Source organism: Ostrinia nubilalis, chromosome 4 (assembly GCF_963855985.1).
Source record: "Ostrinia nubilalis chromosome 4, ilOstNubi1.1, whole genome shotgun sequence".
Taxonomy (NCBI): Eukaryota; Metazoa; Arthropoda; class Insecta; order Lepidoptera; family Crambidae; genus Ostrinia; species Ostrinia nubilalis.
This window is the reverse complement of record NC_087091.1, coordinates 11,344,201-11,416,289: the sequence shown is the minus strand read 5'-3', so window position 1 is coordinate 11,416,289 and position 72,089 is coordinate 11,344,201. Positions and strand designations below refer to the sequence as shown.

Here is a 72,089-nt window from a genome sequence, read left to right as displayed (position 1 = left end):
ACATATAACTCAATTTCCGGCTGCCCAATCGTTTTTCGTAGGTTAATTCACTTTTACCGAGTCCGCATGCCGCAGAACGTATTCTCGATAGAGGGTTAGCAATATTGAAATGTTTTTACGAATTGGAGTCACATTCTCGACGCTTTTACACCCTTGGTTTCGTTTTTTACAGAAAAGTTAAACGATTCATGAACTGATAAAGTTGTAATGTTGTAATGAATTTAGTTATAAACGTTAAGTGGTTCTAATACAAATAAATAACAATGTAACCCAAAGTTGTTTTGATGGTTTGTCATAAATTATCGTCTTTGACATCCCATAAAGTAGTTAAAACCAATGCGTTTACAATAGAATTTTAATCAATAAATTCATTGACGAGCAGTTAAACAGTTATGCAGTTATTAAAACATGCTTCCGACTCATCCATCGGTGACGTAGTATTTGCTCGCGGCCAGTCCGCAGGTATGTTTCAATTATGGCCCGGGCGGGCGGACGTCATTATTTCCTGGACGCGCCGCCCTCACGGCGTTCAAACTACATAGATACCACATGCCTATATTTTAAATTAAAATGTCATTTTATCAAAAAGGTTCATTGTTTCATAACATAACAGAAAAATTGCCGCGTTTCCTTTATCGTCATAGTGCTTTTATAGTAGGTACCAAACTCAGATGTACCCAATAATAGACCTGACTGCTGTAGGTAATATAGCTGTGTCTTATTAAAATTTCGATGACGTCAAACCAGATAAGCAAGTCAATATTGTGTCGTATTTAGGTAAGGTCTTGTACCTTAAACAGTCCAAAGCGCTGCTAGCTTGTCCGCTACGCTTCTGAACGACAAAGTTTACCAACTTTTTGAAATAACTTCATGTTGGATGTAGAACGGCGATTATTGGATGGCAATTTCTGGAAATGGATTTTGAACATTGGAATTTTTCAATTTGACAAAATTTTCTTTTTCTAACTTTCTCTTTCACTTTAGGGGCTAAATGAGCATCTATAAAATTCATTAAGTAAATTCGTGGAATCATTTCTAATTATTACGAGTAGAGAGAGATAATAAGTTAACTTTAATTAATTTTAGTTTATATATTCGAACTATTTTATTAATTTGCTATAACAGATTGTATTACACATGAGTTGCCTGAAAATAATGATGTTAAAATGTACCTAGCTATTGTGAAAATTACATAATAAACTCGGTATAATTAATAATCGGAAGGATCATGAAAATTTAATAGAGCATAAATTTTCTTAGAATCGAATTGATCCCTGTATAAAGGTCGATGTTTATCAAGAATTTACGTTTTAAGGTCTGAAGAATAGGTACAATATTTGATTTCAACCTGACGTTACGAGTCTCTGAAATTGCTTTCGAAACCGTTTTTACTGATTCTAATTTCGGGAACAGCTAATAAGAACTGACTATTTGGGTCAATTTGGCGAAACGTCTTGCGTCTAATGAATCTACGGAAGAGGGAATAAAAATAAAACAACTAATGGCTTTAAAGCGAAAACGCCAAAGTTAGTGGCTCGTCACTGGGCCGTGTGCACCGGCCTTTTCCAATTACAGAGCGGCAGTCATTATTTCCGCTGCCACGCGATGCCTCCTACCGGCACTCGGCGCTGCTTCGCTGACCTCCGAAATTCACCCACCTCACCTCCCAGCCTACCAAGACCTTCCACCCCGCCCCCGCTAAAACTAAACCTCACCAGCCAAGGGAACACTCCACCATCCTCAGGGCTCCAACAAAACTAGCCGCTTTATATCTTACTATTGAATTTTGTGAGTAATTCGTCGGATTCGTTGGAAAATAGCCTTTATCAATTTTAACGTCACTTCTGCACGGGAATTACATACCTACTCATCCACATGGCTGGGCTTCTGAAATTAGGCTTGTATTTTTCACAAATAGATGATTTGATTTCAAGTGATCAAAACTCCGGTAATGGTTTTTTCTGTTTCCTACCCTGTTTGTGTCGTGTACGAAAGTGTTTATAGAAAACTCAATGATAGAAAACTTTAAAAAGCATGACGTTAAATCAAAAAATCAAAATCAAAATCAAAAATATTTATTCAGTTTAGACCACAAGTGGCACTTATGAACGTCAATAGAAAATAATAAAAAAAGAAAAGGTAGCCCTTATGGGGCACTTTACATGTCTCCTTATCTGTTGGGCCCTACCAGCGCTTCGAGACAAACGTTAAAACTTGTTACTATAATAAGTTACTTACATTTTACTACTTTCTAAGCTATTTTAAAGTGGTATTTGACAAAGAAATCGCCTGGTTAGAGTATCTCAAAATGAAAACGATGAAATAAACGCACATGACGTCACGACTATTGCGTGTAAATATCTGAAATTTAACTGACGTTAAAGAGCAGTTGCTATATTTTAAATCAGCGATCCGGCTCGTTGAGCCCATTTTCGGGATGACTGGTAGGCGCTTACTGCTCTCATTAAAATTTATTAGCGACCGTGATATTGCGTCCATAACTCTATTTTGGATGTCATTAAGTTTGTGCACAATAGCTTGAATAAATTCACGTATGAATACTTCCGGCTTTTACTCATTAGACTGTTGCGGTGAAAAATGTATAATGATGGCCGCCATGAACAAAGAGCCACAATACGCGCCCACACATGCCATTGTTTCTCTTTTATTGAATTCGATCCTCATTAAAAGTTTATTTTTTTGTAAACCGTGAAACGATTTGACGCTTTTCGACTCCGTTTCAGAGAATACAGACGGAATCGCTGAGGATTGTGTGTTGAAATGTATTTTTTAGACGCTTTATTTATTTCAGTTTTTTTTATTTAACGTGGGAATATGTGTGACTGCCGAAAGTCAAACACTGAAATATAATTCAGGAAGCATTCGCTTCTTGCATAAAAGCAAAATATTATAATATCTCCAAAAAACATAAGAATTTGACGGTTATATTAATATAATAAAACACATACCTATGCCTACAGAAAAGAAAGTACTGTAACAACTTGCGCGATGTTTAGTGGAATACAAAATTTTCAAAATAATAAATTACAAGTAAAATAATTATTCATGTGGTAAGTGCCTATATTGCATGAGAAAGCTTTAGACTGATTAAAAACAAAAGGACTTCATAAGAGACTAAAGAAAGATCATGAATCAGTAATGAGATTAAGTTCATTTGAAATACTTAGAAATGTGATTAATATGCGTATTTATTAAATATGTAATTTGGACCAGTTTTTTTCAATCCCATTTTACACATAGTTTTCTTTTGTTTTTGCTAATGTTCATGGTATATAATTAAAGAGAAATTATTCAACTTACTATTTCATAGGTATTAATCAACACAATTGTTGTATATTTAGCACAAATCAACAAAATACGAGTTCAGAGCATCGGTCCAATTTAGCGAACCGGTTCGATAATTTGTACCACAGGGTTACTAAATTGGATTTCAATAAATTTCAAGCCTATAAAAAAACTATGGCAAAATATTATACGATACATTCTTAACAAATTAGGTAACTAAAAGGAACAGTAGTTAATAACATAGACAATCGATATTGTTTTACACGTTATCACGATTTTGAGTAAAAGTTTTGTAATTCCAATTATCGTAACGCATACTTGTACCTAATCTACTTTGCCAGTCTTTTGCTTTCATTTATTGTTAGTCAAACATAACTACGCTATTATAACTTCAAAATATGATTTACTAAAAAAAAAACAAAATCCTTTTGTAAAGTTCCATACAACTTGATGTGGTACAATTTAGCCGACTAGGTGATAGTGCTTTTAAAAAATCGGTAAAAAATATAGCTTATAAATACCGAAAAATGTTTCAAATAATTGTAATCCACACTAATTTACGCTTCTAAATAATATATTAGAAACACCCTGTGATTAAATTTAACAAAATTACAAACGAAACATGCATTGTCAAAAGTTACTTGAAAACAATGAAAAAATACTTTTCAAAATAAAACACACGTGTTCGTTGTCACGGCAAAAACCACATGGCCGATATTAATTGAATTTAGTTGTGTATCGCTGAGTGTTGCAATTACAGACATTCAATAAATACTTTACGAAATATGAGGGTGGTACAATTTACCCGGCGGTACAATATACCGAACTCTCCCCTAATTCACAAATTATTAATGTAGTTTATTCCATGCAAAATCATATTGCTGGATTTGTAAAGACTGGTAATTAAATTTAGTCCAATGATTAGTGAATTTATTGTATGTATTATTGTAATTTTATACGCAATAGGTAAGTATGTGTCATATAAGCGTTAGTCTAGTAGTAAATGATGATGGCAACCGATATAGAGTGATTAATTGTGATGGTATTCCCACCTCTTTAATTAAAGAGGCAAGGCATATACTCATCCCAGTTCTGTGTCACGTATTCAACCTTTGTTTTTCTACGGGTACTTTCCCGATGGTGTTTAAGAGAGCCTTGGTCCATCCCATTTATAAGAGTGGGGACAGGTACAGTGTCAACAATTATCGGCCAATATCTGTCTTACCTATTTTATCTAAAATTCTTGAAAAAATAATAAATAATAAATTAATTAATTACCTAAACTCAAAACAAATAATTGCTTCTAACCAATTTGGTTTTAGATCCGGAAAGAGTACGGAGGATGCCGTCTTAGATTTAACCAGTACCGTAATAAAAAATCTAAACCGTAAATTAAATTCACTGTGTATATTTCTAGATCTCTCAAAGGCATTTGACACTGTATCTGTCTCCATTCTGCTCTCTAAACTTCACCATATAGGTATTAGAGGTATTGTGCTAGATATGTTCATGAGCTACCTTTCTGACAGGGTGCAATACGTTACGATTGGCAATATCACGAGCCGAGCTGAGTCGATAGCGTATGGTGTTCCTCAGGGCAGCGTTCTCGGTCCGACTCTGTTCCTGATATATATAAATGATCTGTGTAAATTGAACTTACTGAATAGCAAAATTGTTACATATGCTGATGACACTGCAATCATTGTTCATGGACGGAGTTGGGACGAGACGCGCTCTTATGCTGAGTCCGCATTGTACTCGGTTATGATGTGGCTGTCTAGAAATCTGCTTACATTAAACTTGACTAAAACTAAATTTGTCACATTTGCTCCTACGGTCGCATCACAGCCTAACTCGTCATTTACCATATCTGCTCACCAATGTTGTATGAACTCAGTTGCTCCTTGTTCTTGTGTCCCAATATCACGCACGCACACTATTAAATACCTGGGTGTCATGGTCGATAGTGTCCTATCATGGAGTGAACACATCAAATGCATGACGTCACGCATTAGAAAACTAATATTTGTTTTCAGTAAACTCAGAATTGGCGCAGACTTAGCCACTTTAAGAACTGCATATTTTGCTCTTGCCCAGGCAATAATTACTTATTGCATTACAGTTTGGGGAGCCGCTGGTAAAACAAAGTTAATACAGCTTGAACGGGCTCAAAGGGCAGTTCTGAAAGTAATGGCATCGAAGCCAATCAGATATCCCACCATAGAAATTTTCTGCTTCTGGGAGGTTCTTTCTGTCCGAAAATTGTTTATCGTAAGTGTTGTTTTGCGTAAACATAAAGACCTTGTCTTTGATCCAAATATATCGCTGACTAAAAGAAGAAAAGACATAGTATGTGTTACAGTGGGGTGTAGGTTGGTATTGGTAAAGCATCATTATGATTATATAAGTCCCAAACTTTACAACAAGGTTAATAAAGTACTGAACATTTACCCTCTAACATCACATAAGTGTAAAGCCCTTCTGAGTAAATGGCTGCTTACCCTTGGTTATGATGAGGTGGAAGCCCTGGTTAAGTAATTTCACATACATAAACTCACACTCACATCACACACAACACATCACACATTCCACATCAAACACTACACGTCATACACTACACATCATACACTACACATTACTCACACACTGCTATTTTTGTTCTTAGTTAAATGTATACCAACTTAATGTTATTTGTTAATGTCTTTGTCTGAAACGCCCGTCTACATAGAGGTGGGCGCTAACATCTGCGACACAGTCTTAGACTACTGCAAATGTTAACGCTAAAATGATTGTGTAAAATTGTTTCTGGTTTCAAATAAAGATTTATTATTATTATTTGTTTGTATATTTTATCTCAGCTTTAGTGCTGGTAAGATTAAAACCAGATACGGGCCAAGCCAAGTATCTGGTCTATAAGTATTATTATTATTATTATTAATTACAATCACATTCACATATTCATAATACTCATAATAATGGGTGTTTAATTATGTGCAGGTTTATTAACTGAGATACTCGTGAATGTAAACGTATTACAGAGGGGTTAAGAGGAAGAGGAAGCAACCAATAGACAATATAACATACCTTGAAGTGAATTAGAGGACGCCTTTCATTTCATAGTTTATGAAATTGAGAAACAACGGTACTAAAATAGCAAGATGTAGAGAACATTTAAATTCAAATTCAAATATTTATTTGCACAATTTTGGGTAAACATAATGGTCTTAAAACTAGTATTAGAGCGCCTAGAAGTAGAGGACATGATCATTTGTTGTAATGAGACTCATAATGATATTGTGTAAGATGGATCTTTTACATGAGATAACTTCATCGATGACTGTAAACATTGAGTTCTAAATACCTACTACTATTAATTAAGCTCGGTTTGATTGTCAGACTTGAAAAGGGCCTCTTTGTAAATACTTTCAATAGTAGAATAGGTTGTAAAAAATTAGAGCATGCGTTAAAATTAATGAGTCGTTAGATGCAGGCCGTGGACCACCCACGCTGGGAATAAATGGTGAGGACCAGGTTTATCAGGAAGTCCAGTATATGCTGAGTTAGATAATAACCCTAGAGTCCTCGCTGAGGTGTTATCTGTGAAGTAATTATGTGGAGATATTGACTATAGGTATTCAATTAATTGAACATTTAGGCTTGCCTAGATAAGTAAGTTCTTGTAGTAAGTAAGGACTGAAAAAAACTGGTTTGGTTACTTAAAAAATTACTTGCGAACTGGATTATACTGCTAACTACTAACTTGGGTTATAATGAGGAATACAATTTTATTAAACAAACTATTTTGTAGTTAGCTAAACTTTGTTTTGTTTATAGGTTAATACTGAGTACGGAAGTTAATATTTTTGTATAAGCAGCAACCAAACACTTTTCTCTCGGGGAAATTTGTTCACATTAGTCATGGTGTTTAACTTCCCCTTATTGGATGACTTTTATCAATAAATAATTTATAGAACTGACTTTTTTGTTCCCGTTGTTTTCTTTCTTATCTTAGTGTAAGTAGAACTAATCTGGTTTCCACGCGATAACATTACACGTATAGTTGAGAACTTTCGAAGTTGCCTTTTTTGCCATGTGCAAGTACTACTTGCATAATTAGTACAGCTCTCACCGCTAGACGACTTGCTATCTCACGTCGAATACCTTGACGACATCACCTTGTAATTAGCGCCTTTTCTTCGCTGTGGTGTCTGAATGAGATGGCTCATTGCATGTGACCTTTTTAGAGCGAACACATGAGTGTGGCTGTCAAGATAGTTTTCTACATACTTAATTAGTAGATATAATTAGCGATTGCCATTTTAGTTCTATGGCACCTGAAGCAGATGTAGAGAAATAGCACTTTTAACTTAGCGGAAGTAAATGAATGAATGATTCAGTGCTAGGGTAAAGAAAGCCCTCATTTTGTATGAGTAATACTTTATTATACCCACACCGCTCAAACCTGGAAAGGAAAGAAATACACACTTATGAGACGGCACAATATAATGGGCGGCACACGTTGTGACAATTTTTATTTTATTTTCAGATAGTCGTGTAGTCTGACCTCTTAAATAAATAAGATATCTATATCTACAAGACATAAGTATTACGTATCATGTAACCGATTTAATCGCAAAAACATGTCCTGTGCCGCAACTTTCATGTTGTGCAACCCGCCTTAAGCACCCTTCCCATAATGACGACGGGGCTTAGAGAATGATTTGACTTCGCGATCTCTTTCCCGCAGCGAGGCCGGAGCAATCGCGTGTAAAACAAATAAATCCGTCGACTCATTACGCGAATGGCATCGCGACGTGTATGTAATTAGGACAGCACTTCTGACGTCACAATTTGTTACAAGAGCAACGCGACTTACAATGTAACATGTGTAACGGACTCTTTGCCAAACTGTGGGGTTGTATTACATGTTCTACTATTTTTAAATGCAATATTGTGGCGAACTTCTTTGACAGGCTGTTATAAGTAATTTTACTTAACGAGAGAAATGTTTTCATCAAGAAATATTTTCATTTTTCTGAGCAATGTATGGATACTAGGTATCTGCTTTTGCTGATAGTTAATTAAGAAATGAGTCCTTAAATATTCTGACAGAATGCTTAATACCCAATACGTAATCGTATTGGGTATTAAGCATTCTGTCAGAAATTATTAATTAATGCTTTCAAACGACATGCAATTTTGTTCTGGAAATTCCGACTGAAAAGGAATCATTTTTGCAATAAATGTAACGAAATATCCCTGGAATCTCTTTTTCTGACATGCTATGACAATTTTTCAATTTAAAAAGCAATGACAACTTATGTTTTGGACGCTAACAAAACTTTAATGTAATTTTCTTTTCTTTAATTTAAGATTCATTTGCTGTTGATCTTTTGAAACTAAATTGATCAAAGATACACTTTTAGATAAGATGTGCTTACTTATTTTAAAATTAGTTTTTATTCCTTTTAAGACATTGATAAGTAGTTATAGCGTGTATTGGTATAAAAAAATCCAATACAGATAATTCGGAATGAAGGTTTGGATCGCTATTATTCGGAGTTTCCAATCACGTTGTAATATTTGACTCGGAGACAAAGTTATAATGATGTTCGGAACGTCTGTTCGGGTTCTTGATAGAACACACTGTACTACGATTCCTTTTCTGTTTTCTTGGGTTGTTTGGCTTTATATTGGACAAGTAGGATAGTATTGTAGATTGGCAATATTGTATTGTTGGTAATATAATAACATATATCTTCACTGGCTCTCGTTACGTTCCAAACATAATTCACATTCATAATTCCATCAATAGTAGACTTGAAATTGCACGATAAGTAGTTACTAGATATACAGGGTGGAAACGATAAGTGTATAGTATTTAAGAATAATATTTAAATACTGTTCTAAAATCTTCGCACGATAGTCAATAGAGGGCTTTTTGATAGCGGTGGCAATTTTTGAAATGTTATTTAACACTACATTTATAATGTAATACTTGTAAAGAACTTGCATTAAAATATCCAGTCATATTCACGGTAACTTTCGTGGATTTCATTTTCGCCTCTAGTTCGCGGATATTTTGGACCACTGTACGGTTTACAGTCGTGTGTGTATTAGAAACTAAAAATATTAAACCCGGGTTCTCCCAGCGGTAATATTACTTTGTTTGTTTGTGAAATTTTACGGTGCCCTATTTTCTGCCCTGTGACATAAATTATTACGCAAATGGGAGAGTTTAAGCAACAACCTGACGTAGGTTGCATCTAATTATATTAACATAACTTACAAGGGTTAATTAACAATAATTATACAGGATTTTTATCTTTTAAAACAACATTAATTATATTTTCATTCAGTCTCCGATATGTAACTTTTAGTATTACAAAAACACTTTTCTTTAATTCAAGTGCTGATAAGATATTCGGAAAGTGGGTAGGATGTAGATTGTAGAGATATGAAAGACAGAAACTTTTATCTAAGTAAAGCTCGTGGAATAAGCGCGAATAGAATAAGTGGTTAAAACCGTGTTGAAACAATGGTTGAAACCTTCATTCCGTATTCAGTGGCTTTGCATTAGATAAAACTGTAATGCATATGATTGGACTGCATTAATGTAGATATCTCGGTAACCCGCGAAAGGGACTTTAAGAGTATCGCACCATTAGTGATTTCGAATGCGGTGTGAGTTTTTTTGAAAGAGACTTTTCAGTTTGCATACCGTGGTGAAGCGTGCGCTTTTTGATAAAGATGAAGAATGGGCGCGATTGTTTTTTGTAATGGGTCGATTCGGATCGTGATAGGCAACAAAACAGTTATCCTTTCATGGGTAGATTCATGGCAATATGATTCCCTTGGCCATTTGTACTACTCCAAGTCTACAGTGCAAAAAGCCTCCTCCAATAACAGCTCTTCAGCGACTCGCACCGCGGTCCAAGTCATAGTGGTGTGAAACGCCTAAAGATCCCGCGAAATGCAGTCTGCGGCCATTTTTATCGCAGTTCCACAGTTAACGAAGTCAGACACGCATAAAAGAGCGTTGAATTTAATGACGAGGCTTTTGGTAGACATGAGCTAAACACAAGGCTTTTGTTCTTTACGCTGCGCTCGTTAAATATTTTAGCGGGATCACAGTTCAGGGGAAACAGATGTCACTTGCACAATACCGAGTCAAAAACACGAATAAACCAGAGGAGATTTGTTGTGAAACAAATTAAAAAGTGAACATAACGTTGTTTGTCATCTACCTTCTATTTTAATACGGGGGTCAAAGCTACATCCTCCGATTGGGGCTTGTCAAAAGGTCTGAAAATTGTGATATTAGGTTTAGGATAAGTTGCATAAAGGGCGCAGGTTGCCTATTTACGTGAAATATTTTTGTTTGAATACGAATTTAGTGTGAATTTTGTAGAGCTTATTTCTATCTGGATGTTCCTTTAGATTAGACTGTGACTTTGTATTCGTGGGCATAAACAGGCTCTCTGGCTGCACTTAAGTATTCACCATGCAGTCTATGCTTAACATTATGAGATAAATAGGGGGAAAGTGGACAAAATATAACTTGAACTAAGATCAATTAAATTGACGTCTTTTATTGTAAACATTTAAACAACATTCCAGAAACCACATGATTATGAAACCGTAATTAAGCAGAAGATACTTACTCGTAATACTTTGTTCGTGCAGACAATTAACTAAGTTAAAGCTCCTACACACATTCGATGTTGGTTATAAAAGTAATGGGTGTTAGTAACCTTGACAATTTTTGGCGATTGTCGAAATACAACGGAAGCGACCTACTAGCATAAACGATGCCATTTGGAGCCGGGTTTGTAATAACCGTAAATGTTCTTCTGTAATCGTATAAATGAGCCTTTACCAGAAATATAGAATGGTACGAGTAGTTTACAAATAAAGGGGTTAGCGTAGTTCAGCATAGTTTAACAGCATATCAGAATTTGCTGGTACCTACTTATTACAATTTTATAAAATGGCACTTCAAATTGATTGATTCCACTTGATGTTCCGTCTTCTGTACTACGTAACGTAAACCATTTGAACGATTCGCTTGTTGTTTCGTTTTAATGAGCAAATCCTTAGAGCTGACGATGCATAATATCGGCGGAACGTTTTCTTACCTGCTCGAATGTTATCCAATTACGCGATATAAGAAATTGCTTGATCTTCCAAAGGCCCTCAAATTGAAGTAAATGAGAGCTGGCGGGCTCGAGCTCGTGTGATCGCGCCGCGCCCGCTCCACCCAGATTATCTTTTTCATCTTCGTGGCATTTCGTTACCCTTAATGAAATCCAGTCAAAGGAAAGAAAGAATTTAATTTAAGACGAATCAGAAAATATTCAGCTGCCGCTCGCTAGTTATAAATCATTTGAATGCTAATAAATTCGACTAGCCCCCAGGCCCCAGGTGGGTACAGAATTTCTTCCTGCTCCATCTTTGTTTTCAGGAAAAATTGAATAATATTCTGGTCTTTATTATTAAATTCTTTCATAAAGCCACTGACGGCTTTGGGGATTTTCTTTAATATCGTAATGGAATTTCATTTGTCTGGTGGTTCAGAGGCAGGGTTAAGTACAAAATATCCATTTTGCTTTTTAAGTTTATAACTTTTTAATTGTATTGGCTAGGCTTATTTGGAACGGACTGTTTGAGTAGTCTTGTACGAGTAAGATTAGTAATAAAGTAAATAGGATGAAAGTTACGTGTTTCTTAGGGGCACGTACCTAACGGTGATCTTTGCCAGTGTTAGCTTCTTTGTACGTGAGCCTAAATAGCTGCACGAACGACTACATAGGTATAACAAAAAATATAAGATATCCTTATTCTATTGAGTCAGAAATACACGTGTAAGTTCTTTTTGTGAAATAGATTATGTCAGTAAATAGATATAGTAATGAAATGTTTCCTTTTCATGTAATTTACTTTATAATTATGTAGTTACCTATTAGCCAACAAACAAATAAATATAGAAATACAACTAAATATGAAAGATAGATAACTAATAAAATACATACAAACGCACGTGACGTTGGACGCGAATGGCCTACATGTAATGCTTGGGAAAGCACAGACCTGATAAACCATCCGATATTTTATTTTTATGGCCCCAATAAAATGTTTTTGCTTGTTGTTTGCACTGCTATGCTATGACCATTTTATCCGTCATTACTATTGAGCACGTATCTATACAATATTTCGAGTAATAAGTAAGTATAACTACAGATATTATGTAAAGGGATACCTACGATTTTTATACTATTGATAGTGAAATCCTATCAATAGGGTAAAAGTACCGGTTTTTGCCATCTTTGCATCGTTTTTGGCCACTCTAACATGTTACAGTATATAAAATCAAAATAATATTTTTATAGGTTATCCATCTTTCATATCATTTATATTAATTTTCAGTCTTCCTCTTCAATCTATTTTTTATGACTAAGTATGTTTTTTTATATTAGAGTATTTTTGATACTCATTTCACTCTAAGTGACCAAAACGGTACAGTTGCCACATACAGAATACTACTCTACCCTATTATAAGTTAAATTAAGTTTTGCAACTTCGTAGATTGTTGCATTCGATTTTTAAAAGGGTTGAAAAAGTTATAGTGAAGTTACGATATCCTGTGTGCTTACCATGAGTTTACGTTAGGTGCGCTCGCTAGCGAGTACGTCAAAAAAATCTATGAAGATTTTATTTCTTGAAAGTAGCCGCTAGGGGCGCTGCACAATATGTCATACATTTTAATGTCATTTTTTTACGCAGTCGGTAGCGAGCACACCTAACGTAAACTCATGGTAGGCACACTGATTTAGTTCTGACATTTCTTCTAATACCCGGCCCCGATTCTGTGACCGGTCGAGCTCTTAACGACTCTACACTAAGCCCGAAGTGAGCCATTGACTGATTAAGGCACAATTTAAATTCTGTAAATCCAATTCGAAATGCATAAGCAATTAAGGTCGTGACTGTAAAGAATCGGGAAGGATAACTGGGTGAAGCCCAGGGCTAGCAGGTCGTAAGACTATATAAATAGTTTTTCTTGAAATAGGTATATTACCTATTAATGAAAAATGATTTTCTTGAAATTCGTATGTTACACTTGTACGTTAGGTAGATACTGTAAATTCGATCAAATGCAATATAAAGGCACTGAGATTCGGGGTCTTATTACAATTACATTAATAAGTAGATATTTAATATGAAAATTATATTCAAAATATTTTGTGAAATTAGATAAGAGGCTGAGGTTGCCCTTCTTTCAGCAGTGACCTTTAAGTAGCGCGTAAATAGAGCAGTGTCTCTCGCTGCGATCTCTAAACGCAGTACCTAGGCATATCCTGATTTTTTCTCAAATCAGATAATTAAAATCCGCTTCCACCCGGATAAATCCGGTTACTCGCAGCCCTGCCCCGGATGCATCCCGTCGGCCGGTGCAGCCTGCCGCCAGTCGGCCCCGGCAGCCCCTACGAGGCGGACGCGACGCGTGAGCGCGGCGCTAGTGTGTGCGAACACGTGATAAGTGCACTGTTGTCTGTGGGATGTTTTGTTTGATTGCGCTGTGAATCTCGAACTTTGCGGTAAGTTTCGAATTTTAAATAAGTTTAAAAAAAGAACTTTTTAAAACAAAAAAAAAAGATAACAATAAAGGTTATACTATTATTGCATGGAGTGAAATGTTTTCAGGGGCTGAATTAAATAAAAAACACCGCTGTAATCTGATAAAATAGGCATCATAATAAATATCTACAGACTGTACCTAAGTTAGAAATACGCGGAATGTTATCATCCAACTATTAAAGGCCGTAAGCTTCTTGAAGAGCTCTTCCCGCTATTGCGTAATTGCCTAGTTTGATTATTAAATTAATATTATCACAAGCAGTAGCTAGGGATTCGTGTTTAAGCGAAACTGGAGTAATTGTTTTAGGTAATTTCGCGGTTGAAATTCCATTAATGATTTTTGAGCCACGTAGTTTCATTTCTAATAGTTTAAATAAGTTAAGTGTTGTTAAGATTGTCATACTACAAGAAAGTTAGAAAAATGACGAATTTTCCGTCATTTACTCGTAGTTAGAGCTTGAGTTTATGTCCATAACTAAGTAATTTAATTAGTTATTAAGTTTACCTTTTTTACATCGGTAAATGGTATCATATAAAACCATAATTAAAATAACAAAGGTTGTCTTGTCTATCCGTTTGTGAATTGTCCTGCCACTAATTTTGCTACCTCCTGAAGAAACTTAAGTGCAATGCGCACAACCTTAAATAATAATTAATTACTTACACATTATTTTTTCTAAGATGTAAGAAAGGTGGTGATGAGATTAGTGCAATAATTTAACGGAAAATATCTGAAAATACGCAATAATGGTAACACACTGAAAACGAAGTCATAACGGATAAATAATCAAATACTTTTATAACAATATTGATTGTATAGACTACATAAGTTATTTATAAACATAATGATCTCTAAGGTATTGCTTGCTATCAGTAGCCTACATGCTCAATTGTTATTCCCTCTTCTATAAAAAGGGTGTAATATTAATATTCATTATTCAGTAATGTCAGATGGTGGTGGGAAGGAGGATGATTTTCGGCAAATTTGGAGATTTCCTACCTTTGAGGGGAATTCTCGTTGGTCAAATCCATTGGGAGATTTTCGCGAAAAAATTTCGAGAATTTTGTACAGCCTTGGGAAGGGAGTGAGTGATCATCAGATTTTAAATTGTAATAAAAATTTATAAAGATTTTTGTTCAGTTGGTTGTTTATTCAATTCCTAAGGCTGAGTTGCACCACCTAACTTTGACGATACCTAACCGGTGTTTTTTGTATGGAGTTTCATAGATTTTTGCCGGTTGTCAAAGTTAAAGTAAGATGGTGCAACCCAGCCTTAGTATTTTCATGAAACTACTGAACACATACACCTGTATAAATAAAAGATATGGGGGAAGTAGAGTCATCGGCGACACTATCATAGATTTCTTATTTGGAACAATTTAGGATTAATGCCGCAATTGAATATGATAATTGCATGTCAAAAAGTGTTTCTTATCTAGGATTACGATAATGCAGTTAGTATATTGTGACAGTTTATTTTTGTAATTTAGACAGATTCTTAGTTAAATCTATTTTTTGTAACTTTGCGACTTAATAGGACAATAAATCGCACGCGGTTTCATCCGTGAAAATTTATATTAGATGTCTTTTTCCTTTGGCAAAAAAGTTATCCCTTTTTACCTAGCATTAACAGAACGGTACTGGTTTTCTATTTCGAGAATAAAAGACACTGACCTACCAAAATTAGATATCATATTCAATGTCAAAGTTCAGAAAGGTGTTTCATATAAAAGCCAAATTATTTTCATCACCCTCTCATATTTCAGAACGAAGTCATGTTACCGTAGAAAATATTTTTAAAAGTATGTTTTGTTTATTAACTTGACAGATTTGTACGTAGGTAGTAATTTTTCCTGTAGAGTTCATATTCTAAGCATAAGATATTCTTGTGTGCCACCCACCTACTTTACTTTCTTTTTAATCTTGAAATAATAAGCTACAATTTACTGTATAACACATATATGGTGGCTATGCCAAATATTCACACTAAGGTAGAAGAAATGGAAATTTTTGGTCAAGTTCTCTTTAAGTATACCGTGCAAATGAGATTGTTATCAACTCTCTTTCTGTTGACGGTCCCTCATGTAGCCAATTTCGGAGTTAATGGCATCTAGAGCGGGTGATCCGACTTCACCGTTTTTTATACATCCGCATGCGTGTAAACCCTACTCTTGACAGGTCATTTAAAAAAAAAATTCTCTTCCTTCATGTCTGAGGGTCGTGGTCAGTAGTTATACTCATATTTAGAGCGGATGATCTGTCTCTACCAGTCTCTATCCATCTGTATCCGTAAACTCTAGGATACTGTTCACAGATTAATTAAAAATATCCTTAAAATTATTACGCAGCGTTTTTTTTGTTACTAATTAATAAAATCTAACCCAAAAAGCGACATCTTGTTTTTCCCTGAACTCAAATAGGCATTATGGAGGATAATTATTATCAACGATTGGAATTAGTGGCTTTACTTGTGTACTGTAATATCAGTATATTTGCTTTGTTTAATCCCACAATTAGCAAATGTTCGTGTAATGAATATTATTATGTGAATTTAGTATTCTGTGCTGGAGTCACGGATCTTTGCTGCTTGCTTGGTGTATTTAAGTTTACTTAGGTATGTCAGTTGATGGTTGAGTATAGTGTATTTAAATAGGATACGTAGAATTTGTAAACAAACAATAACTCTTCTTACGCAATCAGTAAGGAAATGAATCCTGTTTATCAGGATATTGTACAAGATTCTTGTAGGATAAATTACCTACGGGTATAACCAAAACTAAACAGAGCTAATTGACCAAATAAATCTATGAGTATGTATTGACATACGTATCTACTCATATTACTTACAATAGAAGCTATCATACCAACATTTGCCTTTTACAGGATTCGAACAGGAGACCACTGACTCAATGGACTCAGTACTAACTACTAAGCCAGCGGATCCCCGGAAATGCTATGAATTGATTTATTTGTAAAAAAAATCCCTGTATCTGTCATTATTTTTTCCGAGTCCGTGGGTACATTTCAATTATGTAGTAAAAGTTTCTTTAACATTAAAAAATTATATATCTATCAAATATCTTCAAAGCAACCTATGTAGAGCTCTACTATCATGACCATAAAAATAAAGAAATGCAACTGAACTCTAAGCCAAATGATCTTCAGCAAGAACAATGCGTCGTGCATCTAACGTCTCAAATCCCGGTCGACGACAGTGCCCCACTATACATGCCACTTAAGCTAAGTCACTTGAAACCGTGTAATTCAAATAAGCTTCTATTTACTAAATGTTCTAGTTTCTGCAGTCTCGCTTTTGGTCAAGTTAGAATTATTAAGTCTACCCGCAGACCACAGACTTTTTGTCGGCCGTATGGACATGTAAGAAGGTACGCACATTACACCGATTAGATATCGGCCGATTCTTCATACAAATTAGAATCGGGTCCAACTATCGGCCAACTAAAAGTCGGTAGCCTGCGCCTAGGCTTGAGTTGCACCACCTAACTTTAATGATAACTAACCTAACGATGAACTGACGTATCTGACGGCCGATGGGGCAGCAAGGTTCTGGAATGGAGGCCGCGTACCGGAAAACGCAGCGTGGGACGTCCACCTACAAGGTGGACCGACGACATCGTAAAGGTAGCAGGGAAGCGCTGGACGCAGGCCGCTACCAATCGATCAACGTGGAAAGCATTAGGGGAGGCCTATGTTCAACAGTGGACGTCCTATGGCTGAAATGATGATGATGATGAACCTAACGATAACTAACCTAATGATAACCGGTGCTTTTTGTATAGGTTTGACATATTTTTGACGTTTGTTAAAGTAAGATAGTGCAACCCAGCCTTAGAAATTAGCAAACAAACTCGTTAGTCTGCCCATGGGAGCCAAGTCCATCGTTACATTATCACCTGTCGCCTCTATCACGCACGAGAAGTCAATCTTAGAACTTTTCCTATTTACCTACTTCTGATTAATTTCGTTCCGGGTCGGAAGATAGTTTAACTTTATCCCAAGTAAAGTCTACTCTATCAATTTTTTTATAATTATTAAAAGGTTATTGGAAATTGGTACATTTTAGATAGATACTTATGTAGTCCATTAAGACCGGAATTATGAACATATTTTCAGTAGCTAGCTGTTTGGACAGCGATTTGGGACATATTTTTTATTTGTAAATATTTAGTCTAGGTAGGTAGGGTGATTGCTATAGTAATTAGCCTATACATAGTTATTGGCATATTGGATTGTTAATAAGTAAGAGACAAAAATATTTACTACATTGGTCTCTTTTCCTCTCTTAATAACTTCCATTAGGCTTGTTTCTTTTCATTTTAGGCAAGTTGGCCAATAACTATGTATTGGCTAATTACTATAGCAATCACCCTAGTTCATTTGTATTATGTACCTAACTACATAATATGTTATTTTCATGTCAAATAAAAACTAACTTTTTCAGTACCTGGCATATCACGATTTCGTGGAATATAATGTTTAGGAAAGCTCTGATATTCCTATGTATTTATAATATTATTGTTATAATATTTGTTTTCAACAAGGCATTATAGGCAGTTTCCGTTTACTGGCACCCCATTTGCGATAAAACAAAACGTATTGCCAAAAGTGCTTATCATTAGTTGGCAATATTTGTCGGGCGAAAAAATAGAAAATATTTTTATGACTATCGCGAAAACCAGTCATAAGCGGGAAAATTGAAGTAAAGCTCAGTGGAGTGTGAGATGGAGCCGCTCGATCGCAGTGTCAATTCAATACATTAATTCAAGAGCTCTTCTGGGTCCATTGGGCCAAGAATTAAAATATTGCTCGAAAGATTTTTAAACGTGCTCTCCTTTTAGAAGCTATTTACAAAATCGTGTTCTTTCGAATTCAATGACATATTTTTATGTGACAAATGAAAGTAATAAGATTTTTGTTTACTCGTAAAGGCTTGTATTTTTTATGTTATGTTTTTGATGGAATAGCATTGTCAGTACAAAAAATATGAAATAATTAGGTAGGTTCTCTTTATTTTCCGAGTAGATTGGATATGTTGTATATTTTTTATTCTATGCCTACGATACATTTTCTTAAGTTGATTAGATTAAAAAAATTGGTTTAAATAGTTCGGGTTCCTATTCATCACTAAACATTTTAACCTCTTAAATAGGTCGATTAATGTTTAGTTAAGTTATCTAATGAACACCAAAAATAAAAACCAATGAAATTCTTTCTATGAATATACATGAATCTCGACTGAACGAATCCTTTGCCTTTTAATTATTTTTATGGTTGACGAGTTAAAATGAAATTCGTATTTATTTGAGTTGGAATGTAATTAGAAAAGTAATTGTATTTCGGAGCGGGCGTAAAGTATGTACTTATTAAATTATATCCGCTTAACGATGTAAAATAAACGGTTTTCATCTATTGAAAATACATATTGTAAATGCGAATCTCAGTTTGGTTGTTGTTCCGTAGTAGTACTTAAATAATTCAATCAATTTTGATAAATATTAATTATTAGTATCTTTTTATACCTATAAATTTTATAAACTAAAGTTAAGGATGAAATATCATGAAAACGTTTGTATTTCATTGTATCATTCATGTCATTAGGTGTCTACCTAAGCTAGTGTACTGGACAAAGGTACTCTGTTGCTTGCAAGATTGCGTATATTGGTACTTAGTTATATCTTGCTGCTCAGTTTGGGCCTAATTTTGATTCAAGAACATCACCCGAATGGTTGTGACGTAAAATATGCTAAGTTAGGCCTCCCGAATTCGTCTAGCCTGGTAAAGTAAATGGTAATTATTTATAATTTTCAAATTAGCCTGGTAAATCCTTTATTTGCCTGCGGAAAATTGGAGAGAGACCGTGTTCCTTCTGTGGAGACTAAATAACCTTATGATGACAATGATGACTCGAAAGGTTCAAAAGTTGTGAGAACGTTACACAAAGTATACCTACCCAATCTTGTGTTTCTTTGTAACAAAGTAAACAAGAAAATAAACGAAAGATAAGAATTCTCTCATTTTCTATTTGTTGTTTAAAATCCAACAATGTTCATCTCGTGGCGTGTGCTAGTCCATCTAAGTAAGCGGTAGATCATTAATCTTTTTTCTAATTTACTTGTATTCTTTTTGTTGAAATGGTTTCACGTGAAAGCTCATTAGATTTTGATTGATTATTGAGTTCAGTGAATCGTTATAATGTAGAGTTCAATACTCGCGAAATACTGAAACAATGGCCAAATCAGTTATGATGCAATGCATATTAAACAATATTAGTAACTAATGAAGCTACCTGATATTATGACCAATGTTTAGCGTTCTGAAATCCATCATGTAAAGGATATTTAACTGAAATTGCGTGATTTTGTCCAAATAAGCTTTCAGTACTACAGGCTTTATAGACTTGAATCGAAGCTACGCCTCACGCCGTTAAATTCTGTTGATCGATTTTTTCCGCTTTCACAAAGCGGTAAGTTAGGTAGCGGGTTTGCACGCGCGGCTAAACATTTCGTTTGTTGACAAGAATGTCGAATTCAGCCCCACAAACATGTCTAACATGCCCGAAGTTGGCAGTCGACGTGTCAGGAACTTGTAATAAAATAAAGTTCTGCCCACGTCGGCCGCGGTGTTGGATGAACTTGATACTACATAATAATATAGTTTATAATACTTAATAGGAAACTACGAAAGTAGATACACGCTCGCCCGTAACTTGGTGTTATAAACAGAGTAATAAATTACTTATAGTGGAGATTGAGGCAGAAACAAACACGTATTCTTTCAAGAATTCAAGTGCGCATTAAGTTGAAAGTAGCGTTTTAAGGTTTATTATATTCTCACAGCTTTTCCCTCGTGAAAATAATAAAAATACCTTCTAAGGTAACTTCTAAGTTACGATGCTAAACACACGCCCACAAAGTGCAAATTACTAATATTCGAAATAGATCACGTTTAAGTATTTGCCTATTCTCTCCAGTTGAAATTTCCAAAATTACATTCTTAGCAAATCGCACTTACCTTCTATGTAAAATAAACCAATATTCCCAGCTTTCTAGACTTAGTACATAGTGCTGTGTAGTGAAGTAATTCAGGACAAGCGATGTTATTTATAGACACTACAGGGTGTGAGGCGTTTTATACTTGAACTTATAAAAGTGAACGTGAACAATACTTAGGTACCTTTGATCGCTGAGCCTTGAGCTCTAAAATAGGTATTTGAACTTATCAACATCAAAAAAGGTATAGACCTAATTTATTATGTTTTAGATATAACCATAAACTGTTTAAAAAGTGTTTCCTTTGTGAAAATTAAGCTCTTCGTAGCTTACTCAATAGCTATCTATTAAAGTACTTAGGATATTACTGAAAACTTTTGTTTTTCCGTAGCCTTCTTAATTTTTGGGTTATATTTCCTCATCGTTTTACGCACTACGTTGTTTAATAAAAAAATACAGAGATTAGCGAAGTATATACCCCAAAAAACGGCACATAGCATCTTCACATAACACTAAAAGACTTAACTGATTGTGGACATAATTTTATTCCGCTATTATTCGTAATTCCTGCCACGGTTATTGTTTCTGTTTGGCGTGGCAAACGATGTGCGTCATTTCGCAAATGTTTATTGTATTTTGTTGGAGTCGACAATAAAACTGTAATTAAAACGTTCAACTGGAACCGGTGACCGTATGAGATACCGAATCGGTGGTTGGGCACGATATGCACATAATAAATTGTCACGCGAATCAAAACTCATTATTAACCTTTCAGTTGTTCGAGCTTTTAAACAGCTATTTCGTTGTTTTTATAGCTGCTCAGTAAATAAATAGCAGCAATATTTATTTTAAGTGGTTACTTATAAGTGTCATCGTATTAATTTCACAAGTATAGGCATCTTTTTCTGTGCAATCGCGACTTCAGTAAGACGCTAAAATTGGTCCTTTTGTATAAAAAGCAAGTGAAAGGTCATTCAAATATCCAACACCTACGAGGTAGTAGGGAAATTTGAACATTCCTATACTTAGCGCAGGTATTCTTTATTCAATTTGTTCATATCAAACCGCTATGGGTACCAATTTTTCAACGTAGGCGCTCGCAAAATTCCTTCTTTGTTAGCGATCCTATACGTATCCAATTTCGTTAAGTTCGTGGAAAGGAGGAAAGTATGTAAAGCACACTATTATATCAATTTAAGGTTCAAACAACATTTGATACAGGAAGTGAGGAAAAACTTAGTAATGTTAACCACTAACCAGTGGAATTTGTCCCGAGAAAACTCAACATTTACCGACATGCTAAGTATACATATGTATAAGTAAACATTTCTTCTTAGCATTTATTATGTATGTCAAACAAATACTATGGAAACAATGATATCGTAAATGGATACGAAATTTCACAAAAAGTCGTTCCAAAACAAACATACCTACATGTGCCAAATTATTAAGACATAAGTACTAGCTGAGACTGTGCTAAACGAAACGTTTTATTCATAGATTACATTATAAAAGTCTGGAAAGTACCCAATATTACGTAAGATTCTAACGCTGTTTAGACGTGCGTTTACCTAAAAGCTTTTAACTGCCTATTAAACGAGAAAATTGAATGAATATTGATGAAATTATCCTGCTGTAATGTCTGTTTTTCATCTCGCTTGCGACGCGGTCGGTCGACTAATCGAGACTTTTATAGACGTCCATAAGTGCTAAATTATGGCCTAAAATGAAATAATAATTTTCTCATTTCGATTATGAATAATTTATTTTGTCCTTTCATAACAGCTCTACAGCGTTTCATATTAATCTATTCTAATATTATTAAGTGTATGTAAGTTTCTGAGTCATGTTTGTAGAAGATTTCTGGAACTACAGAATCGATTTTGAAAATTCTTTCACCAATAGAAAGCTACCTACATTGTTTTAGACTGACGTAAGCTTTATAAGAAATAAAGTTTTTTACGTGGTTGAAGCTGCGAGCAAGAGTTCTGTGTTGAAGGCAAAATAATAGCAATTATATTAAGTTATGAAATACAACTGCAACAGTGTTTATATTAAAAGTTGTACATTTTATTTTTGGCGTTTCACAGAGCAGTTGTGAACAAGCCTGAATATGAAAATTCTTTAAGAATTTATAATGAGAATGTTTTATAGTGAGTAAAGCTCGCACCTCCAAGCTTCGTCGCCGTTCCGAGGTAAACGTCATTTTGTTGTGGAATTAGAACAACACGATATTTCGGCGAGAAATGAGAATATGACTCAGTAAATAGCTAAGATATTACATTGTTACACGTCGTAATTAGGGAGTATGTCGTACAAGACCGTCATTTCCATCAAGAAGACTACGGAAAACTTAAGTTATGTTCATAGCAGATTTGAGTAATGAACATTGAGGTAGTAATAATTAAATACCTGAGCAACTCAAGTCATTACATATACGAGTATTTCAGATTATGACAGAATCCTTTGACTTCGTCCATAATGAGTAAGTAGAGAGATGTAATAACTCTGAGGAATATTGAAGTAATGTCGTGGAAACCCCAAACTAGTACTTACCTAATTTATTGGGTAATATTACCTCCATTACGATGATAAGGTTAACGTCAAATAGGTGACTTTTTACCGGTTACCTAACTTATCGTTATCGATTTTACCGGTAATTGTATCGTATTAGCTTTTAAATATAGAAGCACTTACCGAAGCTTAGTGTGTTGGCACGTGGCGGTGCAAAATGTCGAGGGAATTTAAAAAATACGAGAATATTAAACAAAGACTACTATTGCAGTAAAATAAAAAACTGTGAATATCGGATAATTGAAATTTAAAAGAATCAAGTATCCACAATACCCGAGTGTTAAAATGCATTCGTTTTAAATCCCAAGAGACAAAGTGCGATGCCACGCAATGTTTGTTCATTAAGTATTTCCTTTCGCTCGTGTGTTTTGAAATTAAAAATCTATAAGGTATTTTTCCTCTGGAAATATTTCAGTGGCAATACATTTTTTTAAGCAGGTACACGCCAGTGTTTTTGCAATTATAAAAAAAAATATGAGCGTACCTAGTACAAATTGCGTCGCATTTGAGTCTGTTATAAAAGTGTCGACATGTGTTTCTTACAAAAAAGGCTCTTAGGATTTGATTTGATCATAAGCTACACTGTCTTATCCAGACATCCTAAAATTTCGTTCCTTATCTTGATGCCTCGCATAATTAAGGTACATTTGCGTAATATATTGGATACCTTTGAGGTTTGCTCGAAAATCGACGGATTCTGTCTAAATTTTCTTTAAAAACAGTGAACATTTCGTAGATTATTTTAGTTGTTTAATTAATATTTACTTTTAATTATTACTGAAGGATATGGGGCATTTAAACTGAAATAACTCAATTATATAAATAGCTCTACCTATAATAAGAAATTTCATTTATGTAGACCAGATTCAGTACTGTAACCTGCGAAGCTGGTTGAAAAATAAGGATTTTGGGCCTTAATGAAGGTTTTAGATACATAATACAAAGTAATCTAGGACGCGTTAAGGTTTAAGTACTTCATGGTAATTTTTATTCACAGGCATATCTATAAATACGGATCAAAACGACTGAAATACATACCCAATTTAATTTTGCATTATTTCTCTGATAAATTCAAACGGTACGATTGAGCTAATTGGACAATAGCGAAATATCAAATATTACAGCAGATGCCCATCAAAAACAGATATGCAATGAAACCGCGACCACAGAGCGCCAATATAATGCTGGACGTACCTAATTATGTGTTAATGAGGTTTGCTGCCTACGAATGATTAATGAGAGCATTTTCCTTATCGGGACACAACTCGATAAGTAACAAGTAATTACCTAAGTACCTATACGACGCGAATGGCGTACCTACTTACTTGAGAATTATTAATTTGGTACTGGAAAGTTACGTGCATTAGTAAATTTAATCAAAGGAATTGCTTCATGTGCTCATTGTGATTCTGTTTTATGTCAAATATTCAAGGTGATTAATTTTAGATGAGATTACAAATACTCGTACCTACGATTGTAAGTTAACTGAAGTAAATTTACTTGTACTGAGTGTGTCTCAATAAGTATTTTTCCCCGTGGACCAATAGTCAATGATTATTATGCAATGTGCGGTCAGGTACTCTTTCCGCATATCCTTTTTCAGTATTTTTTTACAGGTGGCGATAAAATAGTGTATCCAACGTAGATGTTATAAGCTGGTTCCGTCTATAAGGTGAAGAATCAAAGTCACTCCGTGGACTCTGGATCCCACATTTCCAGATTTGAATGATCTTTTCTGTATGATTAATCTGCTAATGTATTTATATTCTGATTTATACATAAACTTAACTGTGTGATAAGTATCTTAATGTACATTTAATTTAACTTTTCTACATCAGTTACAAGGCGAGTAATTAAATTATGCGTGAGTATGAACACTCACGGGTATCTTAGTGAGAGGCGCGTCGGAGGATAGGAGGATCAAATTAAACATATTATTGTGACAACATGCCCGAGCGTACACTCAGCAAATAGTTCATGACACCCAAAGTGACTAAAAGTTATTAACACAACCTTATTCCGATTGTAATAATGACATGCTGCGAAATTATTGGCTATTTTGGATGTCACGAATTATTTGACGCTGACTATACACACTCAGTTTTGTGCTGTTCGCTCGCACCGGCTCATAGGCACTGGTTTCGAGACACAAATTTTTTAGTAAAAAATTGCGCTATCGATTGCTAAGATGTCTGTCAAAGTTGGATTTCTTATGTTTATCGCCAGTAATCATTCTAGCGTAAAGCTTGACGTGTAAGTACTTCAAAGGTCATGTCACTCTACATACCCAAACAAAAAAGTGCTAATCTGCTTTTACCTCCACACGTTAAACACACTTTTGCCACTAAGTAATACGTATGAAAAAAAGTTTTAAAACCCCGTGACCTAAGCAATGCATGCTCACGTCGAATATTTGAAATGCAGCAATCAATACTTCTACGTGCCGTAACTTTTGTTGTGACGAGTTAGGTGGAACTCATACCCATTTTTTAAAGTTTGAAACCCTGCGAAGTTCACTGCAGACGGTAAGCGGCAATAAAACAAAGTATCCAGCGGGAAGTGTCACAGCAGAGTCGAGCGCAGTCGGCGGTGAAGTATCCATGTAGCGCGTGGATATCGATGCGTGCTTGTTTTTTTAAGTGAAAGAGACGAGCTTTGTCGATTTGCCGTAAGTTAGTCGCAATTAACTTACCTATTAGTAAACCTAATAGTAACTACATCGTCATGACTCATGTCTATGATGAATTTTGACACACATTGAAAGTCTCTTTTCACCTCACGTTGCATAAGTATCTAGCGGGAACTGTCACAGTAGGGAGAGTGGGTAACAGCGGATCACGGGTCACAGCGGATTATTCGCTATAATTCTTACGTCTGATGCTTTACGCACACAAGCAAACGCGTGGCTACTGCTCGTCGATACCCCCCTCTCAGGTGCCAATCGCCGCCGCGCTCGCCGAGCGGAATCACGTGCTGTCACACACAGACCAGTAGGTAAGTACGAAAGTATTTTTTTACGTAATTTAGAAATTTGTCGTATTCCCAATCCTTTAATAAATATAAATGATAGTCGTATGTTTTGAACTTGTTATTTGATAAATCCGTTGTGGGTAATGTAATTTTGGCTTGGGTATAAGTAGTTATTTTTTGAATTTTTTTTTTGTGTCGTACCGGCCTATGGGTCACAGTGAATAATTTTCATTTGGGTCACAGCGGACTGTGAAAATATTGGTTTTTATAGTTTATTTTTTGTTAACGATTACTGAAAAAGTAATAATTTTTATTTTTAATAGTTGATATATCAACAATGTTCCAATTAAAGTTTATACATATTAATGATTACTCGAGGATGGAAAGACAGATGCTTGGCGTTTCCCTACAAGATCACAAAAGGAACGAGTGGATCAGAGAAAAGACGGGGGTTAGCGACGTGGTAGAAGTGATTGAGAGCCGTAAATGGAGATGGGCAGGGCACATTGCACGGATGAACCAGGATCGCTGGGCCAGAAAGACCCTGGAGTGGAGACCCCGCAACAACACCCGCGGCAGGGGAAGACCACCTAAGCGGTGGACAGATGATATCCGGCAACAGGCTGGAGTAAACTGGATGCGTGTGGCCAGGGACAGAAGTCGGTGGAGGCCTATGTTCAAAGGCGAACCCAAAGGCTGCTATAGATAGATAGATTGACTCGAGGAGTAAATATATTTATGTTTAATAGTTGAGTTAGCATTTAACAAAATTCTTATTAAAATGTTTGTTAATGATTACTGAAGAAGTAATATGTTTATTTGAATAGAGAAGAGAACTTTGTGGAAATGAAAGGAGAAGAACTGTTGTTTATTTAAACAAAATTTTGATTAGTTTAGGTCTCTTTATACCAGCATAATTTGAAAGACTTGTTAATTTTTGATAAGACTGTGATAGAAGGCTGTCTTAGAATATAAATAAATAAATAATTATGAAGAAAATTGGTATTTTATTGAACTTTTTTTAAAAGATCCAGTGTACCCCAAGCGATTCCCTGTCACCCATGAAAAGATCCAAAGTGACCCATCCACGGGTCACAGTGGTTAATTTCCCATTTTTTAAAAAACTTGTTATAACTTGTAAATTTATGCCGTTTTTACCAATAATTGCACCTGGTTTTGTAGATTAGAGACATATCTTGTGGTTAATTATCATAGATTAATTATTTACGCATAAACTTGGGATTTGTGGAGCTTGAAAAAAAAAGTGATCCATTGTTACCCACTCTCCCCTACTCACAGTAGAGCCGGACGGTGAGGTTTCGATAGGTTTAAGCGCATAATACGTAGTTGTTTTTTGAAGTGTTCATCATAGCCATGAATCGTGACGATTTAGGTAAGTATTACTAGTAAGTTAGTCAAGACACGAGTACTTAAATTGTGGCAATAAAACAAATTATCCATTGGGAAGTGTCACAACAGAGCCGGGCGCAGTCGGCGTTGAAGTATCGTTGTAGCGCGTGATGCCTGTTAGTAGGTAGTTGTTTTTCGAAGTGAGAAGATACTTTCAATGTGTGGATCTGAAGTGTGTCGATGTTCATCATAGCCATGAATCATGACATTAGGTCTTACTAGTGAGGCATGACTTATGAAGTAACTTAATATTGTGTCAATAAAACAAAGTATCCAACGCGAAGTGTCACAGCCTCAGTCACAGCAGAGCCCGGCGTAGTCGGCGGTGAAGTATCTTTGTAGCGCGTGATACGTAGTTGTTTTTCGAAATGAAAAGAGACTTTCAATGTGTGGATAAAAAGTGTGTTGAAGTTCATTATTTTCGTAGTTATGAGTCATGATTAAAGTATCTTTATGATTTCTTTATTAATCTTTGCTATAGAATTACTGTTGCTACGATGCTCGTAGAATGCTGTAAAGGGAAATGATACTCGTATACTTATCTAAGATATAAGATCTAAGAATATGTGTAAAGAGTGTCTGAATAAGATAATACATTTAATTACTACACGTTCTTGGCAATTATAATGGTTATCTATCTTTGTTTGTGTTATCAACATTATATTAACAGTTGGTTCGCTAGTGCTATTACTTTAAGCTGATCCAATTACTAACAAACTTCCTAAACAAACTGAGCGGTATTCGAGACAAACAGCCGATACAATATCGGATCTAGGTTCTCACTAAAACGTTTTACATGTAACGGCATAGGCTTTAGATATCTATCTCTCTTGCTCCATCAGCACTTAGATTGAGTGACAGAGACGGAATCAGAATTTATCGAAGTCATTCCGCGTCACTGCGCATCAGTGTAGAAAACTTTAAAAAACAAGTGGAATCGGCTCCGATCTCGTTGACACGTCGTTGTCGTTCATCGGGTTACAGCGACGGCTATTTTTCACGGAGTGACAACCCTAACGTATGTACATGTTTTTCTCACACGTACAGCGACGATCCCGCACGTTTACAGGTATAAGCTATTTTTAACCTTACTACATTGTTCCTAAAGCTCTTTCCGGCAGCATTGTTTAACTCCAAAAACTGCATCGGTGATTCCGCAAATTAACTCTTCAGTTTCGTGATATAAAACTCATTATTCCGCTAAATCAGAACTCTTTGGAGCATTCCTATGCAATTTAGAACCTTTATGAGTTCCTACAAAAGATAGGATAAGTTCTCTAGCACTTTTTTCGCGCGATAAATAAAACTATTTGCACAAACTCCATTTTCAAGTTTTAAATGTTTAAAACGTGGTTCCCATAAAGAGCGGGGGAGTGCTGGTAAAGTAGCAATTAGTTAGATAGCTTGCCAAACAAGACTCCTTGGATGTTTGCCTGCTCTCCTGCCGCACTCGCAACCTATGAATCTAGGTGGCTTAAATACTCGTTTATATAACTTTACCTCGATGGGAGAGTATCTTGCTCCTTTATACTACATACTCGTACATACAAACTTATACGGAAGTATTGTTATTTTAATCGAATTATGTGAATTGGAAAACACTTTTCTCAGGAATCATAATCTGCTGCTGAACCTATTAGGCCTCCCCAATGATTTCCAGAATGAATAATAATAATTAAAACTGGTAGGTACCTTAATTAATGTTCTATGATAGGATAATAATTAAGATATCAAGTTCTTATGTCTAATTGGTAGCTTCTACAACATACTTAGAAGTTCCTTGACACGAGTAGGCAGACAAAATAAGTCCCGAATTATCTCTAGATCTAGCATCCAGTTCCCGGTAAATAGGAGGTGTATAGTCGAGAGCACATCAAACTACATTTTTGATGCAAAATAGCATCTATTACAACGCCATAAGATGCCACGTTTCGCTTGATATGCAGTCGTCTTTACCTAGGTTTGGTTCGATTCTGGAGATTTCAGATATTGTGTAAGCCCCATGAGGGTTGTTCTCTATCGAAATCGCTGTAAATCCGTTTTCCACCTAAACTGCATTCGGCGATTGCATCTTCAACTCAGCACTGGCTTGGAAACGGAATCCTTTTAAATGAACTTATTCCACTAGAACTTACGTGTAAGTAGTTATCGTCCTTTTTTGTAATCAACAACGAGGAAGCTCTTGGGCTGCATAATTTCACCTGATAGGAAGTGATGATCAATCTGAAGATGGATGCGAACTTAACTATACAAATAAAATGAGCAAATCATCTGCTCTAATGCAATCCCAATCATTATTTTACAGGCTAATATGTACATGTTAGCCTCACCTCATAACACATTATAAACTGTATGCTATATGTTTATGGTTTTTATGATTTGATGGTTGATTTTGTTCACCTAGAAAAAGGAAGGCTGGTTGCGAAGACTAGTTGCCATAGCGGTCGAAAGGGTTGTTATATTGGACTAGGTACTTATGCAATTTCGTTTAAACACTTTCTCCATATACACACCATGTAAAGCAATTGCATCTTTGTATATTTACATGAAAACGAAGTTTTATGATACTTTGCGCTATTTATCTTGCAGCATTAGCTACAAATATGCACCGAGTCTACGCTTGGAGCGGCTTGTAGCTATTGTATACTCGTAGTTCCACTGCTAAAGACGGACTTGGCGGTTCTTTGTGTGGCCCTAATACGCCGAAGTAACTTCCTTTTTGACCTCGTACTATAAGTAGTACAAAAAGTGTACATTAAGTAGTACATTTTTTATTTTCACCTCAGCTCTAAATTAAAAGGCTTTTGTAATTTCAAAAGAAGAAACTTTGCACTGAAAGAAAAAATTAATTTAACTCTTTTTGTTTTTTTTTTACACACAAGTACATAATACTTTATTTAAATAGAAAAACTATTGGTATTGAGTTTAACTCAACCTCTGTTATTGGTTTTGTTAATGTTTAACTTGAAGTTACTGTTTGAACAAAAAAAAATACGTTTTATTTGTACCATTTTTGTTTGTAACCAACATTTGTTTTAAGATTGTTTGTTTAAAGGACAATGTTCGTTCTCCATACATTGTTCGCCGTTAGATCAACAGTGCCGAAAAAATACTTTCTAGGTTCTAAATGACACAAATCTTTATGTAAGAACAATTATTCCTGGCGGACCAATTCTATAAACTTATTGATAGCAATATTGTTATCATAACCTCTTACTTACTAGTATTGTATTATATTATTTTATGCACTTCGATTTGGGAGATGTTCTGTATTGTAGTTGTCGCAGCCAAATTGTATTATAATATTAGACGGGTTTTGGAAATAGCTCGGCGTTCCACTTTTATGATTTACTTACTTACATTTTGCACGTAAATAAATAACATTAATCCTATGTTTACTTTCCACTCTTGACATTTAACACGTGACTTACCAAACTAACTATCTCCATGGTTACCGTCTTAGTCTATGCATGACTAGGGATTGAACAACTTTTAATTGAATATTATTAACAATTCTCGATTATTATTATCGATTGAAAAATATTCGGTATTTGAATCGAAAGATATATTCAATTTTATCAATATCAAAATATTCAATTTTAATAATAAAATAAATATTATTTACTACCACCTATGAAATGTTCTGAAAATTGCCTGGAGCGCTCCCCCAATCCTGGGTTTCCCTTTCCAAGCTGAGAGGACATCATGTTGGTTCTATCGATACATTATAAAGGTACTTAATATTTGAAATGTATTACCAATTATTGTTATAAGCATTTTGAGCGAATAAAACTTTCAATTCTATTAGAACTTTAGACGTTTCTCTCACTTTAAGCGGCATTGGATTTTTCATCGGATTTTGAAACTGTTACAGATATATTAAAGATGATCCCATATTGTTGTCATTGTCTATATCAGTGTTATGATCACAATTCTTTTTATTTTATTCATGACCTTCGACCAGTTGGACACATTAGATAGCTTCTTGTAGTATCGTGCAATATATTTTTAACTTTTAATTAAAATCTAGTCATACTGTAGCAATTTGGACGATTTAATTTATTTACAAGATCGGTATCTTATTGTCTATGATGACCGCAGTCAACATCACTATTACATGGATTCCTAACAATGAAGTACGGCATTGCCTTGTGCCGATTTTACATAGATTTTATCGACACAAATTATGGAACTTCATAGGATATGGAGCAGGCCACGCCCTAAAATGTCCGGATGTCGTCATAGTATTATGGAATACATATAAAAGACTTTTATTATTTCATTTTCTAATCCTCAAGTGTCCGTTACAATCTAATTAATATTTAAGTATTCAAAAAGTAAGAGATTAATTTTGATACTTTACTGATGTGCCCAGGAATCTAAGGCGGTTTCTGACAATGTCCTTTATGCACAGTGATTGACCACTGCTATTATTAGTAAACTAGTTTCTTCATCTGTGAAAACATAATTGGCAACTATATTTAGTGCCTCCCATAACTAAATTAACATCCATTAACAATGAAAAAAAAATTATGCTACGCTCATTTTATTATGAAATACCAAATAGGTAGTTATCAACATATTTCAATTGTCGAATCGACTGGCCAATTTTCCATTTTCTATCGTTTCTACACTCGCAAACGTAAAACAGATACGATACGATATCGTCCGATGCCGTTTGGATGTGTGCCGACACCACAATCTATAAATCTAACCGGCTTAAATACTTTAACCCGGTTTAAGAGGTAACTCGGAGTTTGTATACGAAACTGTGTGTACACCTTACGCTAAACTTCTGGTTAAGTTTCAAATTCAATGTTGAAAACTTTTGTCCTTTAAATGTTGAAAAACATACAAGCAGTAATATTGACAGATATTAAATATTTACTGTCAAATTTCATGCTACTCGATGAATTTCAAAAAGAGATCGGTGGTTGAGTAAATAATAAAGCATTTATAATAAAGTAAGTGGAGTTAAAAATAGACTCAAAAAAGATGCGGATGAATTTAAAAAACTGAACAGTTGCGTTTGCAATTCCAAAAACCTGTTTTAATAACCAAATATTACAGTTCTATTCATTTATGCATCTACTAGGGGATATTTTTTGTTGTTAAATTGAGATAGGTAGAATTATATATTCAAAAATGAATGAGACTTTAATATTTATTTCCATAGCGACATTTTTATAACATACCTACCTAGCAAAATTCATCCGATTTACGAGGCATTTCAATCGAAGTGCTACCGTCGCAGCGAACTTTAGATTGGTTTACGCGTGCAGCTTGGTTTTTACGATTTAATTTCACAGCCGGTAAATTCTGGCGAAGCATTCCGGAGCGTGTAAATTAGCCACATTCGGATTCGTCGACGGGCGACGCAGTCGGGCGACCATTTATTGAAAGTCGGAGGGCAGCGCGTGAGGCCATTAGTCCTCCCCCGCCTGAAAAAGTGTCGCTTTCGCTGAAACATTGCGCCGGGGCGCGCTATTCAATTGCTGAATGTATTTTATTTGGTCCCAATCGATCTCCAGACAACAAAACGCACCCTGTGAATGGAGTGTCTCGCGAGGCGATAAATCACCGACGTCTCCGATACGTTTAATGAAAGCTCCTTTCTCTCCACATCTGTTTATAATACCCACTGTGTGCGCGCGCCCTAATCTATGACTTAGCGTCGTTGCCACCTAATAGGTATTCCGTGTCCGAATCGCGCCGCTGTAGAAGTTCCCTGGTCCGCTCTGCTCAGTTTGTAGTTTCGTACAGTTGGTAACTTCTAATCAAAATAAACGATCTGTATACTCAATGAATGAAAATTGGCAAAGTTGCGATCGTCTAATTTTGCTAAATAAAGGTATCGTTGTTTCAGATTGGTTCCATGGTCACTTGAGCGCGATGGTGAGGTTCGGGCTGCACGAATCGCGGCCGTAGTTTAAATTGGTTGTGACGGGGAAGAGTGTAATGTTTGGATTGTGGGTTTAAAAATGTGGGAGGATGTAAGGAAAGCGCGCGAGAGGCAGGAGGCGGTGGTGACATGACGGGCGGGCTCGGTCCGCGCGCGGCCATGGCGCCGCAGCTGGCAGCCATTATCCTGTGGCTCGGTGGCAGTAAGTATCACACATACTACTATTAAAGTACCAACCTCTCTTTTCGAGATCCATGTACATTGTACATTACTTATTGTGTACATACTAAAATACCGACCTCTCTACCTTTGTTTGTAGATCCTGCTACTTTCTTCTGTTTTATTTTGTTGCGCATGCTTTTCTCTAAGACTGGCTTTTTATAATTTTCTAAATTAAGTTTTATTGGCGATCAATTTGATTTTGGCCATACTTTAGTTTGACATGGGAGGTGGTACTTTTCCCCTATAATTAAAGAAACAACATACAGTCTGTAACAATTTTCAATTCGTCAGAGAAATTTTCTGCAAAAATTTCGTCTTTTTTCATTTTAAAGTCAATATGAGATTAGGTATTATCATATTTTTTCATCTCTCGACAAGATCAGAGATTTACGAATATTGGATACAAAGACAGCAATCACAAGGAGGCAAATACGTTCGTATTAAAGCATAATGAAACCCATCAAATATTCTTTGAAGCACGTTTTTATTATATTGATCAGTTAGTACGTTTCTCAATCAGGTCCTTCATCTTGTGAGACGGAGTATCCGTACAGAAGTGATGAATTATTAAAATCACTCCGGATACAATTGAGTTTTCGAATCCAATCCCTTAAGTAAAGCTGATTATTGGAATTCCCTGAAGACCGCGCTGCTCTCGAAAAATTCTGTAAAGTGCCAATCTCTCTCCGCACGGCCATCGCTGAAATTATTGGTTCGGAACACGCAGGACCATTCATTTATTATACATGGGTCTAGGGCGGAGAAGCCGCCCAGCGCTGGGCCGCAGCGCTCGCGCCTCCGTCAGAACGAACGACTCAGAAGAAACAATCGGGATCTTGATCAGCCAACATTGCGGCTGCTAAGAATGGAGAAAAAGTTATACTTACTTAGTATTAGGTATATTTCGTTGAATTAGATGCAATTGAGTGCGTCGATTCGTTCAGAGAGACGCTGTAAAAGGTTCCGATAGCTTCGACTCCGCTCGCTCGGCGCCCAACTGCACTGGCAATCCAAGTCATTCATTCCAACTTCTGAAGTTTTACTGGATTATTACCTTCTTGACATTTATGGCGGGCTCAGAGAAATCTATTTGGAAATTAAGTAACCAGGCTACGACAGCGGTTTTGTTGATGAGACGGGAATTCCGGGCCATAAACCTATTTTTTGGAATAAATTTATTGCGGAAAAGGGTTGGAATAAAGAATGAATTGAATGACAAAGTTTGGAAGTCCATTCCTTGGTTACTAAGCCGGAGGTTTTTAATGCCCGTAATAAAAAGGGACGAGTAATCAAGTAGCTTTGTTAGTAAGATTAAGTAAGATTACATACTACTTTTGTCGGCCGTTTGGTGTAGTGGTTCAGAACGGACTACTATGCCGAGAGGTCCCGGGTTCGATTCCCGGCCGGGCAGAAATTGAAATGATGAATTTTAATTTCTGTGACGGGTCTGGGTGTGACTATGTATAATATTTATGTATTTAAAAAAAAAAAGTATATAAGTAGTATATCCGTTAAGCTAGCACCCATAACACAAGCATTAAGTTGCTTACTTTGGGGCTAGCTGGCGCTGTGTGAAATTGTCCAAAGATTTATTTATTTATTTATTATTTATTTATACTAATGTTTTTACCAAATAAGTACTAGGTATAGTAAAACTGGATGGATCACAAAAGCTTTGTAAAAGTACGAATGAAGTAACGTCATTTAGCGATCGGCAACATTTTGATTCATTGCCCTTTCATAAAGAAAAATAATTTCCACATAGTTTATTGGTAAAAGCTAAATATTTTTTCCGTTAATTTTTTTTCTATTAGACGTAATATGCTTCGTAGCCGAATAGCAAAAAAATTCTTGAAATACATTGAGTTATAATGTTAGTAATATTACTTCAATGTTGAAATATGGCTCTATATTCTGTACACTGTTAGCACTGTTGCACTAATGGCTAACGAATTTATTGAGACTCCGAGTAATATGCCTTAGCCAAATTGTTACAAACTGACACGAGCCGATCTAATCAATAATTATAATGAAATCAATGGACTAAATAGGCAAAAAATAACTGACCCAGTTTCGATAAAGTTGTAGACGTATTCAGATATTTAACAAAGTAATATGCCAAACAAAAACACTATTGGGTTTTTACTACTTAGTCTAAAAGTGATAAATGTGCGGAAAATTAAAATGTTCCCTCTATTAATTAACTACACGATGTAAGTAGGAGTTTAATAAAGAAAACATGCATTTAATCAACGACTGTTCGTTAAAGCCAAATTTCCACGTATCATGTATACGAAATAAACACATATTATTCTTATTTAAACAGAGGGCACCGGCGAAACGAATTCCGCATCATACATTAAGCCGGGCAGATGAAATATTATGATGTGGCTGGAACCGTAAATTGAATTTGGTTATATTGTAATGAGTTCATGTCGGCGGGAATTGTGTATTGGGTTGATCTTGAATTCGATCACGTACCATTCACTTGATTTATGTATTCCGACCACCTTTAGTGTAGCTGAAGGCCAAGATTTGATTACTTACGTCGGTCGGTCTGGAATTTTGCTCAGCGGACCGCTTCGATTCGACCGCAAACTTACCTGCACGAGAAAAAAGTACAAGAATAAAGCTTCTCAGGGATGGTTGGTACGTTCTTACAAATAAATGTTTTCTTTTTATTTGTCTAAGTACGCTTCGTAATGTGGTTTGTTCGAACGAGCAGACGGGAGGCGAGGCCAATCGATGACTCTGCCCTTGTTGGATGACTTTTTAATTAATTGTGGATCTGAAATTAGCCGCTTTAAAGTTTGTGGACTTTGTATAAGATAAACTTTTTCCTGTTTTAAAGATTTTCCGTTGACTTCGAATTCATTAATACTTTCCGCATGGATTTGCAGACGTACAACTTCGAGTTGGGATCTATGAAACAAGTATTTCCTTACTCATTTCCATTTCAACTCTGGGTTACCATACTTATTCGTGGAAAGAAAATTATTTATATTTTCATAATATTTACGTTTCATGATTTATTTCGGGCCCTTGCAAACGAGTGTGTGGATTTTTTTGTATATCTCAAAAAACCTTTTTGTGTTCTGTACTTAGATAACTACATACCCAGTTAATTATATTGTAATCTGTTTTCTATTAAAATGATCACCATTAAAATGTGTGACGTGGAATATCCTCAAATTACGCTGTGGTTTTTGAGTGCAGATTCATCATTTAGTGTCGTTTCATAATCTGTCAAGCGACGAGCCGAATCAGATAATGGGCAAAATACACCATAATTATTCTGCTTCTTTAGACGAGATGAAAACGCTTCCTCGCTGTTATCTTTATAGGTGACCTTTTATATTCGGGCGGCGACCTTTGTTATTTACGAGTGTATTACGTCACTTTTCCTTATCTTAAATCATAATTTTCCTAATTACAATTATAACTGTGTTTTTTTTTTTGTTTAAAAGCATTGAATAAATTCAATATTTAACAAAGAAAATTCGATGGGAAGTTTCAGAGATCCTAAAAACAAACTTGTTCATTTTGTGTTTTGTCTTAAACCATTCGGAATTTCGGATTTTAACAATATACAGTTGTAGGTAGGTATAGGTACTCTTTATTACTAAACGACGTCACTTTCTGTGACGTCTTGTGCCTATATTCTTATTATTCCATTACACATAGTTTTATAAATAATAAGTAAGTCTGCTGTTTATTACTTTGACACAATAGAAATGCCACAAAATAATATTTACAAAGTTATAAATTATTTGTTATTGTTGTTGTTTAAACACATTTACTACAAGTAGAGGTCTTCACGTACATCACCTGGATGTATGCACAAGTATATAAAAGCTAAAGATTCGCCCTGGGAAAACTTGAAACGTTACAAAGCTCACAATACATTTTCCACGGGATCAGTAGAAACTAAATAATACTACGTAGACGGAACAAAATATCCCACATCCTTAGGGAAAGCTCTGGGAGTGTAATGCAATAATATTTACCAATTTGTTATTATTTTTAGAGTGCACATAGAATATTCAATGTATTTCCGTCCTCGGAACAGTACCCACGAAAAGACAAAATGTAATTTCTTTTGTTAGTCGAAGGAAAGATTTAGGCAGATTTTCGCGAGAGGGATTACGAAACTACGATTGCGATCCCGATCCTCGCTTACAATGAAAGCTTTAAGCCCAAAGTCTAGTGATTTATAGATAGCCTCGGCGGTTCCAATGACATTATGAACTTTTCTATAGAATGGCCATCTAGTTTCACAATTTAAGACCTGCAGGCTTATTTCGAGTTCACAATACCTATCTATTGTAGTCTGGCTAGATTTAAACTTTCGAGGAGCAACAAGCCTTTCAGTAATGATTTGTAATTGATACCAAAATTAAAAACAAATAATTAAACAGAATCAGGCTGAATCGGTCATTTAATCATTATTTATCATTAAGATCGCCACTACAAGAACACGATTACCTTATGATTACGTCGGTACCAAATTATACCTTTTCATCTGAATATTAAAAGCTATTTTCCTTAACAGGTGTGCTTGGCCTCCGGGACATCCAGCTAAGCGTGCCAGACGCGGTTGGGATCGGCGCGAGCGCCACTCTCGGCTGCCGCTGGTCGCTGGACACGGGCGAGGCGCTGTACACCGTCAAGTGGTACCACGGCGCGCAGGAGTTCTTCAGATTCGTGCCAAAAGAGCTGCCCAACACTAGGGTCTTCTCGCAGACTGGAATTAGCGTGGACGTAAGTTTTTGGAACCAAATACGTGATTTTTGCCAAGTCTGAAAGGGCGCTTAAATTGGCCATTGGCCACAAGGATCTGCTCATAAACTGGGACCAGTGTGGAGTTATGTAAGGTTTTTTTAAAACTACGCGATTTTTAGGGCTTTTACGAGTTACTATTGTCATTATCACACATTTCATGGTCTAAAGCCCAAAATTATTACGGATTAGAACAAGGTTTGGTTTTGTTCAAAGGATCATAGCAAATGTTGTGATAGGGATAAAGACATGCGATTTTTGGTTTTACAAAAGTAATACGATAGAGAATAATAAAAAGTAATAAAAACCACCTGTTATAGGGGCATTTTTTTGAGAAATTTATCAAATAATCAAAAAAATACGAATTTTTAAGCAGATTTTTTCCAAAAAGTATAATTTTTTATTATTTGTTGGCATTTTCTGGGTATTTCATGTATTTTTTAGTATCGCCTGTTATTTAGCATTATTACTGTTTTTATTTTATCAGGATATAACTCTTAGTTTAAAAGTTATTACGTTTTCTTTACAATAAGTAATTGAAAGAAAAAAAAAATCTATAAAAAATTAAAAAAAAATCTCAAAAAAATTTTGACCTCTTTTTTGTCGATAAATAAAATAGGTCTAGTTTTATCTTAATTCATATGTACACTTTAACGTGACTCACACTGTATTTGCTAAATTCAGTTCTGTTATTGGTTACGACTGTGAATGTCACTGGGATATCAGAGATATTAATAAAATGATTTGGGTTATTCAAAGATTATTGATAACTTTAAGTAAAAAAACTTCCCTTGAAAAATTTTAAGGTAAATCAAAAGTCAATATTCGTGATAACAATCTTAAATGAATTACTGTAAGATAATGCTATTAAATTCAGGTTGTTATTTTCTTCAGATTCGATATCCTTTTGATGATAAAATGAGAATAGAGCGCTAGTCACGGTAGTTAACTGCAATGGCGCACATTTTTTGTTAGAGAATCAGCTTTAAAAATTGATTAGCTATTTATATCCAGTAGGTATACCTCAAGACATTCACAAATATTACTATGAGGTCTCACAATGCGCGTGGACACACGAACCAATCACAGAGCTCTATTCAACGCTGTGCGTTCGATTTGATGCATCACTTAATCAAGCATCGTTTGTGAATACGGGTGTTATTCACAAAGGTCCACAGCTCTATTGTTTTAAAAAAATGTAAGTTTGAACTTTGATTCCCAACGGAGAGTTCCACGAAATCTATATCTTATTATATAAAAGAAAGTCGTGTTAGTTACTCCACTTATAACTCAAGAACGGCTGAACTGATTTAGCTGAAAATTGTCAGGGAGGTAGTTTAGAGCCAGGAGAAGGACATAGGATACTTTTTATCCCGTTATTTATTGCCATTAAGGCGGAACAAAGTTCGCCGGGTCAGCTAGTTAGAAATAAAAAAGCATTTTCTTAGTTTATTTTTAAAATTTCATGGACCCGGTGGGAATAATTTTATTTGATAATGGATAAAACTAATCTATTCCTAAACAATGTGTTACATAAAACACACAACAATTGTTATTGGAAGAGGGAATGTTTACCTAATAACACTGAACTAATAACTCCATAATGTGCTACTCCCCTGGGATTCCATCAGATTTCACAGCAAAACCGAAAATGTTGTCTGTATGCTAATGTAACTATCAAAATTGGGTAAGCAATAACAATGTGATGACAAACAAATGATTAAACAAATATTCAAATGGAATTTATCGGTAATTCTTGTTGTTATCACACATAACATTGTGAATGTGCGAATTGCATTGTAAACTCTTCAACAAAAGTTGTACCTACGATATTAAGTACGCAACATTCATTCAAATTAAATATTTCACAATCAGGTTGATTTCTTTAGGTACTTTAATATGTCAAGCGTAAAAACGAAATGTAATTTGATGTAAATCCAAAATGCTACCGTAATTGCTAATTAATTTCATTAGCACTCGCAATATCATTTGTCTGCTACAGACAACTCGTAAACGAGGCTGGATAACTTCGCAAAATGGCTTTCATGTTTGTGCAGGCTGTATTTTAGGTAACAAAAACGTTAGCAATCAAAATCTAGGCATGAAAAGACTGATAAAACCTTTAAGATGCAATCAATCAATAACACATTATTTTATTTACGTATAGTAGTGTAGATGTACTTATACATGTATTTGACTCCATTAAATCGGTAAAGTTAGTCTATTCAAAATCAGGTAAATGAAATCAGACGAAATCTGAAACTTACCTCATCGATTATATCGAAAGGATTTATTATTAAAGTACTTTGGAGTAATTTCCATCGATTTGAAAGATCGCGAATAATCTTAAGTGTTCTACGACCGAGAGTTGGTGATTAACGACAGGCTTGCCACTCGATAAGAGTAATGACTGCTGAATGATAAATAGTTCAATGATAGATCACCTTCCCAGGCTCACAATTTTAATAGAGCAATCCATCAATACTACAAATATTCCTGTACTGTTTTCATATCTCGAAACACCTGCTTTGAAATTACTTTCAGCGCTTTAATGTTTCCTTTTGTCCTCGTCCAACAACTTTGAGAATTTAAAAGACAGATTGGTATCGCCTTTATTACAGCTAAAAGGGAAACTAAATTACAAAGTACGAATTAACTTAGCTTATCTGCAAAGTAATTTCGTTTTCAACAACGAGAGTGGCCATTGAAAGTATGCAAGTAAACTCTCACCTCCGTCATTAACTTAGACGTAAACGCTGGAGTGGAAAGAAACAATATTTCTCACGCAAATGGCCCGCTTAAGCGCGACCATAAACAACATCATAACTGTGATTATATATGGGTCAATGGCTCTGCGACATCTTGCTAGTTCGTTAAACTGCCTTCGTGGAGAGCGCAGCAAAAAATCACTTAAGAACCTCGTCGGGCGGGCACGTTAAACCTTTAGCTGCTGGCACGTCGCCACCGCGGAGCTATAACATTGTGCCAAAATAATACATTAAAAACCCTTTCAGAGAATAACGAACACTCAAACTTTACATCGGGATAAGTCAAACCACCCTCGGATCCGTTCGCAGCGAGTCCTTGAAAATCGGGTCAGGCGTCTTGAAACGGGCGCCATGATTTAGTTCGGAGGTTTCTCAAAGTGGACCGACTTTCCGTAAGATGGATCGAAGCTTTTAGCTCAATTTGAGTCGCTAGCAGCTGCGTACGGTAAAGTGCACACGTCTCCTTGTAATGGGATTACGCGGCTTACGTATAAATTACGCATGAGCAGCGACTGCCACCTGTAATCAATGATAAATTGGCTTGGAGAAAATATTTGCGAGTGTTTTAAGCCGCTCCGGCACCGATATGGTACCGTAACGACCTAAACCGTAAACTCGGTAATAAATAATAATAAGTATTTTATCCAGCATCGCACCCAATTTACTGCAGATTGTAGATGTTGAATAAACAAACATCCTTAAATATTACACAAACTCTACGACAAACTCAAAACTCTGGGTATAAATACTCGTGGTCATACACTAATTTGTTCGCTGACGAGTTTCAAACCCGTAACCGCAACTAACGTCATAACCGGATAAGCTTTCCACTAGGCCAGGTGGTCATCTATAGCATTGAATTTCACCAAAATAAAATTGGAAAGATAAGAACAGGAAAGGACGAACGAACAAAGGCTTTACCGAACATAAAAAAGATTTTCCTAATATCTGGTTGCAGAGTAGTGACTTTCAAAAATGGCTTGGTCAATAATATAATAGAGAACGAATTCCAATGGCTCTTACATATTAAAATTTAGTTCCCTAAATTTACCAAGGTATTTTTCGTTGTGTATAGCAAGTTTAAAACTATGGAAACTTATTGTAGTTGGATTAAGTGCGCCTTTATAATAAATACTTAATATGTTCAAACAATCTATCTGCGTTTACTATACTGGCGTTAAATGCGGTTTCTTATGCGTTAACTTCGATACTGATATACAATACTTTATTATAAAATTGCAATAATAAATAATGTGTATTCTTCGCAGGTATCGCGTTCGGGCGCGCAGCAGGTAGTGCTACGAGGCGCCACGAGGGGGCTCAGCGGCCGCTACCGCTGCGAAGTCTCCGCCGACGCGCCGTTCTTCCACACGGTGTACAAGAGCGCTTACATGCGAGTTGTTGGTAAGTGTAATGCTTATGCTATATAAATTCTTCCAGACAGATTTAAAAAAAATCTCACCACGCTTGATATTGCTAGCTTAACTACTAGATGACTGTTTTACCATAGAGGCGGTTAAATGTTTGGTAGGTACATTTGTAATGAAATAAGGGGAAGATGAGTAAAATTATGTCAGACGATAACAATCAGACTACTCGTACTCACTTTTGTTCCTTTGCTCCTATTACAACTGTATAAGACCCAAAAGTGTTTAGTGTCGTGTGTTCATATTATTATACGGTTATATTAATTAAGCACGACTTAAGCAATGCTAAACTTTTTTTGCTAACACGTCTTTAACGTTATTATGGTACTGGTTTTAGTCCGGTTTTATCATCACTGAAAGACGCAGGATGAATTTTCATTGCATAAGATAAGTAGTGCTACGGTGCTACGATGCTACGAATTTCGTAGCTTGGATTTAGTTACAACAATTTAGGGCTGATTTTCCAATCGTCGAATAACTTTTAACTGAAGAATAAGTTTGGCACATTGACAGTTTCAGTATGACAAATATATCAAAATGACAAGTTTATTCTTCAGTTAAAAGCTATCTGAAACCCCGATTGAGGGTAAATCGGCCCTTAATCTACCATTGTTGATATTAAATCTACTCTCCTTATCGGATCGGATCAGTGACACTGACTGAGCGTATTGCGCAAAACAATAGGTAAAATTTAATTGGCTGGTTTTACAAGCCGGACATTTAGTGGTCACTACGTTACCTGACAGGACATCAAGTATCGACGCGAGGTTTTGGTTAATATATCAGAGGATTTCCCTTAGTGCGGTTAAAAAAACATAGCCAGTGGATTGTAGTTCCTAGAAGTCCAATTACAGCTCTAATATGGACTCTCTACTCTCTATAAAAACATTTACGCCCGTTTTCACAAACATTACTATGAGGTCTCAAAGTCCGCGTGGACGCACAGGATGACACACAAACACTCACAGAGCTCTATTCAACGCTGTGCGTTCGATTTGCTGCTTCACATAAGCAAGCATCGTTTGTGAATACGGGCGTTACCCCACGTTTATGTGGAAAAAAAGCAATATCTCTCGTCTCACACTGTCCATCGTCCATTTTCCGTCCAGAAGAACATTAATATAGCGCACCTGTTGTCAATATTACCAGAGGCGTTCTCGCAATAAACAAAGCATTACGTGATAGCACCAAACCTTTCATAAGTACTTTAAGGCTGAGTTGCACCATCTAACTATAATGGTAACTATGACGGTATACCGGTGTTTTTTGTATGGAGTTTGACAGATTTTTGATGTTTTTCAATGTTAAAGTAAGATGGTGCATTCAGCCTAAGGGTTGCCAAGGTGGTTCACTAATTATGAAAGTAAGTAGATCAACACACTCAATTCTGACGCAATAAATAAGAGCGGATTACGATGGATTTTATTTTCCTTTTTCCTATATAAACAATAATGTACATACTTGTAGGTGTGGGATTGTTTAATATTAGGTTTTCTGTCGGTAATTTATAAGAACCAAACCCTTTATTATGATAAGGTAACCTTTTATAAATTTTATAGTTTCTGTATAATGTTTGTTTGCTGCTGAAACATGGCTTAAAGTTGTGTAAACTGTACACAATATAATTAGTTGTCTTAACATTGCAACGGGGCGTCTTAGCTAGCTCAGTCTGACACCCCGCTGTTTAGTACTAAGTCCCAGTTCGCCTTCTGCGATGAGGGATGTGTACCTATCCAGGATGCCTACAGGGATATTTGACCAAGGAAACGCACAATCAATAACACAATGGCACTTTATAATCTAGGTTCCACAATGGTTTACTTATTCTAGTTTCACTGACTCTAAATCGCTATCGTTTAATAATGAGCAAGTTTACAAGTACTTTACAAGTTATATCACAATTTACTAATTACAACAAGAGGAATAACGACGCGCCCGGTTCGCGTCCCGTTAACTAGCTTTCGTATCCGCGAGAGGGGCGGCGCCCTGTGCGAGGTTTATCGAGTGTTAGTCTGGATACTTATAACTAGGGGGGTAGGATGTGGTCCGATTAGCTCGAGCCAGAGACCGAAGCCTCAATAGTGAGCGCGACCACTGGGGAAAGGCGTTGGACCTACGGGGCGAGGGGGTGTGAAGTTCAGGAAGGGTGGCAGCAGGATTGCTACCGCAGGTTCGGGATGAGTATCTCATGCACTACTCGGTACGGACGAGAACCGGTTGGCTATCAACGATAGAACGTCTCGACACGACGCTTTATGGCAAGCCGCGGATTAATGACGAGGTATCGGATCAAGCCAAAGTCGAACAGTTAGTGTTAGTAGGGAACAATGTGGATAGCTATTCGCTAGGGACTCTTTGCAATGCAGCCGAGGGAATGATAGACGCGCGCGCGAACGTCTGGCTGTTACAATGGCTCCCGAGCGAATGCTAGGCGCCCGCGGTCGCCGCCGTCTCTTATATTAGCTCGGTCCGTGCGGCGTGCGGCCGCGCAGCCGTAGGGTTGTCAAAATCTCTGTGCTGGGTGCTAGGGCTGTCGATGCGTCGCGGGGCGCGTCACATCCTCCCTTGTTTTGGAGATTTTTACCTGGAAAAATCACAAGTCTGGTACATAAAGGTTCTACATGAACAACTATAATTCATGTTAATAATAAGTTATTTTTGGGTAACTTCATAACGAGTAAAAATTAAAATATAAAACATGACTGAACTTGTACTTTATCATTAGCCCAATAATAACTCCTTATTTAAAACATGACAGTGCATTTATTTACTTATAATAATATTAGCTAACTTGGTCTTGAAACAATGTTATTGAGATACCTTTAATTTTTTTTGCTTACAATGAACTAATTTAACGCTAATTTTAGCTAACTTAGTTTTGAAACAATGTTATTAAAATACCTTTAATTTTTTTTGCTTACAATGAACTAATTAAACGCTAATTTTAGCTAACTTAGTTTTGAAACAATGTTATTAAGATACCTTTAATTTTTTGTTTACAATTAACCAATGAACTAATTAAACGAGTTGTTTACTTTGTTGTTACGAGTATTCAATTTAAAATATTTCTTTGATACAATAATAGTATGCATGGCACTTGTTGTTAATATTTCTAGTTTACTAGTTTAATTATTTAAATTACTATACTCAGAATAGGCATCTGATTAATGTTAATAATTTCTATAATTATTAAAAGTTATACAAGACAATGGCAGTTAAAGGGTTAAGTTTTAGTTACAATAAACAATATTTCCTAATGTAAATGGAATGCAGCTTGGCGCGGCGCGCGAACATTAGGCAGGTAAAATCTAGTTATGAATCATCTAGCGAGCGAGTGCCGGCCGTGGCGAATAGAAAAAAATACGTATCACTGATAATATGCAAATGAGCTCGCTCGGTGAATCGTTCTTACAATGTTTGTTTACTACGAGTATTTAAAAGTTATCGAGAAACTGGTAGTACTATTGACGCGTAGCAAACCGGTTTGTTATTTATGTGAGTTTAGGTTGCGAGTTACGAGTAGGTAAATAACAATGCGATTTGCGTCAATAGTTATTTAACGAGATTAAATAGAACACTTTAACTATTTAAATTATACAGGGTTATTATCTAATGATAATTAATACTTATAGGCTATTGGTATGTGATATTTAGCGAGATTAAATTCAAGAACTGAATGATTTAGATCATACAGGGTTACTATGTAATGTTAATTAATACTTATATATTATTGACTTGTTTTTAAATACTGAGAAAGTTACTTTAACGAGAACTGACTAGACAATTACTAAGTACCTACTTTGTATCTATCTATTAGAAACCTAACTTAGGTATAAAGTTAAGCTACGAGTAAATGTTACTGGCCTTGTTTAGCTGGTTCTGGATTTGGCCGCGCCTCTTCTTTCTCCCCGGCCGCCTCCTGGTCTGGTCCTCGGCTCGGGTCGGCTCCTCTCCAGGGCCGGACTCGCGCCAGTCCAGGTCTTGTGGGTGGTCGACGGTGTCGACATCGAGGATTTCGGTCCAGTCTGTGGACCGGTTTGATGATTTGGGTAGTGGTCTACTCGGGTCTGTAGACACTGCGCTCCAGGGTTTGCGTGCGTTGTTAACTTGGCAGGTTTTGCAGTTCTTGACGTACGTTGACACATCTCTGTACATACCGGGCCAATAATATCTCTGTGATATTTTGTTCAGTGTTTTCGCTGTTCCTAGATGGCCTGCGGTTGGTGTATCGTGGTTTTCTTTCAGGATCTGGTTTTTTTCATTGTTGTTTATGCATAATTTCCAGTTTGATGATGTTTCTGTTCTCGGTCCGTATGCGTGATTTATTATTTTCTTGTATAATTTGCTGTTTGACATTTTATAGTCCTTATTTCCGGTTTTTTGTATTTCTTGAATTTTCTTTTGGATCCAGTCTTCTTTTGTTTCTTGTTTTAAGCGTGATACGTGTTTATTTATTACTTCTTGACTTTTAGGGTTCCGTGAATAGTCTTTTTTCTTGATTGGTTTTTCGTGTGCTGGTTTGATCTTGTGTTTTTTCTTACTTGTCGGTATTTCGGCCATTTCGTATGTGGGTACGATGTTGGTTTCTGTACTTTTTCTTGTTGTTGTTCCCACTTGTTCCCCTTGCTTGATATTATCTTTGGGCCATTCTATTTTGGCTCCTATTCTATTTAATATGTCCATGCCGATCAGTATAGTCGTGATTTGTGGATGATATAACACTTGGTGGTTAATTGTTTTTCCTTTTATTTTTATTTCCAAGTCTAGTGCTTCTTTAATTCGAGTTGTGTGCCCATCTGTCATGCTAGCTGTTATGCTTACTGTTTTCGGTTTCAGGTTTCTTTTTAAGAATTTCTTGTACACTTGGTCGTTGATGTATGATCTTGTGGCGCCGGTGTCTACGAGTGCTTGATATTTTTCGCCTAGTATCGATACATCTACGAAGGGACGGTTATCTTTAATTTGCGGACTTGTGTTCATTGTCATGGCCTGTGTGTACTCACTTGTTTTCTTACAACACTGTTTACTCATTTTGCCGATCTTGCCACAACCGTTACAAAATAGTATTTTCTTATTTCTGCAATCTTTCATCGAGTGTCCTTGTTTTCCACAGCTCCAGCAGCAAGTATTTGTGTTGTAATTGTGTATGTATGATGCCGTCTCCTTGTGTCCTTGATTTGTGCTTGTTTCGTGGTGATCATTTCGTGGTTCTCGTTCTGTGAAGCTAGTTTGACGTTCTGCTGTGACATTTTCATAGTCGTTTGCCAGTTGAATTAATTTGCTTATCGAGTCGACTTCTGATTTCTTGATATAAAACTTGTATTTTGTGTTCATGTTTTCGTAGATTCTATTTAGTTCTTCTTCTTTTGACATTATTGCGTATCTGCGCATGAGTGTTTGAATTTCAATCAGGTAGTCTGTGAATTTTTGGCGGTAATGTTGCCTATAGTTCACTATTTTAGCTAACAGGTCACTGTCACGGCTCACAAATGTCAACTTGAAGAGTTCTATGAATTCGTTCCATGTAGTGAACGAGTTTTTGTTATTTCTATACCACAGTACGGCCTTTCCTTTCAGGAATCTGGGGAGCACTTTGAGCACTTTATCTGGCTTGACCTCGCCCGATGACATGAGTTCGTCCAGTTGCTCTAGGAACTCCACCGGGTCGTTGTATGTATCGAAGCTTAGGTTCCATCTGGATGTTATGTTTTCGGTCTGATCCATGGTGTACGACATGTTTGGTTCTTGGTGCATCTCTGTGTCTTCAAAATCGGTTTCTGACTCACTGTTTTCGGCGGATTTACTGGCGGACTGGATTGGTTGACGGGATTGCTTGGTTCTGAGTACTTCTGTGAGGTTCTGTCTCAGTTCTTGTACGGTTCTGTTCTCCGTTTTTATGTTTCTTCTTTTGCACTCGTTCTCAAGTTCTGTCTTCTTGAGTTTGTATATCCAAGATGTCGGTTCTGACATGTGTGATTATCAATTTGGTGCGAGGTTTTGCTTTCCTTTTTGGTCTTTCGCTTCTCTAGCGATCTGGTGGTCCCTGTAGGTTCCGTGGGTTATTTAGTTGGGCGCCATTGCAACGGGGCGTCTTAGCTAGCTCAGTCTGACACCCCGCTGTTTAGTACTAAGTCCCAGTTCGCCTTCTGCGATGAGGGATGTGTACCTATCCAGGATGCCTACAGGGATATTTGACCAAGGAAACGCACAATCAATAACACAATGGCACTTTATAATCTAGGTTCCACAATGGTTTACTTATTCTAGTTTCACTGACTCTAAATCGCTATCGTTTAATAATGAGCAAGTTTACAAGTACTTTACAAGTTATATCACAATTTACTAATTACAACAAGAGGAATAACGACGCGCCCGGTTCGCGTCCCGTTAACTAGCTTTCGTATCCGCGAGAGGGGCGGCGCCCTGTGCGAGGTTTATCGAGTGTTAGTCTGGATACTTATAACTAGGGGGGTAGGATGTGGTCCGATTAGCTCGAGCCAGAGACCGAAGCCTCAATAGTGAGCGCGACCACTGGGGAAAGGCGTTGGACCTACGGGGCGAGGGGGTGTGAAGTTCAGGAAGGGTGGCAGCAGGATTGCTACCGCAGGTTCGGGATGAGTATCTCATGCACTACTCGGTACGGACGAGAACCGGTTGGCTATCAACGATAGAACGTCTCGACACGACGCTTTATGGCAAGCCGCGGATTAATGACGAGGTATCGGATCAAGCCAAAGTCGAACAGTTAGTGTTAGTAGGGAACAATGTGGATAGCTATTCGCTAGGGACTCTTTGCAATGCAGCCGAGGGAATGATAGACGCGCGCGCGAACGTCTGGCTGTTACAATGGCTCCCGAGCGAATGCTAGGCGCCCGCGGTCGCCGCCGTCTCTTATATTAGCTCGGTCCGTGCGGCGTGCGGCCGCGCAGCCGTAGGGTTGTCAAAATCTCTGTGCTGGGTGCTAGGGCTGTCGATGCGTCGCGGGGCGCGTCACAACATTATCCACCTATCTAGATAGTTTATAACTTTTAGTGTCAAAGCTAGACATGTAACAGTTTTGGTTTTCATAATCAAAATACCTAGTAAAATATTGCATTTTAATGTAAAAACGTGTACTTATAATTATCTACTTTAAAATTAAAACTATGGATAACCCATATTATAGAGGTACGAAAACGGCCCAATGGTGCATGTTCTCTTGCGATGCCTATAAAAAAGGTGTAAATTAAACAAATGACATAAAAATCTGAGACCTAAATAGTTCTGGACATATGGGATAAGCAAGAAGAGCTAAAAAACTTTGTAAATGTTGCCTGTGTCAACTGTGATACAAGTACGAGTACCTACATTATACAAAACATTTATTAATAATGACTTTTAATTGTAGTCTATAATAAATAAATAAAAAACAGGCAAACTCATCGATAAAGCTCCATTAAGGCGTAATAGCCGGGGCCTCTTGTCGCACTTGCTCGAGATTTTTCTGTGCCTTTATTGGGAACAAGTGCCTTTTAATAGGCGAGCCAGTCGCTCATAATTCTGTTTTTAATATTTTATTCTTTACAGGACCCGGAAAAAGAATAAAAAGTAAAACATCGAACGTAAATTTATTTACAAAGTCAATGCGAAATATTGAGTCAAAAGAATATTTTCATTTTTATATTCAAGCTTTTATTTAATTTGCAATGTTTCTACCTATTAAGTTTGATTCAGATCTTTTAAACTGGATTAAACCCACTTCCTGACAACTGAAAAAAAATCATCATAGCAAAGTTTTTCTTTTACATTAAAGTAACTTGCATTAAATTCACCGACGTCTTTTGTTTTTCAGATACCTAACAGTTTATTAGTCAATGATACGGAAATCAGGGACAGTGAAAGAGTTGAAAATATCGATAAATCCGTTAGTAGAGCTGTAGTAAGAAGTGAGTTCGTAAGTTCGTGACAGATCACTTGACGAAAACAAAGTTATTATGTAGCCATGCATATAAATAGGTTATTCCGCGCTGTCCTCGCATTCGTTTCTCCGCGAACATCCGTAAATTTGCGTCATTCTGACTAAAGAATTGGAATTCCTTTGTTTATTATTTAGTGTTCAAGTTGGGATGCAACTGCCTATACATATACATGCGATACCTAGTTAATATACACATTTGAAAGACACTGGAGGATAACTATAGCTAATTCCGGATTTCATATTTCATACAGAGCTAGAATTCAAAATTTTCACATTGCCCTAATTCGTCTACTTAACAATATGCACACAAAGCAAAACTTCATCCTGTCATTTTATTGGGTAGTTAATCCACACTGTTCAAAATGAAATAACAATACAATGCGCTAACACACTGCAAAGTTTTAAATGGAGTGCGTTTACTCATTGGACATGATCTAATCTATAGACAGAATAGATTAAATGAGCATTGTATGGTAAATTCAGGACGGTGGTTTGTGGTTGCACAATGTACCAACTAATGCTATTATTGACGCACCTTCAATAGGAATCGTACAATACGCGTCATTAGAGTCCGATAAGACAATGTAGATTTATTACAGTAGGCCTTTAGTGACGATGTTTACATCTAGAGGTTCTATTCCCATCTCTCGTTTCCACCGCTGCAACTCCAGCCAAGATCTACAGCTTGTCCGACAATAAAATTAAAAACCCAACCAGTGAAAGTCAAGTTTGTCCCGGGGGAAAGTTAAACTGTCACTGAATCAGCAACGATATTAATCAGAAAAACATAGGAGTTCGAAGTAAAGGTTCGACTTCCCTTTGCAAAGCGGATCACAACAGGTAACAAACAAAGTATAGTAACCTTTGAGAAAAGATATACACCACGGACAGTAAACATCAATTATATCCACAGGTCATTTAAATGAGATTATTGCAATCTCTAGCACTAAAAAGTTTTTCACTCTTTACCTGCTTCCTTAGATAATTTAAATTTTCAGATTCCGATCTGGCGAACTATATTCCATGAATTTCGTATTATTTAACATGAACGTGTATAAATGCATAATGAAGTTGTTTACAAAAGCAGTATTAATTCACATTTTAGTCAATGACACCGCACCGGTCTAAAATTGACTCCTATTGTTTCTTGTTTACTGGGACTTGATGGGTTAAAGCGAGTTTATAAAACACCTACATTTATTTCTGTCACGTGTGTTATTTGCCACAAGAGAGCCTTCTGCATCTTTTTGCCACATTCACCATTCACCGAGGAAAGTATCGAGGCGAAATTGAATTTGCATTATAATCGATAAGATGCCGGAGCCGATGAATCTGTGCAGCTGGATGTTCAATATTTAATCGGAGGAAAGTGTCGTGGGTAAATCGAGTTTGCATCTCGTTGCAGCAATGATAGTTTGTGTTATCGATTAGATGCTACTTAGAGCTGGCTTAGAGGAGTTAGCTGCCGCAGTGAACCTCAAGCTGTGGCTTGCGGCTGGTTAAACTATCGCAAACCTAATTAACTATGCGAAGTAAAAATCTTTGCATATTTGTGCCATTGTCTGAATCTTTTCCTAAGATGTTTGTGACTTTACTCATCTCATCATCATAATTTAAGCCTATGGTGTATTATATGTAGGTCTGATATTTAAATAAAATGCTGCTTTTATTATTAACACTTGGGGTTTTATTCTTCGTAAGATATCACAACTTGTACAACCAACAATGTCTGCCTTTCGCTTCTTCTCAGTTAAGATTAAATATGGCCGCCGCAGTGTTGCCAACCATTACATCATATCCCTTTTCAAAAAAAAAATTACAAAAAAAAAGATAATTACATATTATGCAACTACAAACTTAAACATTTATATACTTTAACATATATCAGACTTATATTATGTAACATTGTTTATGTTTTACAAACAAACTAAGACTTAAGTTTACTTACTTATATTGTCACTATGTACTTATACTTCTATAAACATAAAAGTTACTATCATTGTAGTAACTGAATAATTTCTGTAACTGCACACTCATAGATAAAACAGTACCATCAGATTATTGAGAGCGAATATGATATGAGGTTCTAGTATAAATACATCCATTACAATCCTTGACTACATAAGATCTATAATTATTGTTACATATCACTATACCTTGTAACCATTGGTCACTTTTTGGATCTTTCTTAAACCATATCTTTTGGTTTAACTTAAAGCTAGGTTTTTCCTTTACATTTCTATTATAGTTTCTTATATTTCTATTGTTAGTCTTAGCCATCTCAGTCTCTACATTATCATTCAACTTTGGTATTAAGTACTTATAAGTGGATGGTAACTTTGTTCTTAAATTCCTGTTCATCATCAACTGTGAAGGTGTGAAGTGCGTGCCTGATACTGGTGATGATCTATATTGTAATAAGGAAATCCTAAAATCTGTTTTATCTTCATTACACTTTTTTAACATTTTTTTAGCTATCTGTACTCCACGCTCAGCCATACCATTTGATTGAGGATATCTTGGGCTAGAGTATGTAAATTTAAAACCCCATTCACTAGCAAACTGTTTACACTGTAAGGAATCAAATGGAATGTGATCTGCTACAATTTCAGATGGTATGCCAAAGCAAGCAAATATATCTATCAATACATTAATTATAGTGTTTGCAGATTTATTATTAATTAATTTTATATCTAGCCATTTTGTAGTGTAGTCATAGATTATCAAATAACTCTTCCTTTTAAAGTCCATAATGTCAATGCCTATCTTTGAGAATGGTAATTTAGGTACATCATGTGATAGTAAAGGTTCTTTAGTGTTGTTATTCTGGTAAGTTTGACAGATAATACATTTCCTAACCAGTGCTTCTATGTGTGAATCAATATTGGGCCAATAATATAAAGTTCTAGCCAGTTGTTTCATTTTTGTCATTCCTAGGTGACCTTCATGCATTTTATGTAGGAGTTTTAATCTAAGAGAAGTTGGAACTAATAATCTATCATTCATGAACAAGAGTTGTTGATCAATTGTTATAATGTCTCTGAATTTATAGTAATGTTTTAAGTTATCTGGTATGTTTTTATCTGGCCAGCCATTCTGGGTGAATTCTAATAATTTTGACAATTCTACGTCTTTAAATGTTTCTATCAACAATTCTTGTTTTTGTTCATCAGAGCACTGTAAATAGTTTGCAAGACCTATACAGTGTATTACCTCATACATGTAAGACTGATCATCGTCAGTTTCCTCTAAATATGAACGAGACAATAGATCTGCTATATGCATTAAACGACCTTTTAGATATTTAAATTCAATATTATATTTTAACAATTTTAGTTTCATTCGTTGCAATCTAGCTGACGGAATTTCATGGATACCTTTCTTTAATATGCTCTCTAAAGGTTTGTGATCATTAAGTATAGTGCACTTTTTACCATAAATAAAGTAATGAAATTTCTTTGTTGCCCAGACAATACTTAGTAACTCTTTTTCTATTTGGGAAAAATTTCTTTCTGCACTAGTGAGACTTCTTGAAGCATAACATACAGGTTTTCCATTCTGCATTAAACATCAACCCAATCCATCCTTACTTGCATCACATTGAATTGTAATTGGTAATAAAGAATTAAAATTTTGCAATACTGGTGCTGTACTGATACACTTTTTAATGTTATTAAAAGATTTTTCATGCAATTCCGTCCATAACCATGTCACATCTTTTTTCAAGAGGGTATTTAATGGTGCTGTCATGTCAAGTCAGCTAGTTTATTAACAAAGTTTCTTAAGTAATTAATCATTCCCAAAAATACTTGCAGTTCTTTTTTGTTTAATGGAGTTTTAATGTTCAAAATGGCTTTAATTCTGTCCGGATCAATTTTCATTCCCTCTTTAGAAAAAATGTGACCAAAATACTTTACTTCACTCAGCTTATATTGAAATTTTCTTTTATTAAATTTAACATTGCTTTCTTTTGCTCTTTCTAGTACACATTTTAATATTTTATCATGTTCAATTTCGTTTTCAGCACATATTAACAAATCATCGCAGTATATTACAACACCAGGTATGTCACCAAAGGTTCTTTCAGTGTATTTTTGGAAAATTTCAGATGCTACTGACAAACCAAATGGTAATCTGAGAAATTTGTAACAGCCAAAGGGAGTACTAAATGAACATAAGTCTGTTGATTTTTCTGTTAGTTTAATATTATAGAACCCATCCGATAAATCTAGTACTGAAAAAATTGATTTATTACTTAATTTGTTTACTATTTCATCCAAAGTTGGAATGAGGTGAAATTCTCTTATTAAAACTTTATTTAAGTCTTGAGGGTCTAAACAAATTCTCAAATTACCATCACTCTTCTCAATTATGACAAGATTACTTACAAATGATTTTGGATGTTCAACTCTCTCAATAATCTGATTTTCTTCTAAACTTTTTAGTTTTTGAGCTAGGCGATCCATTAGTGCCTGTGGAACTCGTCTTAATGTGTGTGTTAATAATAAATCTGCAAACACTATAATTAATGTATTGATAGATATATTTGCTTGCTTTGGCATACCATCTGAAATTGTAGCAGATCACATTCCATTTGATTCCTTACAGTGTAAACAGTTTGCTAGTGAATGGGGTTTTAAATTTATATACTCTAGCCCAAGATATCCTCAATCAAATGGTATGGCTGAGCGTGGAGTACAGATAGCTAAAAAAATGTTAAAAAAGTGTAATGAAGATAAAACAGATTTTAGGATTTCCTTATTGCAATATAGATCATCACCAGTATCAGGCACGCACTTCACACCTTCACAGTTGATGATGAACAGGAATTTAAGAACAAAGTTACCATCCACTTATAAGTACTTAATACCAAAGTTGAATGATACGTGGGACACTATTTAAGTTGTGAGCCTAACTATGAAAACAAAGTAGTTTATTATTAAAATGGTATTGATTGCGTTTATTGGTATTGTCTTTCATGATTTATGTACTTTTTAATGTGTCCGAAACACTTTTCATAGCATTTTTTCCACTCAGCTTGAGGCACCTCCAAAGCATGGTTTTTGACCGCACCGGCAGTTGCTTCTGGCTACATAAATCGCTGTTCACGCATTTAATTTTAATATATGGGTACCAAAAGAAGTGCCTAGATTCCGATCAAGAATTTTGTAGCGTTGGACCTGTTTATTTCATATTTTGAGTGTTCAAATAGTCAGTTGTTTGACGAGACGTGTAAAAGCTCACTTTTTCGTCACGAATGGCGATTCGACTATGCTGGTCAGTTTCCCTTATTAAACTGAAGACTTTTGAAAAAAAAGTAGCTGTTTACTATTAAGAATTAGCCATTCTTAATTTCTCTAGTAACGTTTCTGTCATATAATCGGATATTTCGGAAAAATAGGCGACCGTAAGTTTCAAAGTGTTCCGAGCGCATGGGACTTTTGTTGGAAATGGTTCATCTTAAAACACCTCCATAGTCGATAGCTGTTTATTTTCAGGATCATTATGCATAGATCCTTAATTCGTCAACTGTCACAATTTTAAAAACGGCTTTTAAAGCTTTTTAAACGTATTTATCAAACATTTTCAAGGACTAAACGACTCAAGCGTCCTATTGAGCGTTTAAAAATTTTTGGGACATCCAGTGAGAAAAAAACGTATTAACCATAATATGGTCATACAATATTTTATTACTGCTAGTGGAATTAATGCCTAGGATTATCTCAATCCTATGATATATCACATGACGAGGTTTCTCTTCCATTTTTCTGACAACATCAATGTTTTCCGCCACTATTAGTCATTTTGGACGACTTTCGCAAAGTTCACTGGTGAGCCAATGACATACAATATTATACTTCTTAAACTAGCGTTTTACAATGGTAAAGGACAGATCTTTATCACCAAAAGAGAAATTTAGCTGACCGCTTCAGTTTTGTATTGATTACCCACGTCGAAAGTCATAATAAATCTTCGTGCGTAAATTTCCGCAAGTCAATTCCATGTTTTTGTAGAAAAGATAATTTTCAATTCAATGTTAATAGTACAAAACGTGCTCAAATGATAAAAAGTTTTGAATGAGGTTGTAGTCAAAAATGTCAAACTTTTCATTAAAAGTATCAGATGTCGTCTAACAACACGTTATGTTGTCGAGGCTCACAACTTAAATAGTGCCCTAGGTAATGTAGAGACTGAGATGGCTAAGACTAACAATAGAAATATAAGAAACTATAATAGAAATGTAAAGGAAAAACCTAGCTTTAAGTTAAACCAAAAGATATGGTTTAAGAAAGATCCAAAAAGTGACCAATGGTTACAAGGTATAGTGATATGTAACAATAATTATAGATCTTATGTAGTCAAGGATTGTAATGGATGTATTTATACTAGAACCTCATATCATATTCGCTCTCAATAATCTGATGGTACTGTTTTATGTATGAGTGTGCAGTTACAGAAATTATTCAGTTACTACAATGATAGTAACTTTTATGTTTATAGAAGTATAAGTACATAGTGACAATATAAGTAAGTAAACTTAAGTCTTAGTTTGTTTGTAAAACATAAACAATGTTACATAATATTCCATAAATAGTTAAAAGTCTGATATATGTTAAAGTATTAAATGTTTAAGTTTGTAGTTGCATAATATGTAATTATCTTTTTTTTTTTGTAATTTTTTTTTTGGAAAAGGGATATGATGTAATGGTTGGCAACACTGCGGCGGCCATATTTAATCTTAACTGAGAAGAAGCAAAAGGCAGACATTGTTGGTTGTACAAGTTGTGATATCTTACGAAGAATAAAACCCCAAGTGTTAATAATAAAAGCAGCATTTTATTTAAATATCAGACCTACATATAATACAAGGCCGCCGCAGTGTTGCCAACCATTACATATGGTAGTCCCCTGACTGTCGTAAGGAAGGCTAAAATGCACGAACGGGTCCGATTTTTCCATCAAGCCGCTGTCATCTATATGTATTCAAGCTCGCTGGTCCATAGAGTGACGACCTGTACTAATAGATCAGTTTATTTAAAAATAGCTTTATCATTCACCAAAATTTTAAAGAAAGTTTCTGGATTAGGCGCAGTGATTTAATTCAAGGTATACTTACTCGGGTATAATAACACTAAAGTATAAATCTACATCAATCCTTACCAATGACATTCTTGAGTTTTGAATCGAGTCTTGAACTTAGTTTGTGTACGAGTCTCGTTGGTGGTTGAATCGAGTTTTAAGTTCTATATTTTGTAAATACGAGTCTCAGTGATGGTGGTCGGCTCACCGCGCAAATCTCAACCGCGCGGTTTGCGGTGGGTCGTGCGCTCAGATCATAGATTCCCTTCTATGATCTGAGGTCGTGCGATTGCATAACGTCCCAGCACTAACGCCGTTACGAATGAAGCGGGGACCAAAGAACTACTCGTAGGTACTGCTTTTAAGATCGGCGTTAGTTGTATCTTTAAAATAAAAGATTTAATTATCTTGCGAATTCTTTAACGCCCGTATTCACAAACATTACTATGAGGTCTCACAGTGCCCGAGGATTCACAGGGTGACACACGAACCAATCACAGAGCTCTATTCAACGCTGTGTGTTCGATTTGCTGCTTCACCTAAGCAAGCATCGTTTGTGTATATGGGCGGTATATTTCATCAAAAAGTATGGACCTTGGAGAAATAGAACATAGGTAGACCAATAAACAATAGTCAATAGATCTGGCTGCCACTTGTATTTTTCTGGGCTCAAAAATTTAAATAAGGACTAGTTGTAGCTATAGTAACAACTTTTAGGTAAGCATCATGTAGGTAAAGTATTTCTTAATTCCTAAAGTAGGTTATTGCAAAAACAAAGGAGCTTTTAATTAATTAATGGTATATTGAAAAACAATTGTTTTCTTAATGTTCGATGATCGGATAAAGAACCAAAACGTAAACAATTCTAAGAAATGAAAATTTCTGATTAAATGCTACCTACTATTTAAATAAATAAGGAAAATGTTGTATTTGGTGTTTCAGTATATTAATCAATCTTTTGTTTCACATAGTAATTAATCTCTTTTGGCAAATGTGAACTTTAATTAGTAACTCTATGTGCGTTATAAAATGCTGTTTATTTCCCTAACAATAAAATAAACAATGCTGAAATCTAATTCGTAATTCAAACATTTAACAGGTCGTCCGAAGGTGGCCCAGCAGTTACAAATAATAATAGGAACAATCCCCCAGCGCCCCCTACAGTCCTAAATCGTAAATCAGAACTATTGTTGTGCAATAAATGCGGAATCGAACACAAGGGATGTTTGATTAAGGTTTATCTTTGTTAATTTACGATTATTGTCGCGCCAGCCTCCAAGTGCGCCGTTGGCAGCCCGTGACGTCATAAACGCTAGGTGACGGGAAATGTAATTTGTATAGGTAGGTAAGTGCTCTGAATAATTAGGTTGTAGAGATCCCCGTTTGATGTATTTCTCGAGGTAGCGGTAAACAGGCAACCGTACCTACAGGTGCCAATAATGTAATAACGTCCGTCAGATAGCTACAAAACAGATTACGTGTAACGTGAACTAATTTTGTAGTTTGCATGAGATTAGGGGACCGGTTTCAGGAATGTGTCGGGTATCCTCGTACTTATAAAGTGTAATAAAAGGTGCACGTTGTTTGGATATTCAACAGCCAATGTAAATCTTTTGAATTAGATTTATTATTTGTATGCGATGGCTTTGAACCTTTATTCAAATTGCCGAAGTTAAAACGAAATAATAAACTTTCTGCATCGCACTTGCAAGGGTTCCGCGTTTGTTTACTTATCCGCGCGGCTTGTATAAAATAACAATATAAGTTACAGGATCGTTGGTAAAGAAAGCATTCTTAATTGTTTGTTTGAGAAAGGAGGGCGCCTTTGCCAAAATCTTGAATTAAATAAACACTAAAAATACACCCGCGACGGCCAAATTAAATGAGGTGCTGGAAAGCTCCCTGCGTTCCCATTAAGTAGAATTGGCAAAAAGCGACAGAACAGGAATGTAAACACTTAAAACTTTGCTCGGCGCCGAGTTCCGCCGCTTCGCAGTAATAGAGGGCGCTGCTAGCAAACAAAAGCACGCCGAGTTTTAGTTTGGGCGGCCATTTTGTCTGTTCGGCGTTTTAACCGCTTCCTACAAAATTGTGGGGCAAAATGGAAACGCGTATGAAAGATGAATATGCATCGCGCCGAGTCGCGCGCGCTGCCGCGCCACCCGTCGCGCTCTGAAACCTGCACACTCCGCTCAGTTATTTATTGCGATCAGTATTTTGCTTATTCCCTCGTGATTTGAACTGCGCTGACTTGTTCAGGTCGCTCATCGCTGCCATAACACAGACGATTAACTTTCCAACGCAAAGCTTAACTGCAGTGCTAGTGGATTGCTATTATTGAATCTACGCGCAATACTAATGGGACTTCCCCAGTTTAACATGTGCTGGCTTCCTTTGATTGAATAATAAAGCGATTAAATTAAGCCAGTTACGTGCAAGTGGGATACTCAGGCCCTATTTTCAATTATAAATGAACGTATTAATGAGTTCCTGAAGTTGAGTTTAGTTAGATTAGAAAGGATAATATCGTGTTACTGTATTGTTCAAATTGTGTTTTATAAGGTACAGTTAGCGTCAAATAGTTTTTGTAACCCAAAGTGGCCAAAAAGTTTTTAACTCAACCAAAGACGTGTAAAGTTGGAAGTCACGAATTTATTTGACGCTGACTGTATTTTTTATCAACTACCTACAATAATTTATCTATTTGCAATTTTTTCTAAGCTCGATTTAAAAAAACATATATTTTTGTACACAGAACTGCCGGATACAATGCCGAAAGTGCAAGCGCAGAAAAGTTGGTATTCGGCGGGCGACATGTTGCGCGCCAACTGCACCTCGCCCCCCGCGGACCCCCCCGCCAACCTCACCTGGCTGCTCAACGGGCAGGAGGTAAGAAGGGATGTTATGGATATGAAGTTTCGGTTATGGATACGGTTACGGATATTCGATGGTAGGGCAAAAAAAGAATGAGACATGTATAGGCTCCTTAAGAGCATTTGTCGATTTTTAAGTACTAATTTAATTAGTCTACTACACAAATAAAGATAATTTTGATTTGATTTGATTAGAATAATATTATACCGGTTTCGGTTACGGATATGAAATAATTTCGGATAATCCGAAAGTTTCGGATAATTTCGGTTACGGAAACCTATTAGAATTTTAAAAATGTAAAATTCAAGTTACAAGATGCTGCGCGATCCATAATAGCCACTTTATGTACTACTAGCGGCCGCCCGCGACTTCGTACGCGTGGATCCCGTTTTACCCCCTTCATCTATCTTACGCGGTTTAGATTTGTTCATACAAATGTTTTTTCCCGTTAACTCCCGTTCCCGCGGGAATTTTGCAATATCCTGTTGTAACTAAGCTTTAAGTTTACTAAGGTATGCCAAAGTTCAAGCGTCTAACTCAAGCGGTTTAGATTTTTCATACAAAATAATTTTCCCGCTAATTCCCGTTCCCGTGGGAATTCCTAAGTATCCTATAACCTGCCCAGGAGTATGAAGAATAATTGTACCAAGTTTCGTTAAAATCCGTCGAGTAGTTTTTGTTTCTATAAGGAACATACAGACAGAAAGACAGACAGACAGACAGACAGACAGACAGACAAAAATTTTACTGATTGCATTTTTGGCATCAGTATCGATCACTAATCACCCCCTGATAGTTATTTTGAAAATATATTTCATGTACAGAATTGACCTCTCTACAGATTTATTATAAGTATAGATGACGGCACCTATAATAATGGTAAAACAGGCGGGGATATCAGATTATGCCAGGGAATGTCAGACAAGTATCAAATATTAAAAATCATTAAGCTTTATCCGAAACTATCAGAAACTTGAATCGGCTACGGAGATCGATAACATCCCTTAGGAACGGCCGTCACGTGTAAGGAATTTAAATCTTAAAGGCTTAAGTAATTTAACAACAAGGAAAAATATTAACAAAAATATTTTCTTTTCACAAGCTTTCAATTCCAGTACCGATTTATTGTTTAAGCAAAATTTACCTTCAAACTCGGCTCCAACTTCAAAACCCTAGTTTCAAAACTCTGATTGCTTGAATTCTTGAGTTTGAATCTAGGTTTGAGTTATAGTTTCTGAATACAAACCATGATATTTAATATCAAAAATTCGTCGCGCGTCTGCTCGTACAATTACCCTATTCAGGAGGTCTTCGAAACATGTTCTATAATGTCTGTCTACGAAATTAAGGTAACTTAGTTGTGGTAGACTTTCAAAACTTTTGTACTGATCTGATTTACCAAGAATATTGGATTTCTAGTACCTAGAAAGTGGGTTGCGAACTTGTGAAATAGACAGTTGTTTATAAAACACTTGTCAATAAACGGATTACTGCTAAAAGTATATTTAATTAATGTGAGCGAGCAAGCTTCATACCCTGAGGGCTTCGCACCAATTATAAATAATTAGCCAACCCCGGGACCTCATCCTGCATGAATTTAATATGGCAAAGCCTACTTGTGTTTTTAGTTTTGCATTCTTTTGTTCGAGAAACATTGAAGCGTTTATTAAGTAGAGATGTAATTGAATACGTGTTAACGTGATATTTAGAAATTGTACAACAATTACTTTAATTAAGAATGTATCTTATGACTTTGGGAATGTCATCGTTAAATGTGAGTTTATTAATCTCAAAAGATATTTGACGCCTGAAATAGATACTTAAAACTTTGCAGCACTTTATATTGCCACTAGACTCGAAAGCGCTGTATTAAATGTGCCGATCACGTCTTTTGTTTATTGGAATCCAATAAAATTTGTGACAAGATGTTAACCCGTCAACCGTCCACAGGTGAAAGGACTCGACATCCCGGTGCAAGAGCTCCCGTACGCGAGGAAGCCTGTAACGGCGGACGCGTCACTCGAAGACGCGAATAGAATTATATTCAGTCCATGGGACGCAATCTCAGGGTTCGACGAGACGACCGACAACGTAATAGACATTCCCGGCAATATCGCCAGCATACTGCCCTCGGCCGACGTTTATACCGATCGGAAAAACAAGGAACCAACCCGCCTCACGCCCGCGCCCGGGCAAATAGCAAATAAATTGAACATTAGCACTGAAGAAGAGAAATCTAATAAATCATCCTCGTTCAGCCAGCTTGTTATGAGAGTCAAGTCCGTACATTTCCGTAAAGTAAGTAATAACGCTTTTTAGAATTTGTTTGTGTGTCGATCCGAAACGAAGCGGAATCGAAACCTGTATTTGACAGTGAATGAAATGAAATTCACGTCGATTTGCTCCGTTATTCGCGTTATTCACAGTAACTGTTTGAATGGCGTATAATTTTATGAGTTCACTTATTACATAAACCTTGTAAAAAGTTATTAAATTTTAGATGAATAGCTATTTTTCCATGCAATAAGCATAAAATGATTAAAATGCTTACATGTTGTAAGTTTCCATTTTGGTTGATTTTTTATTTTATTTTTATCTCAAAATCGCAACATTTTGATATTGACAATCAGAAAATACTTGTAATAATTAATAGTTAGCTTATTCTTTAGTTGCTACTTAATCTATTGTTTAACACAGCTGATAACTCATCGAATTAACGATTACCTACTCGAGACACTTCTAGAGTGCCTAGATGTTCCTAAATACAGGGACGTATCAACGTGACGTGTGTGACGCGTTTGTAATTCTGACCCTACCTACCTGTTTGATTTTAAAGATACTTTTACGATGCAGGTACATTTGAACGTGACTCATGTTGCGTGATGTCTTACTTTGCGATTTAGACTCTATCCTCTTTGACTTTAAAGATATTTTTGCAATGCAGGGACGCCTGAACGTGACGTGCGTGGCGCGGGTACTCTCCGTGTGGTCTGCCAGCGGAGTTCTCCTCTTGGATGAGGAGCGGCCGCAGATCGCGCCCGTTATGGGCTCCCGGGACTCTAACACAGGTAAGAGCTAATCATCATCATCATCATCATCATCATCATCATTTCAGCCACAGGACGTCCACTGCTAAACATTAGCCTCCCCCAATGATTTCGACATCGCACGGTTGGTAGCGTGAGACGTCCACCCACAAAGTGGACCGACGACCTGATAAAAGTAGCAGGAAGGCGCTGGATGCAGGTCGCTACCAACTGTGAGAAGAGCTAATCGTGTGATTAAAAAAATTGTTTCGTGCAAGTATATCCTTACAAAATAAAATAACAATTAAAATATCAACAGGACACAAGCAAAAATGGCATCTTGGTATAGATTGGCTTTATAGTTCTCCAATCTAGGAATATAGAGCAATCTAAAACCTTAAGAGGCAATCATGTAATCGACTTTTCGTCTTTAATGCTTTACTTTACGAAAATTGATATTGAACTTCAGTTCAATTATCTCAATACAGTTGTCTCAACAATCTAATAGTATCTTTTTCATTTGATATATTGATATAAATACATATTATTTTATATACTTACTTTTAATTGCGAAAAACTATTAGCAGGATTAAACTTCTAAGGCCCGATTCGACCAAACTTTTATCCGAAAATAACTCCTGGTATAACTGGCACATTGACAGTTTCAGAATGGGAAATATGTCAAAATGTCTAATAATTGACGATTTATTCTGAGATTAATATTTACTCTTTTTTGGTCGAATCTACCTGTAGCTTAGGTACGCGACGCGTGACGTACTCTTTGGGCTAAAAATAACACGTATGCGTGAACATAATCTTATATCACAGTAAATACTACTACTATCTACTAACAAAACTTGATTGTCAACTGTAGTATATACCTAATAAATAAATAAATAAATACATCACTGGTTCCATCGAATGTCTATTAAGCTTGCGCATATCACGTGGAAGAAAAGGAACAAAGTATAATTTCCTGAAAACATTTTGTATTACTCCGTAAACTTTGCAAATTGTGTTAGCTCACATGTAAAAGGATTTCAGAGAATCAAATAAGAATAAGCGTTTTGCCGTCAAAATAAGTTCCAAACGACACAAAATCGTATGCGCTGTGTATTCCAATGACCAAAATACGGAACATATTTATTCGTGTGTGTAACTAGGACGACGGTTCCTGGAAATATAACACGGGCGAGATCACCGAGAACGATTTTCACGTGACACACTATCCTTCCGAATTGCACGCTATATGGCAGAGCCTGAGGCTGCTAACGCTTGCGGAACTACAAGTTAATAACTCATATTGGACGAAGTTAGCAGGTGGTAGCAAGAAATACTTGGAAAATATCAAGGGTCGATGAAATAATACTAGTAATTGAACAATCATTATTAAGGAATTGAGGGAAATCAACAAAATTAAATTATGGTGTAATTTGTAAGTTGGCGAGTAAAGACGGCATTTTTATAGCAAACTCGCTCTTACAACTAACAACATGCTACACTGTTTAGCTTGATGTGCCATTCTGAACAAGTTTTTATAAAACTGGCCAATTTTATGTTCACGCAAATCATCAGTGTGGATTGTGATATAAAATGTCTTTCGATGAGTGCGTAACACCCAACGACACAGAGAAAAAAGTGTCACTCAGAGACCCATGCAAATTCACGTTAACGCGTCCATCAAAGCCGTCGCTTGCAACTCCGAATCAGCTCGTGACAGATCAAAACATTAACATGAACAATAAAATTGCTGTAGCACGATTCTCAGTGCTACGAGCTACGAAGCTACGACGTACTACGTGTACAGGGTGACTTTGAAATCGTTGGCATCCTTTTAAAATAAGACTACTCATGATTTGTCTCATATTTGGGGTATGCACTATGTAGGTTTTCACAATGAACGGTCCTGCGCTGCCCGCATCCAGGCTCTTCCCGCGACCTTTACCAGATCGTCGGTCCACCTAGTAGGAGGCCTGCCCACGCTACGTCTTCCAGCCCGTGGTCGCCACTCGAGAACTTTCCTGCCCCAACGGCCATCGTCTCTACGAGCTATGTGCCCCGCCCACTGCCACTTGATTTTAGCAATTCTGCGAGCTATGTCGGTTACTTTGGTTCTCCTGCGGATCTCCTCATTTCTGATTCGATCACGCAGGGAGACTCCGAGCATAGCCCGCTCCATCGCCCTTTGGGTGACCTTGAGCCTTCTTATGAGGCCCATAGTAAGCGACCACGTCTCAGATCCGTATACCATCACTGGCAACACGCATTGGTCAAATACTTTCGACTTGAGACACTGCGGTATTTCGGACGTGAGTATATGGCGAAGCTTCCCGAACGCTGCCCATGAGGTATCATGAGTAGAGTCTTATATTGAAAGGATGCTAACAATTTCAAAGTCACCCTGTATGTCGTAGCAAGAAATTCGTAGCATTAATAACTCTCTCGTTGTCATACTTGTCTCAAGAAAACTGAACAAACGATTCGAACCTTTCATGAGTGGTCCTCAGTATTCAAACAAGGTTGATTGATTTTAGCGCTATTTTTCTGTTTACTTTACCCTTTTTACGCTTGAAGTATCAGAGTTTATATCTGAGAAAGATTTCATCGATATTTGTTTGTGTAAAGCGCGGATGATTGTCCGGTCGAGTGGGCCCGTCACATCGGCGGGCCGTTCTGCGTGACATGCTTAATGGCATTGACGTTCGTTTGTTTTGCAGGCCGCCGGTGGAGCCCGCCGCGGGTCGTCGCCTTGACTGTGCTCAACTGTTTACTGTACACAAATTGGTGAGTTTTTTTTCTCAGTACATTTTTAGTGAGGTTTATCAGTAGATTGGTTGAGTTTCATTTGAGGCCAAACTTGTAGATTCTGACTATGCACGAGTTAGTTGGAGTGCTCCTGACTATACTGTTAAGATTGAAAAAGATAGGATTAGTCATTTTTAGTGAAAATAACAAAACCGAATAATAACTGAAACTCAAATTGGTAACTTTGAATGACAATACAATTATACTATGGCAATATTTATCTATTTTAATTTATAGTAGGTAAAATGTGACCATTAAATGCGTTCCGAGCATTAATTGAACATAATTTGTGCGTAATATAATAAACTTGACACGATTTAATTTATTTGCATTATGAAACCAAATTCCATTATCAAATAAAAAAGAATGCATTATTGCTTGTAATCTTATCAAAATTTGTGTTTGTTACAGGTCAATCCGATGATCTGAAGACTAATCATCATTTTCTCATCTAAAATCAGTGTTTAGACTAAAGTTTTAGTGATTGGAATGATAAACAATGAAAATAAACGGATTTTATCAGCAACGTGAGTTGGATGTAGTGAATTTTATACTTGTAAATAGTTTTATATTAGAACTTCTAAGAGAAATAGTGATGTTTTGCTTGACGAACTTTTATGTGTACGTACTGTTACTTCAACATAAAACGTAAAATAAAGGAAATCCCTGTTTTTATATTTCTTGGTATATCATTTTTCTATTCCTATTATCCTTCAGTGAGACGCACTTAGTATAAGTATTATAATCCAATTTCATAAAGTTTTTTCAAAACTTACCGCAGATTTACTAATATAAATGTTTGCGAAGCTTGGGCAAAACTATGCGGATACTAATTTCTAAATTATTTGACTACCAATAGTTGCAAAAGCCAACTAGTGACTAGTTATAAACAAATCATAGCATTAATGAATTGACAAAATGATGAATATTGTAGAGGACATGAATGACATGACATCGAGAAAATTCTTCAGTATCTTGTTAACTGTTACCAAAGTTAAACCCAGTAGGTATTTTAATATTCTGCGGTTAAAATTAGGCGGTCGTTATACATGAGTCCTAATTTATAATGTAGATCATTAGCATCGGTTTTGCCAGAACTGCCGCCAACACTTACGCCCGTATTCACAAACATTACTATGAGGTCTCACAGTGCGCGTGGACGCACAAGATCACACACGAACCAATCGCAGAGCTCTATTCAACGCTGTGCGTTCGATTTGCTGCTTCACTAAAGCAAGCATCGTTTGTGAATACGGGTGTTAGATCTTATTATAAAAAGTAAAAAGGTTTCTTAAAAAAATATATATCAATGGTAAGTAAACAGCATGAAAACGTTTGCAAGAGAAAATAAATGTTTCTTTTTGAACCTCCAAGGTGAAATATTAAAATAAAATTATGTGTTTTCTTACAGTCTGTTTGAACATCTCAAGTTAGCGTTAATTAACATCGCTATTGGCTTCTCTTAAGGTAATAATTTTAAATTGAATTCTTTTTTCAGCTTTGCTTTACATTACTCTTCATGGATATTAGTAGAGATTGTCGTAAATTCTAAATTTTATTTTATAAAAAAATTTACTTACGTATCGTCGGTCCACCTAGTTGGAGGCCTGCTCACTCTACGTCTTCCGGCTCGTGGTCACCACTCAAGAACTTTCCTGCCCCAGTGGCCATCAGCTCTACGAGCTATGTGCCCCGCCCACTGCCACTTGATTTTAGCGATTCTGCGGGCTATGTCAGTCACTCTGGTTCTCCTACGGAGGAGAAATGAGGAGATTTCTATTTCGATCACGCAGGGAAACTCTGAGCATAGCACGCTCCATCGCTCTTTGGGTGACCTTGAAGGGAGGTGACTGGATGCGAGCGGCGCCAGCAGTAGACGTCTTTCGGCTGAAACGAACGAAAGAACTTATGTGTGTAACATATGTATATGGATGTGTAAAAATAATTACATTCCTTTGTAATAGAATGGAATCAATTCAGAACAATCTCATTTCAGGTTTTGTGGTAATCCAACCACTTTTTTATTTGGAATTACGCAAATAAAGAAATTAGATTAAATTTGAATCGAAAATCGAGTTAGTAGGTTTTATCGGAATTGGCGTCAAAAACTACGTGAATATGTATCTAACGTGGCATAAAAAAGAAGTGGGAAGGAGTGTATCAACGACATAGTTCTTAGTTCTGCAGAGGCAGGTAAATATTTTGCCTTTCTAACTCACTTTCACGTCACAGTGTCGATCTTGTCAAACTCCATACCGTATTTGTATTTACCTATTGAGAGTACGGCTGCTTTTATGAAAGGGCGTGGGCAGTGCTCCGAATTACCCCCTTGGGAGCTGACACGAGACCTCCTGGCATGTCCGTGAATGCTAATCAATGCTTTTGTTTACTACACGCCTATGAAACTATGTGATGAACTAGAATGCGAAACACCTACCTCACGCCGACGAGTCCTATTGTAATGTAGAATTCAAGCTACCACTAAATTTACCTAACTGTGTTTCACAACAAAAGGATTGAACTTAAAGGAGACCGAGGAGAGTTGCGACATTGTCGATTTTTGGCATTATCTGGACGCAGGCCGCTTCCAACTGGGCAACATGGAAAGCATTGGGAGAGGCCTACTTATGTTCAGCAGTGGACGTCCTATGGCTGAGATGATGATGAACTAAGTATCAGCGAGCTTGCATACAACATCGCGTATTTTTCTGTTACGAGCTCGCTAGTAGATAATAAGTTCTAAAAAATCTACCATGTCACAACTCTCCTCTGTCTCCCCTACCATTAACAATAGACGTCTGGACGTTCACTCTGTATACAAAGTAAAGAAAAAAGCTAATTTTAAACGGTTAATTATGATAATATTTAGTTAGTGTTTTGAACTGTAGTCGAAATTATATTAACAGCTAATTTTGTGTTCATTGTGTTGAGTAAATTAATAGGTTAACTTACTTACTGGCCTTTTACTAAATGGCGCAGGTTTTAGCACTCATGTGGACCAAACGCGTGGTTTTTAAAGGCAAGTGACAAATCTCACGTGTAATATCATATGTTAGGAATCTTTGAAAAGTCTTTTTTATCCACATCGCGAAGCTCTGGCCTGTGTCTCCTGATGGAAAGTGATAATCAGGCCGAAAGTGGAAGCGAGCTTCACACAGAATCCTCAACCAAAGGGGAACTCATGAACTTCTTACCTGATATTATTAGTCAGTCGCTTGAGCTGGTGATTAGCATAACGTCGGAATTAATATGGGTTCAAAAACAGCGGGTTCGAGCAGAATCAGTCGTTGTAAAAATCCTTGAGGAAAAGCTTTGTCTCAAGGAACTCTACTAGACTATTATTTATTCATACAAAATTACTTGAAATATCTTGCCTATTTACCTAGACTTTCTTTTGATATTTGATTTTATCTTCCAAATGTTATATATTTCGAAATGTATATTTTATCATAATAATCCCCGGTAATCGTCTTTAATTTAGGTAGATTGTCTCGGATTACGATTACATTTTCTGTTCCCAGTATTTTGTGTACGCCGAGAGTTGGAGTCTGAGTAAATAAATATTGCTTTAATCGAGTAGCAAACTCGATTTCATGAGAACAATTATCAATCTGGTTGAGTAACATCGCTGGAAAATCACAAGTTCAATTAAGCCAACGTTACTGGCATCTATCTGGTACAGGGGTTCCCAAACAGTGGTCCACAGACCACCGGTAACTGTTGAGAGTGAGACCCGTTGAGTTAAAATAATATGGTCCGCGAACGATTTTAAATTTCGCGAGCGATAGACTTTCGCGTCATGAGAGGGCTTAAGTATTATTAGTCCTACTAGGATTACCCAACTTGTAAGTACAGTAGAATGCAAGCTCAAAAATGACATTGATATAAATGTACTAAGTTGCTTTTCTAAATAAAGATGACATCCTTTTAAATCCTGCTTAGTTATTTTAAATACAGTTTTTTTTTAAGTTTAGTTACGGATTTTTTATAGGTCCCTGCGAACACTAAACAAAGCAAAGTGGTTCCTGGTCCAGAAAAGGTTGGGAACCACTAACTATTCAACTGTTACCAGATTCGACATTCCGCAGTCACCGGGCGGGTCGAGGAAATCGATTTTCTAATCTTTCATGATCAAACATGTTTGATTAATACAATATGTTACGTTCTCATGAGAATTAATTAGATCGCGGTTTCCATCATGTACCTGTTTTAATCGATTGTCTGCTGTCTGCGTGCCCTTCAATTTTGAAGTTGTAACGTACAGCAATTCTACTAAGTAATCAACATATTATTTTGTTAAACTTTGATTGATCTTGAACGTTACGTCATATAGTTAAAGATACCTACATAGAAGTAAAGTTGACATGTTTGTACTTTACCTATTGTCTAAACTTTGGCATATTGTTCGCAAATGATGATTTATCACATTGCAGCGCGCGCGGAAAACTTAACATGTCGTAACTGACACTTTTATGGCTGAACTTTGATGCGTGGCTGAAAAGGGGTTTACATAAAAAATGACAGGATGTGCGTCACGATATAAGTTTTTAGTTACTTAGAAAATATAGTCTCAATATATCTATGAGTATGATCGAAAGGCTTTCTATAGTTTATGAAAAAATATTTTTAATTAAATGGAATTTGAAAAAGTTATATTCAAACTTCAAACCGCATAATGAAAATCCTAATAGTGTTCTGTTAAAACTGTTCTACAAACAATTTATAGTAGTACTTACATGTTTTACGATGTCCTAACAAGCTATTTGTGAAACATTCCATTCCAAACACGACAAACGTACAATCGTACATTGTTCAATGCTTTAGAAGTTTAATTACAACTCTGCGAATTCTAAGTCAAAATTGAAACTGAATTGGCTTTAATCGACACAATGTGTCTATTTAGTCCAATTGTGACGCATAATGTTGAGCAGCAACCCCGGCTATAATTCCGCCTTCTATGCGCCATAAGTACGTATCGTACGTGATAGTACTTCTGATATTTTGGCTGGATTTCACATACCCTCTTGAGCTCGTTTGAAATAAATTAATGTTAAGTTACAATGTTGTTCTTCTGAACCGCATAACCAATAACTAGACGTACATATTGTTCCAAACATTGTGATTACGTTCAAGGTAAATAAGGCACACTTAACTTTATTTCGTAGACAATAAATTGTTGCTCTTGTTCGATATTTTATGTATCGTATCAGTTTGTTTATTCACTCAACAAACAATTCTACTCAAAGTAGGAATACAAGGTGAGTAATCTTTTAATTAATGTTTTAGTACGGTAAATATTAAGGCTTAATAAAATTGCAATTAACTCTTTTAAAAAGATTG

General features: G+C 36.2%; 1 protein-coding gene across 1 annotated transcript; it reads left to right on the top strand.

Annotated features, from left to right (window-relative positions):
• The first annotated feature begins 13,787 nt into the window (after positions 1–13,787).
• LOC135071104 (uncharacterized) lies at positions 13,788–67,426 on the top strand. The gene is made up of 9 exons (XM_063964867.1): positions 13,788–13,904; positions 33,776–34,013; positions 38,586–38,794; positions 42,849–42,984; positions 60,800–60,933; positions 62,869–63,216; positions 63,863–63,986; positions 66,662–66,728; positions 67,161–67,426. Exons 2-9 carry the CDS (start codon positions 33,941–33,943, stop codon positions 67,171–67,173), a joined length of 1,104 nt encoding a protein of 367 aa, XP_063820937.1. The 5' UTR covers positions 13,788–13,904; positions 33,776–33,940; the 3' UTR covers positions 67,174–67,426.
• Positions 67,427–72,089: the final 4,663 nt, after the last annotated feature.

Excerpts from the sequence above, each read along its gene's own strand:
- LOC135071104 (XM_063964867.1), top strand. The coding sequence starts at position 33,941 with ATGACGGGCGGGCTCGGTCCGCGCGCGGCCATGGCGCCGCAGCTGGCA. Across the intron at positions 42,985-60,799 it reads CGCTTACATGCGAGTTGTTG|AACTGCCGGATACAATGCCG; the intron begins GTAAGTGTAATG and ends TTTTGTACACAG. Across the intron at positions 63,987-66,661 it reads CTCCCGGGACTCTAACACAG|GCCGCCGGTGGAGCCCGCCG; the intron begins GTAAGAGCTAAT and ends TTTGTTTTGCAG.